The 62,897-nt window shown below is 38.8% G+C and overlaps 2 protein-coding genes across 2 annotated transcripts; one reads left to right on the top strand and one right to left on the bottom strand.

Annotated features, from left to right (window-relative positions):
* The first annotated feature begins 715 nt into the window (after positions 1 to 715).
* Positions 716 to 39,427, top strand: LOC145777964 (mediator of RNA polymerase II transcription subunit 12-like protein). The gene is made up of 44 exons (XM_082589336.1): positions 716 to 948; positions 1,387 to 1,506; positions 1,871 to 1,975; positions 8,085 to 8,213; positions 8,576 to 8,699; positions 9,110 to 9,342; positions 9,613 to 9,729; positions 10,723 to 10,835; positions 11,335 to 11,613; positions 11,864 to 11,958; positions 13,924 to 14,054; positions 14,398 to 14,514; positions 14,986 to 15,187; positions 15,479 to 15,613; positions 16,413 to 16,501; positions 16,945 to 17,069; positions 17,733 to 17,886; positions 18,509 to 18,659; positions 18,861 to 19,038; positions 19,570 to 19,806; positions 20,093 to 20,200; positions 20,654 to 20,794; positions 21,071 to 21,235; positions 21,848 to 21,986; positions 22,385 to 22,547; positions 22,920 to 23,105; positions 23,788 to 23,924; positions 24,621 to 24,712; positions 25,115 to 25,220; positions 25,683 to 25,834; positions 26,758 to 26,899; positions 27,325 to 27,495; positions 27,774 to 27,944; positions 28,359 to 28,460; positions 30,852 to 30,983; positions 31,593 to 31,757; positions 32,162 to 32,325; positions 32,688 to 32,892; positions 33,340 to 33,589; positions 34,097 to 34,245; positions 34,815 to 34,971; positions 35,504 to 35,768; positions 36,311 to 36,419; positions 37,627 to 39,427. The coding sequence occupies exons 1-44, from the start codon at positions 874 to 876 to the stop codon at positions 37,720 to 37,722; spliced, it is 6,576 nt and encodes a 2,191-aa protein (XP_082445462.1). The 5' UTR covers positions 716 to 873; the 3' UTR covers positions 37,723 to 39,427.
* On the bottom strand, positions 38,359 to 59,262 carry LOC145777965 (uncharacterized). Its single transcript, XM_082589337.1, has 18 exons — positions 59,147 to 59,262; positions 58,369 to 58,539; positions 56,754 to 56,845; positions 55,729 to 55,931; positions 53,891 to 54,116; positions 53,365 to 53,562; positions 52,277 to 52,517; positions 51,189 to 51,323; positions 50,203 to 50,383; positions 48,920 to 49,005; positions 48,050 to 48,272; positions 47,092 to 47,200; positions 45,942 to 46,094; positions 45,326 to 45,448; positions 44,940 to 45,120; positions 44,611 to 44,706; positions 42,340 to 42,407; positions 38,359 to 38,693 (listed from the first exon to the last, which is right to left on the bottom strand). Exons 1-18 carry the CDS (start codon positions 59,199 to 59,201, stop codon positions 38,571 to 38,573), a joined length of 2,664 nt encoding a protein of 887 aa, XP_082445463.1. The 5' UTR covers positions 59,202 to 59,262; the 3' UTR covers positions 38,359 to 38,570.
* Between the last annotated feature and the right edge of the window lie 3,635 nt (positions 59,263 to 62,897).

The following is a 62,897-nucleotide window of genomic DNA, read 5'->3' on the forward strand; positions in this document are numbered from 1 at the left end:
ATCGGTCAGACCGATAAATGACCCAAAAAAAACCCACGTACCAATCATATTGTATGCCAACTTATGGTTCTCAGCTATGGTGTATGTAATTATAAAACTTGTGCTTTAAATTGTATACAAGTTGCTTACAAAGACTCATACAGAATTATTCACAATTTGTTGAGATACTATTGTGTACAAACAAAAGTTCATGAATCCGGGGTGGTAAAATAATATACCCTCCGCCCATGAGGCTCAGACAATGATGACGATGATCAAACAGTACCCACAGTCGGGTTATATTCAATTATTTTAGATATTTTGTCAGTACATGCTGTATTAGGCCATATATAGCTGGGTTTTTTTTTTTGCTGAGACTTTTCGGTCATTTGTCCCAAATGACTTGAAAAAATTCGGTCATTTTTTTATTTATTTCGGTCATTTTTTCGGATGAAAATATTTCCTTTCAAGTAGCTGATACAAACCAAAATTTGAAATTCCTGACTAGCTACAACATTTAGTTTTGCTGAGAAACGTTGTTGTTTTTAGACATTTTGACCTAATTAACAATATATTTTTTTGGACATTTTGACCGAATTGACCATATTTTTTTCGGACACTTTGCTAAAAAATCGGTCAATGACCAATAAATGACCGAAAAAAATCCCCCAAGGCCATAGTACTATATAATTTAGCTTATGATAATGAAACACTTGACAACTTTTTAGTTCAAAGTATCAATAGGAAAAGGTTAGTGAATTTGTTTATGGTAGTTACAATAGTTTGCCTGCATGGGTCCTTTTCTAAAGGCATCAGTTGTTGCTCTCTTATCTCACGCTTCAGAAACAGTTACTAATTTATTTGTCTTGTCTCCTTTCACCATTGGATAGCGGCATGTCAATGCCAAACTTCCTTGAAACAAGATGGTTGAAGCGAGCAAGAATTGGCCCAGCTGATGTTTACCCACAGGTATGCAGAATATTGTTTTTTTTTTTAGTTTTTTGCTTGTTCTGACTGAGCAACCTTCTCTGATGCAAATAATAATTTTAAGCCTATCCTCTTATTAAAGCCACATTTGTTCTGCCCCAACGTGGACCTTACAACTTATGAATACTTTGGTTTTTAAAAGTAATGCCGGCTTGCGTTGCCGAGTGGTAAGAACGTCTGCGCGACGTTCGAAAGGACGTGGGTTCGACACCGCTCCAGAGCATGCGGCTGTGTCTCGACAAGACACTTAAAGACCAAAATAATGGGAGCAGCTGACTCGATAACTGTATATGTATAGTTCCTTCGCTGCTTCCAGTCGTCTGCTGTGTTGCATATGTAATCGCAGTGTACTGTATGTTGTCGCAATGGGCGCAAAATAAAACATATTATTATTATAGTAAAATATTATAATTTTTTCAGAACCCTAAACAAAAAGAAGATGAACTAACTTCAGTGAATGTGAAGCAAGGGTTCAACAATCCAGCCTTTTTCAATGAGGAGTATGAAAGTGCCCATTTGTACAGCATTGATACCAACAAGGTAACATGGTCGGCATCAAGCCTATGTACAAAAAGGCTATGAAATTATTTGTAAAAGTTGTGTTCTATGAAAGTTTTTGCACATACTGTATGCAAATACCAAATATAATACTTATTTTAGACATATCATAGATGCAAAACAAAGTGCCAGTTATTAAATGTAGTAGTCTAACCAATGTGGTGTTAGTGTCGTTGTTCAGTGAAAACAGTGATGCATGGGAAATGAAAGCTTTGTTTGAGCATTTTTCTTACTCAGTTGAAACATTACAAAGTATATCCAATTGCTCCACAGTATCATCTTGATATTTTCTGCTTTACTTCTAAGTAGAGTGCATCTATGATGTGGTCGTGTTATTTTTTTCCAGATCAATTTAAGTTTTTCAAACTTGCTTACGCACAAGCAAGTTATCAACACGTTCAATGATGCGGGAAAAAAGAGACCTCAAGTGGCTAAAGAAAACTTTCAATTGGTAGTGTAGAACATTAAATATTATTTTGTCAGTGCAGTGTTACTTGCTTATTCAAAACTGTTTTGAGTTTTTGCAATGTATCTACTCTTACTCCTCATCAATGTGTATTTTACATTTGCAATCATGTCACTAAGCATTTTTAGCATAGAAATTACCATTAATAATAGGGGTCTGCTACTATTCGGCTAGTCCGATTGGGCTGATCCGATTCGGCTAGTCCGATTCGGCTATTACCCTTTTCGGCTACAGCCCGATTCGGCTAGTCCGATTTGGCTGATCCGATTCGGCTAGTTCCCTATTGGGCTACAGTCTTTATCGGTTAGTTCCCTATTCGGCAATTTTTTGAAAATCCAACGATAATCCTTCTGTAATCCAACATCGTTTCTTTTGCATTCTGACAAAGAAAAACAAATTGAAATGAAATTTAGCGAAAAATGTTTGAACTATTAAATTGAACTGTTTGCTCACATAAAATGGACAACGACGTCTTTTGTTTATTTAGAGAATGTTGTAATATCGCTTCTTTTATAGTTGAAATCATCGAAGCTTTAGATGAGTGGGGTTTAGACCTAACCATAGAGATCTTAAAACTAAAAAGCGAATTAAATTTATTTTTGAACTATCAATGTTTGCTCAGATAAAGTTGACGTGTATCATGCGTCGCTGTCTGCATGCAAACTTAGAATATATTAGAATCCTCAACTATTACAAAATTCTAAATCCAACGACGCCTTCTGTTTATTTACAGTAGAGAATTTTGTATTTTGATCTCGAAGCTTTAGATGAGTGGGGTTTAGACCTAACCACTGAGATCATAAATCATATTTATGACACCGGAAACATCCCTAGTGATATGGTACGTTCCATATTCATAACTTTACCAAAGAAAATCGGAGCAACAGAATGGTCACTCCACAGAACAATTAGCCTTGTGAATTACGTAACAAACAGCTTACTCCGAATCATGTTGATGAGATTGAGACCAAAACTACAATCGGAAATTTCAACAGCACAGTTTTTGTTTGTACCAGACAAAGGGACCACAAAAGGAATTTTTACATTAAAAATGATAACAGAGAAATGTATGTCCGGTTCTTCTGTTTATTTAGAGAATTTGTATTTTAATTCGACAATATGGTATCTTTTGCATTCTTGCATTTTATCCAGTGTTTACCTTTGAGGGCCTTCCCAGACGGCAAAATCCGTCATTTTTACATTTATTCAACGTCTGCAGACGTTGAATCAATGTAAAAATGACGAGTTTTGATGTCTGGGTTCGTTCAAAATATGTGTTTTACATGAAAACAACAGTTTTCATGATTACCAATAGGGGTTAATGAGATAAAGTCTCAGCGAAAACGTGTCAACGAAAAAGACAGTTGCCAAATAGCGTTTGCCATAAAAGATGAAGTTAAAACCTAAGTGGCAGTTTAGAGTAAACCTGGGTTTCGACGTTACATGACCTGAAATGCCTTTGGTTAGTTTCATCGTTAGACTCTCAGTTGATGTTACTTGATCATGGCAGAGGAATCGATTAGTAGGCTACGCAGCGCAAAGGTGAGGTTTTTCTGCATGATGGCTACATGTTTCAACTAGCTCAATATAGTCCAGACGGGCTTAAGAAATACTGGCGTTGTTCCCGACGTGATGACAAATGCAAGGCTCGCATCCACACTTGTGCGGCAACAAATCAGGTAATAATGTGTGTTATGATGACTATATTTTGATCATTTGAGAAAATGTGATAAGAAATGTCAAGTACTTGAATTGTAATAATCGCAACCATTGTTTCACCTGCATTGACGTTGGACCTGGGAATGCACCACGGACTGGCCTACCGTAATAATTACAACTGCTTTGATAGTGACGTTGTGTTATTACTTATTACTAGGGCCATTTTTTTACCTAAAAAATTGAAAAATATGACTTTATTTTTTGAAATATATGATAATATATGACTTTGTTTTAAAGCATCAAATTTATGCTAATCTCTAATTAATAACTCGTATGTAAGTTTTTACATGTATTTTGAACAATAACACACTCGAACAACTAACAAAACACTTCTATTTCGGTGGAAAATCACTACAAAAATTCAAATGTCTTATGCATCCACTGGCGCCGACTTACGGGGTGGCCAGCCACGCCACCCCATAACCTCTATGGCATGATGGCAGCCACCCCGTTTAGGTTACATTACTTACTGCAGTGCAAATAAATGTAATTTGAACGGACGTTTAAATCTTTTTTTGATCATTGGTTTTCGCTTCAAGTCCACGTAAAGCAAGAGGGGAACCAATACAGTATTGCGAAGAAAATGATTGTTTTTGTCACGTAAGCATGATACTCGCGTAACATCAAGCAAGCTACGTGAAGGTTACGCAACACGTGGCTACGATTTTTTTCCTTGTTGTTGCGATCGTTTTATTTGTTACTTTTCATAAGTCATTGTTACATTTGTTAGGTTTACAATGGGATTTATTAATCAATAAAATACGATCTTTCCATTGCTTCTCCCAAAAATCTTTTTTGAAAAATTTTAAACTGCTCAATATCGCTATAAATAATGACAGCTATAAAATACTCGGACATAAAATTATCTCGATGATTGATAGCTCCACCCCCTAAATGAATATATATTTTCAAATTTCATTAAAAAATGCAATTTTCGAATGCTTAGTAAAAATCAAACAAAAACATGCAGTTTGAAAGTTTATAGGTTGCCATATTGTGCTATCTGCCACCCCGTGCAAAAATAAAAGTCGGCGCCTATGTGTAGGCCTACCTACCAAACCAGCTACTTAGTAGTAAGAGTCAAAGCTCTGTAGTCGAAAAGTACCCTTGACTCTTGAGGTCTCCGCACTGGTTGACTTAGTCGCCGTTAATAAGCTGAACTATCGTAAGACCAAATTTTTCAAAATTGCGTTTTTGATTGATTTGATATCTTTATAAACTACAGTTTATTTTGTTAAAGCATCGTAAGTCCATCTGCTTTAGTTTTGATGATACAGAACGATGAACTATCGTAAATTGGAGTTACGATAGTTTTGCAAAAAAATAAAATAATAAAATGGGACTTACGAATACGATACTCTGCTCTGAAAGTAATTTTACACGTTTCATGTTAACACTCCCTTTTCTGTTAGTTAATTTTTCTTTCAATCGTTTTTTGCATGTTGATATTTAAGGCTTACTTATATTTCTTTCTATTTCGCATAACAATTTTGCTGTTTTATTGTAACTACATTTCGACAATTTTTTATTGTTAAACTATCGTATGTCCATATCATTTTTCTAACGTTCAATTTTTGCAAAAAAGAATTGTATTTTTTTTTTCAACAACAAAGCTCCATGAAAAAAAACAATGTATATATAGTTTTCATGTTTTTCCGTTAGAGAACTTTTAGAAAGATCAAACAATGTACGGTACAGCAAACACAGCGTGAACTTTAAAATTCAATTTTCTCAAAACTGCATTTTTTAAGTTACGACGGTTCAGTTTATTAGCGACGTAGTGGCCTACTGCAAGTGTTTATAATGTTCAGAGACTGGATTGTGTGTTGCAAAATAATGTGTCAAGATGATGTCACAATGCAAATTAACATCAAACAGCAAGCGCTATTACTAGGCTACAGAAAGTAATAAAAATGTTGCTTCCAATGCTTCGTGAGACTCAGCGTGAGAACTCTCATTACCTCCCTTATTGACAAATTATCAAATTTCAATGTCTACAGCAGCTGTTTGAACTGCATTTACAAAGTTACTCCGGCTCAATCTTTGTATTTTGAAGTAAAAATGAAGTCATATTTTATGATCTAAAACAGAAAATATAACTTTTTATGACTTTACAACTTCTTAAATAGACACCGTAGAAACGTCGTTGTTTCACTGTTATCGGTTTGACAACTTTCTGCATTACCAATAAAATATGACTTTAATGACTTTTACTGGCCCTACTTATTTCACAGGTAGTGAACACTGGCCTAAATCGCGATTTTTAGAAATGAAGACGATGTTCGATCAAGCTCAAACTTTCAGGAATGTCGTTTTATGATTATTCGCAAGAAAGAAAGTTTGTAGCAATGAAATCGGAGAAAAAGTCCGTTTCGACCCACCCTACTTGTTATGTACCGTATTGATTGTATTGACTTGTTAAACTAGGGATTGGATTTTTGTAATAGTTGAGGATTCGAATATATTCTAAGTTTGCATACAGACGGTGACGCAGGATACATGTCAAGTTTATGTGAGCAACATTATAATTTAATAGTCCAAAAATAAATTCAATTCGCTTTTTATGTTTCGCTAAATTTCAATTCAATTTATTTTTCTTTGTCGGAATGCAAAAGAAACGATTGATGATGATTATGTGTCTCATCTGATACAGACGTTGGCGATCATGGTCTTCCAAACATTTCTGTCATTTGCCATTCGTATAAAATCGTTCGTTTTGACTGTTGTGTTTGTGGTCCATTGATTCAATCTGTTTAAATAAATTAATCTTTGACGACCACTGCTTCTTTACCCATCCCAAATGTTTCCAAATCTCCATGTCTGTGAATATGACCTACAAATTGCATCTGGCGCCATCTAACTGTTCTTATTATCATATCGTTACTTATTGTCCAGCATTCACATCCGTAGGTTAGAATTGATTCTACATATGCTTTCAAAAGTTTAATTTTGGTCTTTGTTGTCATGTTGCGATTCCTGAAGACTGTGCCCATTTTACTGAAAGTATCCTTTGCTATAGCGGTTCTCTTTTTAATTTCAGTGTCACTTTGCCATTGCAAGTTATAGTGTACCCAAGATATTTCAATTTATCAACTTGTTTCACACCATTGAGTGCAACACACCATTGAGTGTATGGTTGCAATTTGGATAAGTTTTCTTTTTTGATACGGTCGTACATTCTGTTTTTGAATTTAACTCTAAACCCATTGGTGTACTGTTATTGACAGCACAATTTAATAAGTCCTGTAGATCGTTTGCAGATTCTGCTACCAGGACTGTATCATCATTCATCAGCGTATCTCAAGCTTGTTACATTTTTTACCCCAACCTTTACTCCATTCATATGTTCGATGTCTCTCAAAATCATCTCACTGTAAGCGTTGATAAGATCTGGAGATCGGACACATCTCTCTGTTATCATTTTTAATGTAAAAATTCCTTTTGTGGTCCCTTTGTCTGGAACAAATAAAAACTGTGCTGTTGAAATTTCCGATTGTAGTTTTGGTCTCAATCTCATCATCATGATTTGGAGTACCGTAAGCTGTTTGTTACGTAATTCACAAGGCTAATTGTTCTGTGGAGTGAGCATTCTGTTGCTCCGATTTTCTTTGGTAAAGTTATGAATATGGAACGTACCATATCACTAGGGATGTAACCGGTGTCATAAATATGATTTATGATCTCAGTGGTTAGGTCTAAACCCCACTCATCTAAAGCTTCGAGATCAAAATACAAAATTCTCTACTGTAAATAAACAGAAGGCGTCGTTGGATTTAGAGTTTTGTAATAGTTGAGGATTCTAATATATTCTAAGTTTGCATGCAGACAGCGACGCATGATACATGTCAATTTCATCTGAGCAAACAGTAATAGTTCAAAAATAAATTTAATTCGCTTTTTAGTTTTAAAATCTCAATGGTTAGGTCAAAACCCCACTCATCTAAAGCTTCGATAATTTCAAATATAAAAGAAGTTTAATAATTCAAACATTTTTCGCTAAATTTGTCGGAGTGCAAAAGAAACGATGTTGGATTTTGTTGGATTACAGAAGGATTATCGTTGGATTTTCAAAAAATTGCCGAATAGGGAACTAACCGATAAAGACTGTAGCCCAATAGGGAACTAGCCGAATCGGATCAGCCAAATCGGACTAGCCGAATCGGGCTGTAGCCGAAAAGGGTAATAGCCGAATCGGACTAGCCGAATCGGATCAGCCCAATCGGACTAGCCGAAACGGGCCATTCCGAATAATAGTAACAAGTGAAATTTACAAGAACAGTAGCATACTTTGCTTGTAGTGTGCCATCGATTCTTGTAGTTGCTGTGGCCACATTGGTGAGGTTATACTCTAATGATGTCATTTACTGGATTGCAGATTCCGGTTATAAACCCAAAAAACCGAGCTGCCATGCAAGGATGGTTTAAGGATTTGAGCTCAACAAAACCGCTTTCTCAGTTGTGCAAGAGAGTTCCAGTATTTAGCAAGAAGGAGGATATTTTTCAGGTAAAATGAGAGATAACACGTATGAAATGCGCCTTATTGCTCTAACAGCGTCACATTCATGACCATTGAATGTGCAGATTACAGTCCCTTAAGTAGTGCACTACACGAATTGGTTGTCATTGATTTATGTTGTATCTGGCTGTATGATTAGCCAATCAAACTGCTACCGTACACCACCGCTCCACTAGTTCAGTGTCATTTTGAATAAAGTTCAATGTTATTTGTGAAGTTGTTGGCATGATCCATTACCTGATATTTCATGCGACATTTATCTGCTAACTCGCAAACAAGTGATGTATCCTTAAGATCACGTAGTTGTATTCCAAAAGAAAGCAAATCAGCAAAACTTGGTATATTTGCAGAGTTTGGCTGATTATGAGATTCCTTTGGTTCGAGCGACGTGGTTCATTAAGATGACAGCTGCCTACCATTTAACCCAAACTGATGCAAAGATGAAAAAAAGAACAGCAAATGACCCAAACAGTGGTATGACATGTTGAACAAGCTGGTTTGTTTATTAACGTACACTACAAACCTAGAAGTATAGCCGCATGTTTTCACATTGGCACTTAATGTTAAAAAGTGATGATTTAGTATTTAAAAATCATTAATATTAGGGTATCACATACTTGATTAGATGTTGCACAAAGAGAGTGGAAACTCTGCCTTACAGAATAATAAATGAAAAAGTGTTGACACTTTTTTTATTTCATTTTGTGCTGTTTGGTTTTACGTAGTTCTTATTTTCTTTAAACATAAGTTGTCGATTACGGTTAGAGAAAATAAAACTTTTTGCAAAAATTACGCTTTCAAGCGAGTGGACTCAGTGGAGGTTGATTTGTTAACTTTTCTGGAATGTCAATATTAGCCACTAACTCTGCTGATCACATTTTTAGATTGGACCCAGGCGATCTGCAAATTTTTGCATGAGCAACTCAGCAAGTTGAATGAAGATAACGCCTTGCGGATGAACAATGTACCTTTGTCCACGCATATCAATGTCACAGTGGGGTCGGTTGGCGCTGGTGCTATCTACTATATGGGTGTCAACCTGTCCACCATTTCAAGGGACGAACTGGAGCGGCAATTGCAATACATATCGAATCTTGCCCATCATATGTACACAGAGGTAGGGTTTGTCTTATATTGGACTTGGACTATGGTGACTATCAGGCACAGGCCTTGCCAACGTGTGGGTCTATAATAATGACTTGAGCCTGATGTAATTTTGATTCTAAACACATTCTAAGCTCAATGTAGTTTATATTCTTAGATCGGTTAGAAAGCGTAACATCTTAATTTTCTGCGAAATATTTTTTCATATAGCTCAGTCTAATGCGGCTATAGTGTTCAATTGAGCACTGGCATCACTTGTTTTATTGGTGTCGTGATTTTAAAGGGGTTATTAGATCGTCAAGACTTTCTCTCCTGGTTAGTTGATGAGTTCGAGTGCATATCTTTGCGCGATGAAATTGCTCTCAGCTACTTCATGCCATTTGTTCTTCAATATGTGGAGGTGAGCTGCTATTCTACCTTTCAAGTCATATTAGTCTTGTTAAACCAAAAAGCAATAAGCATACGAAGCCGAGTAAAGTAATCAGATTTAACACATTTAAGTTTATTACAACATTTACAGAAAACAAAAAACTACATTGAAACAAATCTCATATCGAACGTTTTCGACATCACATGATGTCCTCTTCAGGAATAACATACAAGAATGCCATCTACATCTGAGCAAAATACCATGCTTAAAGATTCTAGATGTAGCCTAGGTATAATGCAATTTGGTTCAATGTAGTTTTTGTTTTCTGTAAATGTTTTAGTAAACTTAAATGTGTTGAGACGGAGCGATCACGTGTCTATCGAGCTGTCAATTCTTGCTGCACTCGTCTGCCGAGTAACAAACTTAAATATGCCTATGGTTTAACAAGACAAACTCTCACCAAAGCTCTATCATATTAGTTTACACAATAACGATAGCCTATTAAAGTTGACATTTCATCTTTCCACCAAGTTAATCTCACAGGTCGGTTTTGGACACCCTGAGCATCACGGTTTTATTATTCCAATTCAGAGAGAAATAAAAATAAAATTAGATTGTTTTTATGACAGAAAATTTTTCAGTCATTTGTGGGGCAATTTTACTAGTTATTTTTCCAACTTTGTAATTAGACATATATCTGGTCCCTGAAGAAGTTAATTGTGTCTGATTGACGAAACGTCGAAATAAATGCGAATTATCACCTGGAACATCTTACGATAGTTCAGCTTATTTTAACACCAGAATAGCGCATCGTGTTGAATTAATAAACACATGTTAATTTGGTTCCCTGTCTTCAGTGGTACTCTGCTGAGTATTAAAATTCGCAAGAAACAAGGTGTCAATATTAAATTTACGTTGTTGGCTTGTGTGATTGTTGCGAGATCGACGCTCACATGTGGATAGTATATTGTCTAAATGTTATGCTTTTTGCAAGCTTACTTACATTTGCTCCTCTTTCACCAGGAGGTCGTTGTCAACCAGCTTCTTGCCAGGAAGATGTGTTTTGTTGCTTCCCGCCACTTGAACTGGATCTTCCGGGATGGCAGCTCCAGGTCTACATCTCCTGCAGTCTCAGGGTAATGCAAGATGACAAGTTTTCTGAATTTTCTAAACACAAACGCACATTCACCAGCGTCCAGCAAACACTCATGTGGATAAACTTTAATTTTGAAAATACCCAAATCTTATTTGTATGAATATGTCACTGCTAATTTCAATAATAGTGCGAGTGTTGATATGGCGCTGTATTCATTGCAAAATGCGTTGCTCTTCAGCGCTTTACAAAGCATACAGTATAGAGGAGCAACTGAGTACATTATTACCCGAAACCATTCCATGCTTCTTTTGTTGTCACCATTTTTTCAAAAGTATTGCTCTGAGCAAAATTGGATTGAACTTCGCTGATATTTAAACATAATAATTTTTGTGTTTGTTGTATACAACTTATGAATTCCATTTGTAATTTTTTGACAACTTTGGCATGCAACGAAATGTAGTTTACAAATCTCTCACAACTAATATTTACATTCGTTTTTCATACGCTTTTAAACATTCGTTTTTCATACGCTTTTAAAGGACGGCTGCTGGAAGTTTGAGTACAAGTTCTGCTCTGGCTTGCATTTCCCAGACGCAACAACAGTGTCCTCCGCACCTGCGAAGCATCGCTCATACGCTGTCTTGCGCCATCCAATGTACGGCCATCACTTGCCCTGGTGCTCTTGTCTGGTATCCTCCTGCGGAACCCAAATCCTCTGGTTCGCCATTAGATCTTCTTCCTTGTGCCCCTTCTTCTCTTCCTCTGCCGGACTTGCCGAAAGATGACAGTGCTGCTGTGGAACGAGACATCCAGGCCAGGTACGGAAGTTGGCCCTGGTACAACAATAGGTTTGTGCTTGGAAGTACATAAGAAGCTTACTGTCCCCCACTTTTGATGCAAACTTCAGAAAACCGGACCTAGTTTTTGCACTTTTTCAGATGAGTTGTTTGCCTCTTGACATTTACATCGTGGTAGCAAAGTTTCGTTTGTTTTACCACAGCTAAAATCTATGTTTAACTTGAAGCAAGATTGTGGGTTAAACTCAAGTGATGACTAGTCTATGTTTAGACAATATGTCGCTGAAAAGGAACGGGAGATAATACAACGTTCTCTGGCCTCCGAGATGCACTGGTCTTCGGATAAGTGCCAAGAGTCAACCACAGGTAATGTTATTTGGTGATCTAACGTTGGAGCATCTATTTAAAGTGAAGAAGTAGTTTTCCCCCATTGCTATTGAAGACATGATATTTCTAGTTTGAAGTCATGCCATGGGTCAGGGTGAGCTGCTACAGCTTGGGACGCAACAGAACATCCTTATTCGTTGTCGTTGTCCAGGAGCTACACCAGTCCTGAAGTAACCAGGGTTGCCAAACGTTTTATTTAATAAGTTCCTTGATAAATTACTTTGCATTAGAAAAGCGTTCATTGCTTTACGTTCATGCATTAATTAAGGACAACTCTTGAATAGCTTAAATGTATAGCAGCACTTTAGTAATGATGACTCTTAGGCACCGGCAAGGTTTTTTGCAACCCTGGAAAGTTGGTTTAAAACGACCAGAATTCGACTGCTGTTGTGACTTAAGCTCCTGGAAGCATGTGATTATATCGTTTACAAACGGTTGCCAAACATTCCGTACTCTATTCATACCCAGACAGCAAAAATCCATGCGTTGATTCGACGGCTGCAATTCAATGTAAAAATGGCTGATTTTGCTGTCTAGGCGATGATGGGCTTTATCATTCTTTTTATATTTGTAGCTTCACAGTCAAGCTACCCAGGGCAAGGTTCGCCAATTGAACTGTTGTGGTTTCAGTTAATTCCCGATTTCAGTGGTTCTTGTTTTCTTTCTGGTTTTTGAAAATATTTTCACATTGAGTTTGACTATCATTGATTTTCTTCCGGGTGGTTTTAATTGTGTGCCTGCCATAAACCATTCTAAAGGGGAGAAAATAGGGTTTACATTAGAACTTGTTGCTGCAAAACCCTAACTTCCGCCTTTTCATTTTTAATTAAAATTATATCATCGGTTATGAAATGCTAACTTATTAAACTTAATTTGATTCATTCAAATTCAAACCTGGCTTTTAATTCGTGTCAGCATTGCTATGGCAATTAACTGCAATTCTGTCACCTTTCCAATTGCCTGACTTTCTTTTCGGAATGGTTTTTGGCACAGACTGCGTGTTGATATACTTGCATGTTGGACTGTTGCACTTGTCGGTGAATTGGCCTGATACATGGTTATTGGTTATGAGGCTTGTCCGACGCAATTTCATTCAAACCAGACTTTCTGAGCCTGCTATCGGCATCCAGCTTGCACACTGGGTGGTTGTTTTTCCACGCAGCATCTCGCAGTCATCATCTTCAAAAGTATGTTGATATTTGAAAATATGTTCACAGAAGACTGGGTGTTTTTGATTAGGTGGCACAGTTTTGACAATCTTTTATCTTTCGAGTGTGTTGTGCATTTGCTCAAATGGGTGCCTTGCCATCGCAGAGTTGGTAGAGGTTACATAAACGAAAACATCAAGTTAACAACGTGTTTGGTGCTTTTTTTCTAAAAAGTTTGCTGTGCATGATTTTGATATGTTAGTTTGGTTTTGATTTTCATAGCCCTTCATACTTTGCTGGTCCCGTTTGAGGTTTTGGTTGAAATCTGCTAATACACATAGTATACTATAGGCTATTGCTGATGCAATTATGTTAAATTGTAAATTTATGATCCTATACCACGGGCGATATACTATTTAACTGCCTTTTATTACGTTTCATCAACGTCAAAGTTTTGTGTTTTTCTTTTTACTACGAATTCCAGCTAAAAAATTGGCTCATAATTTTTTTCTTCCGTATTAAATGTATGTATGTGTATTGTGTACTGTAGTTTAAACTTTCCCACAATACTCTGCGCTAGATTGAAACAATGTCATAAGTATAATTATATATGATGAGTTGAAGCTTGTGTATCTTTTTGCATTCTCATTGCTGCGTAGAATAACAATGCCCCTTTCATTGCATCTCGTATGATTTTGGGTAGCGAGTTAGCAACCATTGCAACTTTTTCTCTATGTGCATCGGCCATTCAGCCTACCAAGCAACATGCTCTAACTGCTCTGACTTTTCTCTGCAGGTTACACAATAAATCGTGTCTTGAACACACTGGAGGCACTAGACAAGCAAAACTTTGATAGGTTCAGCCCCTTGGATTTGCTTTATCATAAAATATTCGACTATAGCTACGGGAAGGAAGGAGATATACAAGTAAGCAGGAAAATGAAACAAACATGCACGAAGTAAAGTGATTTTGTTATTACCACAACCTTGCTTACTTTTCGATGCTAATATTAATAAAAAAAACTTACAGTAATTGTTCCATCTTTTATAATAGACATATCCATTGGTATTATAAACCTATATGCAGTGTTGTAAAAGTGTCGACGAATCTTTGTCATTGACAGCTGTCCTTTACCGATGTCAGCATTCTCATTAAATGCATAAGATGTTGGTCGTCAAAAGCCGCATTCTGACAGTTCCACGTACTAGCTTATGTCTGGACCTTCGGCACAGTCTTAAAACTACAACAACTGACCATATTTTTTCACAGCTTCCAAAAGCCGGCGAGGAAGCTGTGGTTGGGCTGCTCTGTGAATGGGCGATCACCGCCAAGAGGCTCGGTGAGCATCGGGCTTCGCTTGTTGCTAAGTTGTTGGACATGAGACAGGTGGGATTTTGTATTGAATGCTTGCTTGTCCCTGGGTAATTTAGCTGTCCAGAGGTAGTTTGCGATTTCAGAACCATTCATTATTAAGCTGGATAAATTTCAGTAATAGGTTATGTTTCAATTATTTTTTATCACATAGTTTTGTCGTGGAATATCGAAAACCTTTGCAAATATTAACATTTTGCAAACTTTCTTTGTTTAATGCATTGAATTTCATTATTTATTATTTCATTTATTTACACATTTGATTATTTAATTTTGGCCAACTATGTGCTTGCATTGTGGACCTCAGTCGTCACAACTCGCAATGACAATTTAAGAAAACGCCCGTGGTTTAAGTGATTTTCAATCAACACCATCACCACCCAATTCTGAATGATTGACTTTGCTCACTGATAACTGAATTGTTAACCTTCCATTTGCGTTACATCTCCTGATAATGAGAGAACGCAACTTTTTCTACTCTTCCAGATTCATTACCAACAGGAACAAACAGCGAACACTCCAAGCCACTCGAATCCGCCGAGCTCGGTCGGTCCGCAGGCGTCAACTCCCGAGCAGCCGCCGGCCACAGACGCACAACAACCCACAGACCAGGCTCTCCCAAGTCGGCAAACGCCTTACTTCCAGAACCTTCTGTTCATGTTTTTGGACATGCAGGCCCCTGCACTTAGTATGTCACAAACGCTATATCTAGTATGGCAGTTTGCTAACCTGAACTAGAGCGCATCGTTGCGCAAGTGTGTGTTTCGATCGTTGGTAGGCTATAACCTGCTTGGCATTACTCTTTGTTTTAAGACTACATAACAATTCACATATGCTGTGCGGCATTCTTCTGTTTTTGTTTTCTTTTAGTTTGTAGTGTTGTGGTATTGTAACTTTTCTAATACTAATGTTTACTTTTACACTAGACTCAAATTTTACTAAATTGAGTTTGTTTCAAAACTAAGTTGACATTCCACAGAAAATCCTGACGACCTGGAAGAGCTTGAAGCATTTCGAAACCTCGTTTTGTTATTTTCGGAACTGATTGAGCATGACGTGTTCTCTCACGACCATTACGTCACAATGCTCGTATCCAGGGGGGATATTTCACCTGGTGAGTGCCATGCCAGTGTTGGAGCATTGTGCGTCACAAACAGCGGCTCAGTCCCATTGGTCATTCAGGATTTGTCATCAAATGTCACTATTTGTCACCAAACAAATAAGCAATTTTTATTTGCATAAGAGTTTCCAAGATATGATGTATTATAACGTAATTGCTTAAAGGCTTAGTTATAACTTTACTTGTTAATCTCAAGATTAATTTTGTTGCAATGTTATTTGAGGAAACAAAAAGCAAGTGTAGAAGATACAAACTGTGATTTTTGGCTATCAGTGAAGCATTAAAACACTTCGTATTTTTGTTTGCGTATTCCTTATCATCGAATGGTATGATTCCAACATTTTAACACAAAGAAACAAAGCTCTGGCCTATTTGTATGATTATAAAAAGTAGATCACTTTGAATTCAATAATCTGACGTCTCTATTGGCACATCCCGCTTACCATTTTATTTCTTATGTTTCTGAATTGCATATCTGGTTAGCTCTTCATTGTGTGAAGATAGGCATCTTCCGGCACTCCACGCGCTATGTTTGTCTATTTGCACAAGGTTGAGGATGAAGCGCGTGATGTCATTGATGTAGAAGAGAGACATTTATTAACCTTTCAATTGCGAGTGGAGAAATAATGGAACACCAATACACAAAAAATAACAATGGAAAGGCCTGGCAGCACCGAGCCATCATGCCGTTTTCTCTTCAAAATGTTGTCTGTCACCAGGCTTGTGCTATTTTAGAGTCAGAGATTTTGATTTTTTACATCGAAGTAAAATTGAGACTCTATCTTTACTCCAGGTCAAATCAACTCACTGCCTACGTATGCGGCCACCCCGCAGGCTGGGAATACTGGCAGCCAAGGACCAAAGTCTGACATGCAACATATGGTAAGTTGTTACAATGCTACGTATCTGCCTGGTAAACTCAACAAGCACACGCCTGACTTTGAGCAAAACAGTGTCAAGTTCAAGCGGCCCCGGTTTAACTTTAGGTGCGTTTGGCAAAACATTGATCGCCGATGGCATGTGAACATTGGCATTAGCTTGTGTGGTAGTGAAACAAGTATAAGATTGTAGAGGCACGTAATATTGTAAGTGACGTAGTTGAGATTTTTGGCAGATTCTTTTCTGCAAATTCCTGCCAGCCTCTGTAAACGAATAAGTAGTTCACAAATTTGCAAGTATGGTATGCCAAAGGTACCAGAGTTAAGGTTTTATAGAGTGTCATCAGATGAAAGAGTGATTCTTCACCATGGACTTACACCAAAAGCTCTAAAATTGTCTCAAACACTTTAAAAACGATTTGTTGCGTAATCCTATCTATAACGTAGGATTCTGGGCTGGACGAAAATCCATCAAGTGCCAGGGAAGTTCACGATATCAAAGGAGGCAAAGGCGACTTGGATTTTCCTACTGCTTCAGACAGTGTGTTCAGCCCGGATAGCCGCCATGACAGGTATGACAGCCCGGACAGCCGCCAGCCTCACTAATGTTTGTAACAACCGGCGTATACTTCAACCAGCTTTTACGTTCGATCAAAGTTGTATCGCAATAGATTGAGTTTCGCTTTTAGCAGCATGATCGTTTCTTACTTCACAATGTAGATATTAACGACCTGTTTAAGCCTGATGTTCAAGCCAAACAAACCAACCGCATAAAACTAAACACATCGACTTCAACACCATTCGTCATAGCACATGACTAGGAAAGTGTGTTTCGAAAGCTAGTGCATATTATCGCTATTACCACAGCGAACTGGCAGCATCAGGCCGTTAATATCTACATTGTGAAGTAAGCAACTGTGACGTTTGACATCGTTTCACGTTTGTGGCGCACCTTGCCTGTACCTCCAGATGGCGTTGGACTAGAAATTTCTCTACATTCCAATCATTTTCACCACTGAGCCTTCCTAGACGATAATAATAATGGCTTCCTAATGATGATAACCAGTTATCGCTTCACGGCTTTACCGTTTAAGTACGAAATGAGTTTTGGATTTGAACAAGACAGCTAGTAAAGTCGCATGGTTTTGAGAAATTCCTCATCAATGATCTAAATTCTAAAGTCCTGACTCCTGAGTTTGTGCTTATGTTACCGCAAGATCTATGCGATGTTTCAGGCATTTCTTGGATGCTGTGCGACCTATGGAGCAGAGCAATAATCAACAGGGCGGAGCACTGTCGCCCAGAATGAAGCCCCGACGTGGTCTGATATGGGGGTACGACCATCCCAGACACGTCCAGTATATCACACATTTCCCGCTACCTTTCCAGGTAGGTGCGCTGCTAGTTCACTCACTAAGTCGAGAACTGGATGACATTGTTCATAAGCGAGTTGTTAATTGGCCCGTTCAAATCAAATGCTGGCTCGAATTCCGATGGATTAAGTTGTTGTTATTGTCATCGCCATGTCCACTGTGATAACACAGATCAACAATTTGAAATAAACTTTCTGGTGTATGAACAAAATGATTGTTTTTAGGGTAAATTTGGGTCGCTGGGTATGAAAACGAGGTTTAAATTTGTTTCTTTTTTCACTGCAGCCGTCACATGTTGACGTTTTGTCTCTGGCCATCAGTAAAAAAAAGCAGATTTATAGGGGAAAACGGAGTTTATTTTCGGATCCTTCACCCTCGAAAACTCCCAACACCCCTCTTATCTTTGTTGCACCAAAAATTGTGTTGACCAGTGTGATGGGTGGTTGGATATTTGAATCAAATGGACATGAATACAATGAAGCCAGTCTTCGTGTCCACCTTCAAGCATATCACAGCATATTGTTTTGTCACATGCTTTTGATGGGAGTTGAACTGATGCCCCTTTGAACGTCACCCAAACGCTTGTACCAAGTAGGCGCCTGTCGTTCGTTGTTGAACCGAAGTTGTTGACTTGGCAGAGTGAAGGGATGACGTATGAATGGAACCAGCGCCTGATGGTGTTGCATGGCGCCGGGAGACAGAAGAGTTTGGTGAAGCGAGCCGTACGTAAAGTCACTCGACACTTGGTCAAGCTCATTCAAAGCAAACGAAGTGTTGATGGAAAACAAGGTAAGCATTATATACTGTGTTCATATAGTTTCACCCCTTGGCTTATGTGGAAAGAAGTTGACGTGTGGCATCTGGGTTTTGAAGCCACATAGAGCAGAGTAGACTAAAGTTAAGACCCCAATCTAAATTCATTTTTTTATGTTTTTTCTGCTTTCATGATGATCTTTCTAATGAGATAATGCCTTTTGTTGCTGCACACAGACAGTTACCAGCCAATGCACTGGGAGCTTGGTAAGAAGAAGAACAAGCCTAACAACAAGTCGTCACACGACGAGTTTCTGGCAAGCTACAGAGCTCTGTCGTATTTTGATCAACACATGGTCACATCAACTGCTGCAAAAGCTTTGCTTGATTCCTTAAACAATTACACTGCAGAAAGGTAAATCATTAAACTTTGCGCTTTCTACATATGAACCTGCAAAATGTTGACGATGATGACGTAAAGTGATCGTAGAAAATTTTTACCAACGCGCCAGCACTCTGGTAGGTGCGATACACAGTTACACACAACAATTAGTTTTGCTTTCCCTGTCGGCATAGCATCGACGCTGGCCCATGTAGTTCCCCTGAAACGTTCGTTGGGCAAGTGCTTTGTGCGGATAGCCAAGTGGAACATCTACGTCGATCGTTTTGTTTCCACAAATTGAAAGTGAGGAGGTAGCTGAAGCAGCTGTAGTCAACCTCATGTGGCCAGCATTGTGCTCACGATACCCTGCGGTTGAAAGCATGCAACTGTTTGTTGCTTTCTTTAGTTGACTGCTAATACAGTTTGCATAAAATCACTATGTTGCTAATTTTTACAACTTGGTTATTTTCTGATTGTTTTCAAACGACAAAAACTACGTTTTGTTGAATAAAATTGATGACGACGATTTGTCTAATTGATGACGACGATTGGTCTATCTTTCAGATCTTCAGTGCTCCCCAGTCTCCAAGTCATTGTTCTTCTCTTTGATCTGATGGAAGAAGCGCTGAACATAGGTGGACTGGTGCAGACCGCCACTTCAGTATGCTCGTGTCTGGCATCTTTGTCTCTGGCTATCAAGCACAGGCAGAATGATGTGGCCGACTACGCAGGCCAGGACCACTTGTGGTACACGACCGAGCTCTCATTCTTCGTGGTCGCCATACTCAGGCATTACCAATGGTAAGGAAGTTTTAATAAAACGAGACAGCAAGCTTCAAACTAGGAACGGTGGCATGCGTATTTCTATTTGCTTTGTGAATGTGATTAATCTTTCTGTGATATCTAAAACTACATCATCATGCCACATAGTTTAATATATTCATGATTTAAAAATGGAAGTTAAACAATCGCTGAACCTGTGGAGATCCAATGAAGTTCTACCAACTCTCTCCCAAATCTTTACTTATATTTGGAATTGAAACTTAGTTATGCATATCATTCCAAACTGGAGTGTTTTCTGTTCCAGTTATTTGATGTTGAACACTGACTTGGCTTTGGAATCCTTTCAAGGGTTGTTTGCTCTGTCAAAGCAGACCTGCTTATCCAGCCCGGCCCAATGCACGTCCCCGGACAGGTACAGTACAACCTGTAGGTACATCAGCTACTGTGTACCTCGAACCGTCAACCACCTGTCTGTTTGGAGTACATTTACAGATGTAGAAACCTTATTAAGAGCTACATATTGACGCATATGTTCTATATTTGTCATAAATTATTCCTTAATCGTTTGTTTATTACTGCAACGAATAATTTTGCCTGTAGTCTACATTCAACCGGTTTGTTTAATATTTTAACATATTTTCTTCAGATAAAATTCTAAATTGTAATACAGTATCATTCAATATTTCACCGTCTTCTTTAACAGTCGTGTTGGCCTATTGTCACGTGCATTGAGTACACGTGAATTTTGATTTTTTGTTGCCCTGCGATTGGATAAACTCGGTCTGCATTGGATAAATCGATTGACGTCGTTATTTGATTGAATTATTACGTCCCTGTCAAACTGGTCTTGTTGATGCGATTGCAGATGTATCTTGATGTTTCTCAACGATCTCTATAATGCTTCCACGTCGTACATGAGAGCCAATTATGCTGAGTTTGGAAGCTACACTACAACTGTCAGACAAGCCTTATACTCTACAAAGAAGCCAGCTACCACAAATTGCAGGTAATCAACGTCTTATATTTATTTACCTTTGCATTATATCATCATCATTTGCTATGAACAACTAAAAACAAGCTACAAGAAAAGTTGAAAAATATTATATGTTAGAGAGCTATGCAGAGATGCTAGCTGTTCTGGAAAGATTTTCAAAGAAAGTAGGCACATGAAATTGTAAGCTGTGGTGACTCACCGTTCAAACTCCTTTTCTCACCACTTACTGTGTTCCTTTGCTCGCTGTTTTAGTGCACAATGAGATTAACAATTTGTTTGCTTTTGAAGATATGATCCAATGTTTTTGCGAAAGTACATCGAAAACCCGGAATTGGAATCTTGTCTGAGAGTCGCAGAGCGCTTCAGTGACCGTCTCCTTGAGACAGTCTGCCGATACAGTTTTGTCTGCACCGCTGTCATTACCGTATGTTGTGAGCAACAGAGCTTGGAAAAGTAAGAGATTTCTTGTAGGGTTTGTAGCCATGCTAGTCGTAGACACGTACTGTACTACCTAACTACCTGTTCAGTGTTCACGTACGTTTTCAACTCTTCGAAGTTTTGTTATCTCCCCCTTCATTGACATGCTGACGTTTTCTCGTTCTAGTTGGTACTTTCTTTTTTATCAATGACACGTAATATCAAAATATGAAACGTCAAACCTAATGACAATTGAGTGTCGCGGTTGTTAGTGGGTTCCAAGTTGCAACAACAGTTTGTGCAGCAATTCACAAACGATCGGCCACGTCTTCGGTGTAACCATAGCAAAATTCTGACTTGCGTCAACAACCCCGCAAAAACTAAAAGTTATAATAGAGTCTTTCTAACCCGACCAACCGCAAGAACACAGTCGAGCGATCATTTTAGGGAGTTGGTTGTTTTTCTGGAATTATATTTTGCCAGCAAGTTGATGAAAAAAATTGTTTGGAATTGCCCTAGAGTGGCCGCGTTATCGGGTGTTCACTAACTGTGGCTTGACTGTGGTTACTATTTATTTGGTTACCAGCCTTACTGTTGTTACCGTTTGCTTTGTTACCAGCCTCACTCTGGTTACCATTTGTTTTAAAGAGTGCAATCGCTGGCCGCCCTGTGTGCTGAGATGAACGCTCGCTGCAATGAGCTGAGTGCCGAATGGCTTGGAGTGCTCAAAGCTCTGTGTTGTTCTTCATCTGCTGCCAACTTTAACGATGTTTTGATTGCAGTTGAAGTGAGTGAACCATGAAGAAGGTGTGACCCAGCCAGCTAATCAGTACTTTTTACATTCATTCAACGTCTGCAGAAGTTGATTCATTGTAAAAAAGACCTAGCTGGCTGGAGAACCATGTTTCGATCTACTTTTGGTTTAACGTAAAGATAACCTTTTAAATCTACACTCACTATCTCAGGCTTTTTCACATACCATTTCAAGCCCACTTCTTTTATACACTTGTCGGAACTTACCGCGCAATTAAATAAACCTTTAAAAGAAAAGTTTTCAATCTCTGACATTCCAATTAAATTTTTAAATGCAACAGACGTTGTCTCAGGAGTAGCTTTCCTTCTGTTTTTCCTTAAAACTGACTTGTTTGTACTTTTTTCTCTCACAACCATCATGTCAACCCACAGGCTAGTGACCCACATATCCGGGACCCTTTGGCCCTTTTTACTGCTGTATTGATCGCCAGAGGGGCCCTGTCGTTGGAAGACGTAGTCAAGCATGTGGCCATCCCCGCGGTACTAGCTGCATGCAACCAACCTCGATCAGTCTGTGCAGCTGAGGCTGACCCAGGTATGCTGCTTGTGCTTAGCTAATGTGTTTAAGTGACGGAACTTCTAGGTTTTAGGTTCGATGCCAGCTAAAAGCACACATGTCTTCAAGAAAACGTCACATTTCCTAAACAACTTTGAAGGTAGATTGCTTTCAGTTTTATTCAATGCGTTATCAAGCATTGAAAATCTGCACCTATGGTTGAAAACAAGCCAGCGGTTTAAAGTCAAGAACTAGAACTGTGCAATGCAAGCTAGTCTACAAAATAAAAACTATACTGAAGCACTGATAGAGATTTTATGTTATGTGGAACCAAGACTTGCCATGAGAAAGCAGATGTTTGATACTTTAAGTATGACATCATTTTGATTCTCCGAACCTCATCTCTTGCAGGTGCAAGGTTAACTTGCCATCTTCTTCTGCACTTATTCGAAACTCCCGTTCTCGAAAACTCTCCAACTTCCTGTAAGCAATTCCTGCATCTTCCATCATCATCAGACAGACGACTCCTTGCCACAGCACAACGCAACATAGCTGACGGTGCAGTGTTAGCTGTCCTCAAAGCTGTGCTGAAGCTAAGTAAGCTGTAAAAAATTTACCAAGTGCAGCTATTTGTTGATTATATTGATTTTAACTTTCGGCACAGCAGTGAAGTGTCACCAAATTTTGTATCTTCGTGTGAGGAAGGTCGCATTGTTCAACCACTCGAATGTAGTAGATAAAAAGCAGCACCAGAGAATAATTACATTTTTAGTTTTCTCACTACTTAGCCGTTTGGTGTCACTGCATTGGCTGGTCGGTTATGCTGGCTGGTAGCATAGGGAATGTAACTTTACCACCAAGGGGCTGTCGAATTAAGTTTAAACTTTCGAACCTTGCAAGGTTTTGCCATCTTGTAGCAAGCTAGGGGTTGTCACCCTCGCTCCATTGCAGCCTTAGCGGTGCTGTTTCGACCAGATGGATATTTTGCATTCAATGAACAATTAAATATCTTGATGTTTGCTATGAAAAGCCATAAAAATTTTAAGTTATACCTGCCCGTATGCCACTATGTTACCAGCCCCTGTATGTTAGGTTCCCAGTCACGAAATCAATCATTTTTTACATGAGTTCAACGTTTTTAGGCGTAAAAAATGACTGATTTGCTGATTGGAATAGTCTGTACAGGTTGAATCAGTGTCAAAAATGACTAATTTGCTGACTTGGTTGTATCCTATCCATATGATGAAACCCTTTTGATCACAATCTGTTTCTTCCTCAGGTGAAACTGGGCCGTCTGGTCGCAAGGGGCTCTTTGATGATGACGTTAGTGTGATGAGTTTCCTGGCTCCCATCCCGGACTTCAATGATCTGGACATTAACATGCCGAATCCCGTCTCCTCCCAACGCAACGACGTGGTATTTCGCTTAATCTTGAACTGGTTGAAAATTATGTTTTCCTTTGTTGCTTTCCTGTTTTGAAAGACAATTTCACTGCGGTTTCCAGGGTTTTCGTTAGAAACTAAATATGGCGTTAGTTCCCAGGGAGCACGTCTTTTAGGTGCAGACAGTTAGGCGCTGGTCAAATAGGCGCGCATACTGTGGCGTCAGGATATTTAGATGCGGAGTACTTTGGCGCCCGGTCATTAAGGTGCTATTACTAGTAAAGTCTGCAGATTTTATGAGCTTGGCAGGTAGGGCAATGCTTTTCACGCAAAATGTTATTTTGAACAGAAAAATGTGTCATGGCTTCCGTGAATGAAGCTGCTTAAACCGGCAATGCTTTTCACATAAAATGTTGTATTGAACAGAAAAAACTTATTCAAGTTTTCGAACATGACTGAGTTCACTTTTAGTTAAGTCAAATAATAACTACAACAAACATCAGTAAAAATCATACCGTAGCCTATATTCAAGCGGGTGGTAAAAATTTTGGTGTGTAGTGCCTGACTATGCAAGTACAGCAAAGAATCCACTTAGCAAGCTCTTTTGTTTGAAAAGGACTTTACTAGACGCCACAGTGTGCGCGCCTATTTGACCAGCGCCTAACTATCTGCACCTAAAAGACGTGGACCCAGTTTCCAAGTTAACAACGTTTCGTTGTTTCTTTCCCAGGGTAGCAGCAGTTGGATGGAAGGCGCCAGTCTTAGCGAGTTTGCCAAGCACGCTGTCCGCCTCATATGCTCACATCACTGGGTTAGAGACAGGTGAGAAGACGAGATGCAAGAAGGATGCTTGCCTTGAATAGATGTTTATTTAAAAGGGTTTCTTACAAACTTGTTAAAATATTGTTTATTTTTTAACGTTGATAGCTGTCAATAATGATTTACATTCAATTAATCTTTATTATATATCAACCTTTCCATAATTAATATATATATATAATTAATAATCAACCTTTAATCAATAAAGATTAATGACAACCTTTTTTCCTTAAAAAAAACTACCATTGACGATTTTAATCAACAAAAATCAACTTTATTGCACTACATGCCATCGCTCATCAAAACTACAACAGCTAACGTACAACAAGCAAGTCATGATACAGGTATGTTCCTTTTTTGCATCACTTCACTCATGTAAATGGGATGTCAACCTACGTTTTTCAGATGCATAAAGTATCCAAACATGGCGCTGTTCATGGATCAGGTACTGACCCGGGATCAACGTCAAAATCTGATTCAGCTCATCTGCTGCCCTGATGGTGACTTGAAGGTGGGGTTGTGGTCTGTGTCATCGATATCTTCTTTTGTTGGTTGGTGCTTTTTAGTGGAAAACTTACAAATGAAACAGTTCTTCTCGTTTTGTGTTATTGTTCAAGCGTGTTAGACATAGACTTTGACCCTCCGATTAATCTTTATTGCGTAACATGATCTCTGGTTTGATTGTACGTTTAGCTAGCGTACTTTCACTGCACAGTTCTTTTTCTTAGGTAAAATATTTATTGATCTACGCACGCGAACAATACCGGCATTCTATTATACAGCATGCAGTGGGGCTCATTGTAAAGATTTCACCAAATAAACAATGAAAAAACTCAGTAAATAAACATCGTCCACCCCAGGTCTAAGGGTTTTATCTATATGGACATACGTAGTTTTTTCGTGGTTGAAGTCAAAAAATGCATTCTTTGCAACCTAAGTCACCAAACCAAGTTATTGTCTCTTCCTCCTGCAGAAGCTATCTTTACTGAGGAGCAACCCACAGCAATACGTGGCCAACATCCTGCGTGGGATGACACGTTGGAGCTTCCGGTTATCTTTGCTGGAACTGCAGGCTCTTCTACTTGAACCTCCTCAAGACAAGACTCTTCCTGACCATATAGCGAAGTACGCACCACTGTAACTTTGCATTGTAACGAACCTTTCTTTCATTTAAAGCTAACGTGCTAATTTGTTATTGATTTTAGTGAACGGATAGTTGTGCGAACACAGTGGTTTGTATCTGATTTGTTGGTGAGGTACTCGGTATTTTAGGATGTGCAAGAGCTAGTTGGTTGATGATGAAGGAAAAATGGATGTTTTTGTGATTATTATAAATAAAACATTTTTTAAAGTAACTTTTACAGTAGAAGTTCGATCAGAGTAGATTGTTTGATAGCCAGTGATCCCATCGTTAGAGTAATGTCAACACTCTCGATTTCGGCACGATCTGTTCATAGAGCAATGGCAAACTTATGACGATTTAAACGATCTCTTCGTTGTTCACTGAAAATGTAACCTGACTCCACCGGGCTTTTCAATAAGTCGATGGATGGCTGAATGGATATAAATGCGGAACAAGAGTAACATACTTCGTTGCTAGGGTAAACTTCGTTCCTATGACCAGTGTGATGCTTGTTTCTGCCTTCGGTCGTCTGCTATCACGCCCGAAGTAATTCAATGAACTGAAGAAGCGATAATAAGTAGAACGTGCTTTTGTGATGTAACAGTCAGTATCAATTAAAACTAGTACTACAATATGCTGTGTGTGACGCCACCATGTGACCCAGGGTAGCTTTAATTTTGACCAATCAAAATCCAAGAATACATGCAACCTGTTAGCTGTTGCAATAAGGACAGAATTTGAAAGGATAAAATTGTCCTGCGGTCTCACATTTTGCACAGCCGTTCTCGAACTAGGTTGTCACAGTTCGCAGTGTTTTGTTCGTGCGACAGACCATCACAGGATGCTCCACAAAAAAGTAGCTAACATTGACGGTAAAGTTACCAACGTATAACGTTGTTCTTCTAACCCACCACTTTCGACCCAGGGCGACCATCGAGGTCTTCCAAGAACAACAACTCCAACAGAGCATGGAGCCGTCGCGCGAACAGAGATCTCTCAGCGGCCCCGAACTCGACCGATGCAATGTCTGGCTGATTGCTCCATTCATCAGCAAGTTACCATCGCAGGTGGCCTACAATGGTGGATAGCTTTTGCTACAGTGCGGTGTTAAGTTGAAGTTGTGAACCAATCCATGTATTGTTTTATACGTTGACACAATGTTTTGTTCCTTCTTCCTGGAGGGTTTTGAATCCACTTGATTCTTGGCATCCATAATTGCCGACAGTGTGCCTTTCATCAGGGCTGTCGTGTCACTTTACTTGCCAATTACTTTCATCCACTTACACTGATGATTTGCTGCGAACGTATGAGTCATGAGGTTGATACGTGCAGAAACAGTAGTGGCAATGATAACAATCAATGACGATGATAGAGCTGAAGATAGTAACCTCCAGCAAACATAACGAATGCAAAAGCAATTTGATAAAATAATGTTTGTCGAAGATTGTGACCGAATAAAAGTCCCAATTGATCCACAACCCTTTTCACTCAGGTGCAAGGAAGAGTGCTGCAGGAGGCCAGTGTTATTCTTGAAGCCACCCCATGCACATCCTCCACTCGCAGTGGGGTAGGGGTTAGGGGTGACAGGCATGAACGTAACTACGGAGGTTCATCGTTACTCAACCATCAACCTTTCCTCACCCTCATTTTAACCTGCCTTAAGGTATTTCAGAAAAAAACCTACACATCATCGGTTTTATTTGCGTTTTTATACCTTGTTTCGGCGTTATGTTTTCGTCTGTTAATGATCTGTTGTTTATTGACGTATCATTATCTCATGCTTTTTATACAGTCACTAAATCTTTCTTGATTGTTGTCATTTTTTTATTAACAAAATATTATATTTAACATTTTATATTAACTCAAGAGCGGTCAATAATTTAATGTTGTTTATTTTCAAAAGTTTTGCGATCAAATTGCTTAAATAGTTGTCTGATGCAGGGGCAAGACCAGCAGAGGGATTCTCTCCTCGAATCACTGCAGTCGCAGATCATCATGCTGCACTCCGAGTGGCAGAACGTGCGGAGTCAACGAGATGCCGGGAAGGACTTTCCTTACTGTGGCTCGTCACAAAATGGCGTCCACGATGCGCTGCAACTCCGACTAAGCTTGGTATGTAATCTAGTATAAGTACTAAGTAGACAACAGGTGGTTTCTTTGTGTCTTTAAGGCTCCTGAGTACGCTCCTCCAGGGTGCTATCCTACGTCTGCAGACGTTGAATCCATGTAAAAATGGTTGATTTTCTATTTGGGATAGAAGGAAAGCTACATCGAATTTTCCACCAAACTTTTACTTCGTTTCAAGCAATAACTGTCAACTTTTGTGAACCTCCACTTTCTCATATAGCTTTCGTAAACACAAAATTGACGAAAGCTGATCACACTTTTGTTGATGTTCGCGAAACCGAATTGTGACGGGTTGTCCAACAATGTGCATGTTATTTTTACGTGTTGGAAGATGGTACAAGAGCCAAGCTCACTGTTGCCATGTGCTGCATAGGAATATTGAACTTGTGTTTTCATTAGGTCGGTGGGATGTTTGACACAGTGCAAGGCAATTCGCAGTGGACCAGTGACGTTGTTGTATTGCTCACACAACTTATCAACTCCGGTATGGTCGATATCCAGGTGCGTTTTATTGACAGGCCTCGACGTTTTTTTATACTGTTTTAACGTTCAGTAACGATATAAATTGCAACTGTTTCATGCTATAAAGTAGGGTGCTAGGTCTTGTCAGCATACCTCGATGCTTTAAATAAAAAGCTCATTATTGTTTTTGATCGATGAAAGTTTTGCAGGCAACGTCTCTGTTGCCTGCAAATGATGGAAAACGAACTTTATGTTCAGACTCATAAAGCAAATGAAAAAGGATGGGAAAGATATTGTAGGGGGAAGATGTATAAGGAGTGGAGATGGGAAGTTGCATTTCAGCCCGGAAAGCAGAGGAGAAGTGTGGAAGGAACATATGGAAAATATTATGAATAAGGAGAATGTATGGGATCATATGACAGAGGTTGATCTGGTGGAGGGTCCAGTGGGAAAGGTTACTCGTGATGAAGTGGTGGAGGCAATGGGACAAATGAAACTGCATAAAGCAGCCGGTCCATCAGAAGTGAGCGTAGAGATGATAAAAGCAAGTGGAGAGTTGGAAATTGAAGTAATGCTACAACTTAGCCAAAGGGTATTAGATGGAGAGGGAATGCCGGAGGAGTGGAAGCATAGTACTGTTATTCCACTGTTCAAGAGAAAAGGGGATGTGAGAAGTTGCAGTGCATATAGAGGTGTAAAACTACTAGAGCATGGAATGAAAATTGTGGAGCGAATACTAGAAAAGAGGTTGAGAACATTGGTGAAATTAAATGATATGCAGTTTGGATTTATGCCAGGAAAAGGTACAGTGGATGCTCTGTTTATATTGAGAAGAATGCAGGAGGAATACCGAGAGAAGCAGAGAAAACTGTATATGTGTTTCGTCGACTTAGAAAAGGCATTTGACAGAGTACCAAGGAAAGTGATGGAGTGGGCAATGAGGAAAAGAGGTATACCAGAGGTATTAGTGAGAGCTGTGATGTCTATGTATGAGGATGCAAGAACAAAAGTGAGAGTTGGATCAAATTTTTCAAACGAGTTTTTTGTGAAGGTTGGTGTACACCAAGGATCAGTTTTGTCACCTCTGATATTTGCTATTGTGGTTGACGTTGTAACTGAAGGAGTGAGGGAGGGCTTATTGAGTGAAATTTTGTATGCAGACGACCTGGTCTTGACAAGTAATAGTATGGAGGGACTGGAGAGAAAGTTTGAGAAATGGAAAGAAGCATTTGAAACCAAGGGTATGAAGGTGAATCTTGAAAAAACAAAAGTGATGGTGAGTGGAGCAGAAGGAACAGTTGTTGAGAGCAAAGTAGATCCCTGTGGAATATGTGGCAAGAGAGTGATGAGAAATTCAATGCAATGCAAGGAATGTGGAAAGTGGGTACATGCAAGATGTGCTAATGTCAAGAGAGCCGCAACAAGATTGGCGAAGTGTTTTGTTTGTGGGAAATGCAGTAAAGGAAGGAATGAAGTGGAAGGCCATGATGATGAGTTCTGCCATGGCATCGAAACAGTGACAGACTTCTGTTATCTGGGTGATCGGATAGATGGAAGTGGTGGATGTGAAGCAGCGGTGACAACAAGGGCAAGATTGGGCTGGGCAAAGTTCAGGGAATGTGGGGAAATGTTGTATGGCAGAAAATTTTCACTAAGGATGAAAGGAAAAGTATATCGGAGCTGTGTGCGGCCTGCAATGCTATATGGTAGCGAGACATGGGTATTGAGAGAGAGTGAACTGGCAATCCTGAGAAGAACGGAAAGGTCAATGGTGAGAGCAATGTGTGGGGTGAAAACGAGAAGGGAAAAAAGGACTGAAGAATTGTTGGATATGCTAGAGATGAGAGAGACCATAGACCAACTGGCAAGGGCAAATGGAGTAAGATGGTATGGACATGTGATAAGGAGGGAGGAAGAAAGTTTTCTTAGAAAGGCACTAGATCTAAAGGTGGATGGGAAGAGGAAACGCGGTCGTCCAAGAAGAACGTGGAAACAACAAGTGAAGGATGAATTAAAAAAAATCGGACTGAAGGAGGAAGATGCAAAGGACAGGGTGAAATGGAGAAAAGGATAAAAACAATTGCTGCGCGGAAACAATCGGCCACCCCCACTAGTGGGGAACAAACCGACGATGGATTATGATGATGTTAGGCTAGATGATTCGAAATAGTTTATCGTAAAAATCCCATTAAAAGTAGGGTTTAAGCAAAAAAATGGCTTTAAATACAAGTATTAGTTGCACGTAATGGGTTTACAATCGAACAACTTATATAAGGCATGTTTGATTGTTTGTGTCTATATTTTGCTTCCATGGACTGCTGTTATTTTGTTAAAAAAATTATTTTCTTACTATTCAGCTGTTTATTTTCTGTTTTATTACCTTAAACCCCATGAAAACAATTTCTAAAAGAAAGACGTTATCTTGATCAGGCGAACTTTGAACTGTTCAACATCGTGTACGACATGATTGCCATCTTGCTGCACAGCACACTGGGCGGTGATGTACCGAACAGGGCAGAGGGAAGCAAAAGGGAGTACATGAACATTGTGAAGAAGATGAAGGTGAGATGTGGTTGAATCATAAAATTTTCCTCACCAGACGGAAGCTAGAATAATTATTACTCAGAGTATTAACCAAGCCGGCAGTTCAGTCTCTTCCATCGATGCTAAAAATCTGCAGACGCTGAATTAATGTAAAACATGACTGATTTCATCTGACTTGACACGCACCAATATGCACGCATGTCATTTTGACAGCTACATGTCGAACTAGTTCCACCTGGTGTAGCGCTTTGCTGACTTGATGACAGTATTTTAGCTGTCTCCTTCGTTGTTTTTTGCATTTGTCTCTGTTTGATTGTTGTACTCATGAACATACGTTACTTCTTTTTCATAGTCAGTCATTTTTTGATGTTGCTGGTTAAAAAACAAAAACTTGTTTGTACAAATGTACACGTTTGAACAACTGCCTTATGAGAGCATTATTAGGTAGGTAAATTGTCTTCAACGCATTATTACTAAAATTTCCTACAATGAGTCTCTAATCAACCTCTGACCACAAGCTACACGTAATAAGTAATAACTCAAGTTTTCACGAAATTTTCTAACCTTTCCAAATCACGAGATGGAGTCAAAATCTCATTAAATGTTCGTATTTGCTGTGCCCTTCAGAAAGAAATCGGGGAATATCAGACAGAAAGCGTCAGCAAACTTCGCCAGCTTCTTCCAATACAACGCCCGGATGTTTACATTGTCTGCTGTGAACCAATTGGACCACTGATGGACATCAAGGGCAACAAGATACCTGTCCCTGTGGACGGCAATTCAGGATTACAGGTCTGCGCTGCTTGTTTTGGAACTTTTCGATTTCGCTTTGTTTCTTGCTGCTCGATTTTTGATGTGTCCTTGGTGTCAATATCCACTAAGTGGTGCTAAGAACTCTCGTTCACGTTTGTCATCGTCCTAACAAGAAGATCTTCATAAATTTCTTCCTAAAATTAATTTCAAACAAACAGGTCAATTATGCTTAAATTAGAAAACAGGCGCATCTGCTTTATCAAACTTTACAAACTGTTGCAGATTGTTGCTTACTATCTGACTGAAAGTCGTGATTTCATTTTCTGTTATTAAAAATTTGAAAACTATGACAAATCCGGCCACAAATGCAGGCAAATAGGAGCTGATAGCGCTGGGACTGTCGTAAAGCGACAACACATTGTAAGATTATATTCCGCTTGCAGGCAGCGTCTAAACAAAAGCTCAACGTTTGGGAAATTATCGAGGGTTTGAAGAATCCTGCTCCTTTGTGTCTTGCATGGTTTGGAGCCCGCAAGATGGAGAGGAAGAAGCTTTTCTATGAGAAGGAACACGCTCTTCTGATGTATCATGATCACGGAACCAAGAGGTAGGAAAGTCAATGAAGAGATTGATCTAGGAAGATAAGGACCCGGTGTGATTGCCGGTCCAATCTGACTGTTAATGTCTTGAAGAGAGAAGCTGGTATTACAGGCTCCTTGTATCATGAGACAACGGCTCAACAAATCGTACTTTGCGTGTATGATCAACACTCGGCCTACGCACATATCTGAAATAAACAAGTGAAAACGTTCTAAAGTTGTTTTTTACGTCATGTGCGTATTCTCGTTTCGCCTGAACAAACTAAACAAATATATTGAACCCATTTCCGCAAGTAAGTTTTATATATTATGATAATTGATAATATAAATAATAATCATTAATTCTTTTTAAACTAACTTTTTATCACAGATCATTGGATAACTTTTTAAAACCTCCCGAGCTTCCTCCAGAGGAAGATGAGGTGATTCCCCCGCCCCCGAAACTCCCGAACCGCAAGCCGTCGATCAAAGTGACGAACCCCGCCATGCCGACCACGCCAACAGGGGACAGCAAGAGAAGCAGCACGAAAAAGATTAAAAAAGACAAGCGGCTATCAACCAGCCAACGACAGAAGGTGACGGCTCTATGTTCTCTGTTGCTAGCTCGGGAACGTATCGAGAAGTTGCAAAGTGTAGAGCAGGCATAATGCAATTGCTTCGGCCACTTGCTTCGATACCCGTGGTTTCAATGCACCATGGCAGGAGTTTTTGTGGAGCCGAGCTTTGTACAACTTTTACTGTTCACATTATTCTGTGACCAAATTTGACACACATCCGTACTGTTGAAGTGTTGAGACAGCAAGTATTTACAAATTCTTCAATGCGTCCATGAAACGTTGCCTGGCCAGTTAAGGTACTTTTAAGTTGACTATTTTTGGCTTTGGAAAGACCCTGCTAGCTGATGAACGATCGGTGGACTATTTCGCTCTACTTTATCCATCAATCGGAATAAGAGACAGTCTGCATTGGTTACAATGTGTTCAAGCAGTTATGAATAATCATCAACCATTTTTTTCTTTCAGGTTGAGACACCGCCGGTGATGCACAGAGGTGTTAACCCTTTCAACCCTATGGGGGCCGCCAACCCACAAGGCCCCATGATAAAGACACTCCCGCAGCAGCAAATGACCAGTAACTACGTAATGACATCTCACAACCCCCCAGCATACCAGCAGTACCCCCAGGGTAACATCAACTCTGGATTGAATGTAAACACCTACCAGTCGACAGGGAGTTATGGGACACTTCAGCCGCATACACAACAAGGAGCAGGTGTGTGTGTCATCTGCACAGAACCGTACAATGTGCGATGTAACGTGTGATGGCTAAGTGTCCACCTCTAAATCGATAGGCAAGGGTGAGCACTGAGCACTCAGCAAAAGAATGAATTATTTAAAGTAATAATGTACTCGACTGCGCCTTTACGTGACTGCCCTGACACTACCGGCTTTACAAAGCGCTGAGAGCATCTGCAATCTATAATAATAATAATGTTAGTTTTTATATAGCGCTGTATCCATCGCAGAATGCGTTGCTCCTCAGCGCTTTACAAAGCAGACAGTGTCAATCTACAGTAACTTACTCTATATAAAGACACTTTATCATTATTGAATTAAAATATGATTTTTTTTTAACTTTTACAAAACTTAAAGTATCTCATATTTGCTTGATGACGACACAAAGCAGCATCTGTTGACTTGTAACTACGCTGCGCTGTTTCAGTCGGTTATCATCCGGATTACGAGTGTGGTCCACTAATGATGGACGTGTTTCTTGCAGCAGGACGAAGAGAATCCAAGCACGCTTTGGAGCAGCTCCTCCGATCCCGCAACAGGATTAGGACCGCTCAGGAGAATGCACCCATGGGAGGCTACCCGATGGGTGACGTACGCAGCTCCCCAGTGCGGCAGAAGCTTGTTGAAGGAATTGTAAGATCACGGCTTGTGAAAACATTACACAATTTTTCGCTTTTGTTTTTCCGCGAAAACTGCCACGTTTATCCGTTTTCTTAAAAAGGCATTGAATCGGAGGCAAGGTATGCAACAGGCGTAGCATAGTTGAGAGCCAGACCTCCACACTCGCAAACCTTTATCTCTCCAAGCTCTTGGCATTTACCTTGCTGAGTATTGTCACCTCTAAACGAGAGTTTGTGAAAAAGCCTCTCACTGACTTGCCATCCGGCATGATGATAGAGTTTCGTTTTCGCGAGTATTTGCGAAAATAAATTTGAGGCTCGATAGTGAAACTAATTCAATTGGCTACCTTACGCACTTATTGGTATGAATCAGCTAAATAATTGAAGCAGACAGCTTTTTGACTACCAGAAAAATTTTATTAAATCGTTTTTAAGGTGACAAAGTACACGCAATTTAAACGTCTTCGAGATGAAATTATTCAGCAAACACCTTAGAAAGATCCTTCTTGCATTTCTGTTCATCAGAATAATTGAAATTAAACTTTGGCCGTGTGTTGACTTTATATTGGGAACCTGTTGCAGAAACCCCAGAGCCACATAGGAGGTCATGAGATGTTCAACTCAACCCAAACACGGCCGGCAATGCCACAGCAGCAGCAGCATATGATCACTCAGCAGCCCAATCCTTCCTATGGCAACTACAACATGACACAGAAGCCGCAGCAAGGGATCATGCAGAGTATGTGCCGAGTGAAGCTTTTATCACCAAGCAAAATTGGCCCCTTTTACATCGATTGACCCTCACGACGGGCCAATGACTATAATATATGAACAAAATTGGGGTAATCATAATAACGTTGGCCCTTTCACAACGTTTGCAGACGTTAAATGAATGCATAAAGGGTCAATTTTCCAGCTGGATGGGCGTGGTTTCATGTATTGCAACTACTTCGTTGAGTTAATGATAAATCACATAAAATTGTTTGTCTTGTTTTAGCTCGTTAAGAAGTCGAGAAAAGAAGTTAATTTTTTAAGTGGTCTACTCATCGGGTTGTATCACGAATCTGTGAGTGAAACCGTTGCTATATGTGTCACAATGGCACCTAATGTCTTGAATGAATAAAGTACGTTTGTTTGATGTTATTTAGTAGAATATTAAATATGAACTTTTAATATGAATTAATCGATTTCCTTGTGGTTTTTACTAGAGCAGTGGTGCGTCTGTGTGAGTTTTCACTGGGATGCAAATATAAAGGCTCTTCGCTTCACAGATTATAACACCGGTGTGTACCGCAATACCGCCCCTAGCGGACAGATGACGTACCAGCAGCAGACGAACCCAGCTCCGCAGCCGACCCAGCAGCAATACAGCGGTGGCCAACAGCAGCAGCAGATGAGAACGGGGAATTATGCGATACAGCAGGGTGGTAACTATGGCAACCAGCCCCAGCAAATGCTGAACATGCAAGGACCGGGCCAACAGCAGCAGCAGTACACCATGACTCAACGTGGGGGTAGGACACAGCAGATAAATAGGTGAGGAAATGTTGTTGGAGCTCGTGAACTATCTTCAGAACACCGAACTTCAGCTCATTAAAGATCTGTGTTGTTCAACAGTCAGAGTCTTTGTGAGTTAACGGGCGTAGTTTTACTACCTAGAACTGGTGTCAAGAGCCTAGGCCCTGAAACGAAGTTTGTTTAAAACCTAAATATTTCGTTTGGATGCAATATTTTACTTGGTTTTGTTTCATTTCATTTCGAAAAAAAGCCATTTAATTTCGTTGTGTACTTGAAACAAGTTGGTTTGCCGATTAGGCTTACGAGTATTCAAGACAAAGATATATTGAAATAGTTCGTTTCGACACGGACTGCTCGTTTTTTTCACACTCTGCATCGAAAGGTGCATTCCTTTCATGACAATGCATAGCTGTTTTGGTAATAAACATTGTCCCCTGACAGCAAAATCCGTTATTTTTACATTGAATCAAGGTCTGCAGACATTCGTCATTACGTGAACAGATGTCACGCAATCATGGTGATGTCCACATTTGAACTTACCTGTGAATTGTGATCTACAGAATGGGTCCCGGAACCCAGCAGATAGTGGGAGGTATGCACCAAATGAACCCCAATCAAGGAATACCCCAAAATACCCAGATGAATCAGCGGCAGATGATGAACGCCCCGGTGAGAGTGATGTTGCATTAATGTTAGATGTGGTCGTTATTTTATCTAAGTTTCTTGAAAATCCGAAGGACCATCGCCAAGGTATACAGCAGTTGGCGATGGGGGATCTGTTTGTGGCTGCCCGTCTATGAGGCTCATTTAGACCGAACTCATCAACTACAAACGCAAGTTGTAAATTCATTATTTGAATCTGTGCTGATGGCGGCTTCACAATTAACTGAAACTAGCAGGGAAAAGAAGCAGCAATACTTTACCAAATTGTTAGCATACTTTGCCGTCTGCATGACCGAGTGGTGGGAGCGGTGGCATGACGTTCGGAGGACGCCGGTTCGACACCAACTCACAGCACGCGACTGTGGCACGACACTCAATGGTTTCTGTGAACCTGGACACGAAGGTTGGCTTTCGGTCCACGTGATCTAAATCTTCAATCACCGTACGTTAGCCTGTACGTGGTCAAAATGCATGGTTACTTTATACCAAGAGTCTCAAACTCAAATTGTTCTGAGGGCCAAATGAATACTTGTAAATTAACCCGAAGGCCGCAATGCACAGTAAGAAGTCAATACAAAAATAACACAGTTAACATGCAATAAAAACGGCATTGAGAACACACCAGGAACGTTCGCAAGAAAAAGTAGTAAGAACAAAGAGATGGAAAAACACTGTACGAACGAAAAATGGATATAAAAAAGAACGTAAACGAAACGACGGATCGGGAGAGTAAAACCCTTGAAATCAACTCTCAAAAGCACGGAAAATACTAAACCCTGGAAAATCTGACTTCAGCTAATACCAAGGTTACTATTGGCATTGCGATAACGACGCAATAAGTGAATAGGTAATGTGATGATGATGTAACAATATGAGTTTCTCGCACGCAATCAAATGGCGCGACAGTAGTGCTAAAATGTCGTGTGCACTTTGATGAGCATTTTCAAATTTTTGAGCAATTGTAGAGTGCATCTTATTTTTCTAAATCTATAGAAAAAGTATGCTCAGTAATTGTTAATTAGCATTAATGTTATGTGGCTGGGCTGGTACGACACAATTGTTATTTATTTCACAGTTAAAAAATGCATCGCGGCTGCACCAAAAGTCCTCGCGGGCCGCGTGCGACCCGCGTGTTTAAGACCCTTACTTTCCGCCATGGCTTTGTGCAATACCCAAGCATGACTCTCGCTTATTAATTTCCTATCTGTTGCAGAGGCAGTATGGCCAACAGATGCAAAATCCCCAGCAACCGAATGCCATGATGGATATGCGACGTAACATGATACCACAACAACCATCACAATATTAGACTGTTTCGTAATGAATGAAAAACACATCCATGAAATGGCAGGAATGAGTGAGCTTGAAGATGACCAAAACTCTATACCCCGACATGCAACGCCAGGTTACCGGTTTTGTAATTTTAGCTCTGTCTCTTTCATGAAGGATGTTTAAACTTTCCTCCACTCATGATTTATAGAAAAGGGGTTTCACCACTGCTTTGAGGTCGTCAACCACCACGGCGCCACTTAAAACTGGTATTTATTACGTCACAGTGTGCAATCGCGACATGATCCGATCATGTGATCGTCGACAAAAGAACAATGGCATTGTGTATACGTTGCAATCACGTCGTTTTCACATTCGTATGTGTAGCTTCGTCAGTACACCTCGCTCAAGCAGAATCATATTGAACTTTATAAAGCAAGCATCCCGGATGTCAAACGAAGCATGATAGTGTTGCTGAGATGCTGCATCAGGGTACTCAACCACCCATTCAAAAATGAAATTATACTTCCACTGATAAATGATGTTTCTAATATGCTGTTCTTTGAAATAGGTAATAATATATTTACGTGGAATAAGAATATAGTTGAACCATAGAGAAATAAAACATAGTAACTTTAGCGGGTTTAGCTAAAGAATATAGTTTTTAACAAAAAAGTTATTCAAGATCTGCAATATGGAATGAACATAGAAAGTGATGATGAATACTTCTTTCCATTTTGTTAATAATAAGTTTTGAAAAATCATGTTGTGAAACTTGACTTGTGTTATGAACATGATCTTGCGCGTTACGACCTAACAATGAGCGTGGAAATGTGTCATTTTGACTTCTTTTCAACGTCAAAATAACAGATTTTGACGTTTTGACAATTAAAACAAACTGTCTCTGGTATCCGGTCGAGACTGCCAGTAAACGTCATCGTTGTAGGATTGCTGCGATTGGTTGTTGCCGGAAAGACGTAATCTCGATATGTTTCCCGCCAACATCTTGACCTGCGTCATGAGGAAAATTATGTTTAAAAAGTTTAATGTTGCTCCGTTACCATGATAAGTGCAGCCTTGAAAGCACCTCGCTCATTGTCACTTAGCAAGATTTCTCCTTTTTATATTGATTCGATTTATGCACTGCTGGAAAAGCTAGGTAGCCACTTTAACAAGTCGAAATTCTGCCACTGCGAATGACTACAATGCAACCGCCAACCAATCAGAACATGTTATAAGAAGCTACCGTCCAATTGTGACCGTTCTTGCACTCAGCCAGAAAGTTAATCCTTGTTTTGAACTTTATTTGGTAATTACAGAAGAAAAAGAGCAATAGCAGTAGTGGGAATCGAACCCGGGTCAATGAAATAACTGCTTTCTAGCCTTAACCCTAACCCCTAAGCCAACCAGTTGACAAAAAATCCATCACTTAATTTGCTTTGTATCATCTTCTTTTCGCCATTTTTTACGTCACTTAAACCGTAGCTTATGATTGGTTGGCGGTTTCATTCTAGTCATTTTTAGTGGCAGAATTTCGACTTGTTAAAGTGGCTACCGGAAAAACTAGGTTGTTTGTTTATCAGAAGTGCACTGGTTCAACATAGAATAAGTTATTGCCTTCCAAAATTGAGTGGATTTTTAGGCACAATGACGTATATTTTATGCATTTTCTCTTGTTGCCGTTTTGCTGAACGTTATTATAACGTTGCCGATTGCTTTTATTCAAAATAAACCTATGTCGTGAATACGTTGTTTCAATGTTGCAAACAATAATTAGTTTATTGTGTGTAGGTAGATCAGGGGAGTAGGCTCCACTGGAATATTTTTCTCGAAGGTGTTTCGAATAAACGACGCGAAAATTCGTGCCGTACATAAGACTTCGCTGTTTTTCGGATTGGAATTTTGGGGTACATTTGAACCCGGGTTCGGGATGATTTTAGGGGCCTGGGGTACATTTGAACCCGGGTTTGGGATGATTTTGGGGGCCTGGGGTACATTTGAAACCGGGTTCGGGATGATTTTAGGGGCCTGGGGTACATTTGAACCTGGGTTCGGGATGATTTTAGGGGCCTGGGGTACAATTGAACCCGGGTTCGGGATGATTTTGGGGGCCTGGGGTACATTTGAACCCGGGTTCGGGATGATTTTAGGGGCCTGGGGTACATTTGAACCCGGGTTCGGGATGATTTTGGGGGCCTGGGGTACATTTGAACCTGGGTTCGGGATGATTTTGGGGGCCTGGGGTACATTTGAACCCGGGTTCGGGATGATTTTAGGGGCCTGGGGTACATTTGAACCCGGGTTCGGGATGATATTAGGGGCCGGGGACTTAAAGAAACCACCGCGTATTCTTAGGATATAGTGCGTTTTTCTTAGAAGTGTCTTGATTTGGGACCCGAAAACCTCTTTAGCACCGGACCCAAGTTACCCCTCAACGGCCCTGGTGGGGTTGGGGAGCTGGTGGGGGAGTAAATGGGTTTTACAACGAATAACAACTTTGTACTGCTTATGATTTCATATTAAAGTTAACTAAGCAGAAAGTAAGATGTTTAGCAGACCAACAAACAATTGCGTGGACCGGCGGTTGAGAACCACTGATAGACCAATAGACCATTAACTGTGCTCACACAAAGACATCATTTTACTGACAATCCAGACAGTGGAAAGTATTACAATAAATTCATGATGTTGCCATAATTGCGAAAGCGACTAAATTTTACAATTGTTAGAGGGAAACCAAGAATACAAGTTTCATGTGTCCAATGTTTGTAGCCAAACCATTGCACACACTGCTCCAATGCTCCATGACCCCGAAATCTCCAAAAACAAACAACGCTAATATCGTTTTCATTATTAGATTGGTTACTTGACAGGTTTAGTCTTTTTTGCTCTTTTGTGATGTGGAGGATGTCGCGGAGGGGTTTATTTAAAGGTTCCATTGCCTTCTGCTTTTTTCTACAAACTCGCTTTCATTGTAGATGGAATCAAAATGATGCTACTTTATTGTGTGGACCTGCCTTTTATATTACTGACATTATTAATGTGGCGCCGGGGAGACAGCTCATTTATTATGCTCTTCACACCAACCGTTGACTTTAACAGACTCCATAAGACTTTCCACAGCAGTGGAAGTTGTGGATCTGTCAGTGGACTGAGACGAGTGAAGACAGTCGATGCTAAGTTTTCGAGCTGCTCTTTTATCGGTCTGCTGGGGCTTCATGATGTCAGTGTTAACATTATCAGCAACAAAATCTTTAGTGGGGAATATATGACGATTGAAAGGTGATATGCCAGTGGTTAAAAATTCTAAAAATGCCAATGCCATTCAAAAAGCCACTAAATAAACCTTGTTGAAGATATCAGCAACTTGGCTTGGTGTAACCACTTGAGTTGGAATTAAAAACATCCACAAGCGCACATTCTCTGCATGGTTCTTTAGCCATGGTTTTAGGATACATCAGTACATATTTTTTTAAATTTTCGTCCCACCCTGAAAATTACTCTCTGCGTAAAACTACCTAATACTGTATTGATGTCATTTTTGTTTATGAGAGAGCACCTTGCAATGCTTTGAAAACGTTGGAGCCACTTCACACACACGGTGGGTACCGTACACAAAGAGCAAATCTTTGTGTACCCACCCAGGTTCTGAAAATTCACCAATCGATCGTATAGGTGGTTGGAACTCCGTTTATGAGATGTTTCTTCATCTTAAAAACATGGTTTGAACAAAATACCTTGTTCACTTATGCAGCAAAGCACAGTGGTGTAGGCTAAGTACCCCTTTCACCGCTGATCGCAAGGGCCACTCTTAACTCTCCACGTTCAGCTAAAACTTTGGTGAGTCTTGCAACTGTTCATACACCAGTTTTATGAACGTTGTAGAGTCTGGAAGGATCAATTTCGATAAACGACTTCTCTCACAGCTGTGTTTTGTTGAATGTTTATCTCATCGATGTCACTTCGGGTAGAAAAACAGATGTTTTTGAATCTCTTTGAGAGTCATTCCTTTCCTTCTATTTTTTCTTCTCATTTAAACTGATGTAGGTTCAATGACTATATCTCCACAACCATCACCACCACCGCCTATCGTTTATTTGCGACACCAGGCATACCATATACCAGTGGTTTTCAACCTTTTTGGTGGAACGGAACCCAATGAAACATTCCAAAAGCTTGAGCAACCCCTGTTCAATAATTTAATTGCCTTATGCAAAAAACATCGTTTGATTTATTTATGTACAATAAAAATACAAACTCTAAAAAATTACATTTATTTTCATAAATGTTTTATTATTTCTCGGATTTGAATGTAAACTGGCGGAACCCCTAGACCTACTGGCGGAACCTTAGGGTTCCGCGAAACCCTGGTTGAAAACCACTGCCATATACACAATAACAACAAATTTGGTTCCAACCAGAAAGTTACCATACATTGTTGAAACCATGTAATTAAGTTTTGCTGCGTGGTATTAAGCTTGTAACTAGAAGATTGTGACAAGCTGCGTATCACCCGAGAAAAAAGGTTGTCTAGTGTTGCCAGATCTAAAATGGTCGTAAAAATAAGAAATCTTAAAAGTAAAAATTAATATTTTGTTTGATTTCATGCCATGATTTATGAATAGACATTTTCACATCAGAAAATTGTATAGCCTACCTGTGACATTGTTATCAGCCATCCTGTCTCTGGTACCAAACTGCGTGATGTCTGAAGCTTTGTTGTCACTGCAAATAAACAAATTAATAGGTTGTTGCGGAATTGAACATATGATTTTGCTTTAGACCGGATAAACGTTGAAACATATTCTTCAATCAAAGAGCTGTTCTTAAAACTTAATTTAGGCAGGCACGCATAGTCTTCGTGTACCCGGTCAGAAAATCAGTCATTTTTTACACAGAATTAACGTCTGCAAACATTAAATCAATGCAATAATGACTGGTTTATTGGCCGGGTAGAAGTTTAATTTAACGGCTACTTCAGATCCGATCATCAACGTTGACAGCGTGAAGTATCTTCTTAGTGTTGACACGTTGTTTCTGACAATTAATCCCGTCCAGTCGTTCCCAGGCATGGAGGAACCATTTTAAAAGTAGGTGGGCCCAGAGGCACAGCAGTCAGTCAATCCAATTTTAGGGAAGATTTGCCCCCCAGACCCCTCATAACATTGTTGCATTCCTAATAGTTGAAATCGTTTGTACATTGTGTTTTCAAGATTGTTTTTCGTGCCGACAAGCAAAAATTTTTCATTTTTGGGCCCGATTTGGCCAAGAGAATCACAAAATTGTTAAATTGCTCTATAGCGCTGTACAAAATATGGCGATGTACACACAAATAAAAAGGCAGCAATACACACACAGTTATAATACCATTTGGGAGTAATAATCTGCAGCATTATACAGTAGCCTACGTGCATGAAATGCTATCATTGTTTTAACCATAGAGAATAATTATATTGATTGATAGATTGCTCCACCAATTTTTTTTTGGAACTCCCTCTCTGATTTGCCGTTTTCGCTACCTTTTCAAAGAAATCTGGCTTTCAAAAGTGGGTGGGCAAGGCCCATTCAGATAATAAAGTAGATGGGCCCAAGCCCACGTGGTTCCTCCATGCCTGGTCGTTTCCACTGAACGTAGGGTTAGCCTTGGAAGGTTTGGTCACGTGCATTCACGAATCGTTCTCTCTCGATCTTACTATTCGATCACACCAGGCTTTCGCAACCGGAGGTGAACTTATTTCACGGAGAAAAATTCCATTTTCCAGAAAGGTTAATTTACTAAAGAAAAGGTGGTAGCCACTTCAACATGACAAAATTTTGCCACAGCCACTGAAACCTTGAATTAATCAACCACTCGTAAGCTACCTTTTCCAAGACGTAAAAAAGCAGATGATAAAAAAGATTTTGATAAATAGTAAGATGATAAATAATAGAAGTAATTTGCGTTCTTCTGGTGACTAGTTACTAGGTTACCTCCTGATGTTAAAGATGATAACTAGCTTTTGTATTTCCGACGTTTCGTCAGTCAGCACGACTGACTTTTTCAAGGTGGCTAAAACAGGTTAACACAACCTGTTCAGCAACGATGGCACAACACAAAAACATACTGATAAAATGAATAAAGTAAAGCAGCAAGAATTAGAATTAAAACACGCAACAAGATACCTAGAGGTTAAACTGAATGCAGTGAATGCCTAAAACCAGTAGGCTACTTTCCAACAGCGTAAATTATCTATCTATTGGGCCACCGTCAAGAAACGTTGAAAAGACATCAGACAAGACAAAAAACCATTTGGTTAGCAATAACAATGATGGAGAAGACGCATTGAGAATGGAAAAGGTGAAGCTAAAGTTAAAGTAATTGTTTGTACACAGAGGGGAAATTCAGACCATCTTTCTGGTTAAGAGCATGTTGTGCTTTCTGGTTTATGTACCACTTTTCTATAAACAATCTTTTTGTATAATCCTTTTCCGTTTTATTATCAAATGCCTGGTGAACAGTCTCTTTCTGTTTTTACTAAGATGATAAATATTAAGATTTTGAGCAAAAAGCAAATTAAATGATGGTATCGCCATCAGTTGCTTGGCTTAGTGATACAGAATAGTCATTTTGATGACCTGGGTTCGATTCTCACACCTGCCATTCCTCTTTTCTGCAATTACCACAGTTTAAAGCAAGGATCAACTCTCTGGCTGGGTGCTATAAGGGTCACAATAGGACGGTAGCCTCTTATAACATGTTCCGATTGGTTGGCGGTGTCATTGCAGTTTGGCAGAATTTCTTCATGTTAAAGTGGCTTCAAGAAAAGGTGCACAGTTACGAAAAACTGAAACTACAATAGCCTAAGAATAATAGCCTAATACACTAGCCTAACTAGAAACTACAATATGTCTAAATCGAACGGTCACATTATTTCATTCAGCTTGTTACCTTCTGTGTGTTGTCTGCGAGCTTCGGTAACTTTAACGCCTATTTGGTCTCTGAGCAGCTGCCAGACTTGAAGCAGGCAAACATAAGCCGCCACAGCTGACAAGTAACATGGCAAGTCAGGATAATAACGTGGTTCTACTAAATGTTTTCGGAGGTTTTTAAAACCATTAGGCCTATCAAGATTGGCCTGATGAGAAATATTTTAAGCTGAAATGACTCTCTGAAAGACACAACTTGCAACAGACAGAGCACGAGATCGGTTTGTTCGACACAACGTTAACAGCAATTTAGAATCACGTAATTTGTTTTAAAGATTTTGGAAAGGATACAAGTTAATCTTTTCAAGGGAACAACTTGAGAACCAGCACTGTGCATGGACTCTTTGGTGAGCCTCTTCAGAAGCTGATCATTCGCGAGGGGAGCTATATTTTCCATCGCTAGTGTGAATTCTTCCAGTGTCATACTTCCCTTTTCCTTCATAGATGCAGATGACAATTTCGACTCGGCATCCTAAAAAGATTGTTTTGTCATAAGCTACTGGATTGGATAAAATGGGTTTGAAGCGTCGGCGCCTACGAATTTTCTGGTTTTCACCATTTTAAACGATTCGAACTAATCATTTATAACATTGTTGCCAACAACAAAGATTTACAAAAAGCAAGACGCTCTATTTACCACGTCTTGTCACGTGCAAATTAAACATAAGATCACTCACCAAAAACCTCGGCTCCTTGTTCTTTGTGATGACGTGTACAAGGTAGTTTAGAACCAAAGTCCTTGAGATTTTATTTTCACTGAAAGCGGTGTATTCCATGACAAATGTTTCAAGATCTTCTTCCTGCTCAGACGATGAAACACAGATAACCACATGGAGACTCTTATAGACTCGGAATCACCGGTGCTAGTGATCGCGTTCAAATGGGTTGCAGTAAAATTACGAAAACATACGAAACAAAAGAGATGGTAATATTGGGAAAAAACGTTGAAAAATGATAAAACAACGTGATCGTGTACAGTAACTGGTGCAGAGACTTATCATATCATTGTGCGGAAGAATGCCTAATAAAAGCGGAAAATTTAAGGTAGACATCGGCTTTATGTTGTGGGAAACAACTTAGCTTTGGCGAAATAAATTATAAAACTTTGTACATTCTTAAGTCTAAGAAACAGTTCACTGCTTCCTGGACGTACTGTTATTTTAATATACGAAGGGTAAGTGTGTCGTCTAAATTGCCAAACATTAAATGTTAATGTCATATTGATGGAGTGTACGACAGTGACCACTATCGCTCAATCAAACACACAAAGTTTTCCTTTCGCCTCATACGAACCTCTAAGAAAGGGTACAAGACTTGGACGAAAGCCGCAAAGTCTCTCACTTCGCTCCAGGCCACCGTTGCTATCAGATCAGCAAGGACAAGCGCGTACCTCGCTGTGCTCCCGTCCACTAGGCCGGCTAGAGTGAGACCGGCGACAAGAACCGTCTACGACAAGCAAAATAATGTAGAATTTCAATATTGTCACGCAATAAGAGTCTAAAAAAAAAATTATTAAGAAAGCACAAATACAAAAGTATCTTGATAGAAATGAAAAACAACGCCAAATTGAAACAGAATTTCAATACATTTTCGCCCTTTTTGTTGTTCAATAAAAATGATATCCAACATGGCTACCTAAAGATACGGCTTGATTTGTCACATTTTGCAGAAATTTCCAGATTTTGCTAACTTTGGGTGAATGTTTAAATAAATTTTTCTAAAAATTGTATTTTTACGCTTTCTTTACTGTTTTCCCCAGATGACACAATAGGTTTTAACATCTTCACATGTTCAAAAACAAAGAAAATTCGATTTCGAAGATTTTAGTCAGACTGTTAATTTTTCAATAACAGTCTGATTTAGCGTTTTTCAACTTACTTTTTCTCATCTGCTACTGCTTCCCCAAGGCAACAAAAAGCTTTTATATCATAAGGAAACAACAAAAAGTAAAAAAAATTACAGAAAATGTCAGTCAAACACTAGCAGTAGCTGTAATCAAAATCTGCAAAATGTGACAAATCAGGCCGCTTCTCCAGGTGGCCATGTATCCACCAAGCAATCTATACAAGAATGTTTAGAACACAATTATAATGGCGCAAAACGAAAAATGATTATATTATTTATTAATTACATTTTTTGATAACTACATATAGAGTTGAAGTTGATTGTGTAAGCAAAGCAGACTTATTGATGTTACTGTGTTTATTTCTTTGTGCTTATTGTATGACAATGTGTAGGCCTACAGTTTATTACTGTAGTAAACAGCTTGTATCAATCAATATTGAACATACATAGCTGATCGCTCGCGGCTTTCAAGAAAATATCATTTTTTCAAACAAAAATTAATAGAAGTTTATTCGAACAGCTTTCCAACACTCACACAACATACAATGCTTTGATAGCTGTAGCAGTATAACAATGCCATTTTATTTTATGGTCTCACTTTATCATGCTCAGCATACTTGACAATAGCGGTTATCAAGTCATAAGTAGCCATAGTAGATATCTCTTCTTCTTGATAACGTTCACTCATGAAGTTGTAAAGGTACTCCCTGAAACGTTACCGTGTGTTAGCTAACCCAGACAGCAAAATTCGCCATTTTTACATTGATTCAATGTCTGCAGACGTTGAATCAATGTGAAATGACGGATTTTGCTGTCAGGGAAGCTTGATTGAAATTCTATTTGAATAAGCACCTTTGTGCATCAAATCATTTCAACAGCGGCGTCGGGTTGACGAAGAATCAATGCTGCTGCATTTAAATGCGGGTTTTTTATGCCAATTTTTGATAGCCAGCATTGATTACTGTGGTTCCCGTACAGCCGGTTGCTTCAATGTTCTGTTACGATAGACCTGGAAAAGTGGTCCTTGTGTGAGCTCAGACCGTAAAAGAAAGTTTCGAACAGTAAACATGAATAACTTTCTACATCTTGCCAGCCGCTATGGCCAAGTCCTTCAACATGTTTTTGACAGGTTCGTTTGTTAGCGAGGTCAGTTGTGGGGCAAAAAAGTAAAAACTCGAACAGATTTATAACCTTTTATGAACAATTGATTCAGTTTCTGGCCAGAAAATAGTTGAAGCAACTGCCTATTGCGTTCAGTTTAGAGAGGGTTGATTCACGTTGAAATGTCCAAGTATTAATGGCTCTGAATAACGTAACATCCAGACCTTTTCAAGCAGTAGATGTAAATGGTCACTTGCAATATATATGTTTAAAGCCCAGAAGCAAGTAGTATGAGAAGCATGGTTAGAGCATGTGTGTTTCTCACATTATCATCTTTGCAGTTACAGTTTAGTTGAAGAAACGAGTATGTTCGCACTACAAAAATATGTCTAAAAACTGGCTTCAATATCAGCATGGTTTTATTTTTACCATCACCGCTTTGCAGTTGTTCTCACCTAAAAGAGTTTTCTTCATCATTAGCAGTGATATGATCATCATTCCAGATGATACTGGCATAGAACTGCTCCATCAAAGATAGTATCCTCATCTTATCAAGATCCCTTGTGGCACATACTGATGAAGTGCCAGACACAGCATCTATCCCTGCTCGCCGCTTAGCGTTTTGCCAGAGAGGAGCCAGTTGGCGACGGAAAGACACATCTGCGGATTCCTCCGATTCTGAAAAGTCAAAGTATTCAAACATTAAGCAATTCCAGTCCAGGAGGAATAGATGAAATGGTCTCAAATGCTCTGTTTCTTGCTAGGAAATGACTAGCGTTGTGGTTTGGTGAGAAACGGCGACTAAAGGGACAGAAAAGACATCGATTCGATATTTATAAAGAATCAGTTCGTTGGCCGGTATATCGCAAGCTTGACCTAGTTGATTGCCGAAAGCTAGTTAGTTACAAAATTACGCTTTTGTAATGAATTGTATTTGAAAAATTAGACCTATTTTAAATTATGATAACATAATGACCATTTGTGACATTTGTGACCGGGCCTGTGTCAGTAATTCAAAGCCTACAAGAATGCGAAACTGCCAGGATCAAGATCTCAAAAAAGCTTTCCCAGTCCGAGGACAAAGATCAAATGAATCAATCTCAGTACCACCTCATAGCCGAGTAGTGAAAACTCTGGTACGGCACCCGAGAGGGTGCTGGTTCGACACCGCTCAAGAGCATGCAGCTATGTCTTTAGCTGGACATGTAGAGACATGCCTGAAGGTGGACATGAAGATTGGCTTCCTTGCTTTCCCGTCCACTTATTCTAAATAGTCAACTACCGGACGTAAGTCTGGATTCAACAAAAATCAATCTCATTTCTACCCGAATCGTTCCATTTCCGTCGCTGAGGAACTGGTTCGAACCACTTTCCAGGGGATTGTTGGGAGAAATAGTCACCTTCTGTTCCCCTGAAACCAACAAAGATTAATATTTATGCCTGTTGTAGATGGCACAATATCTTTGCATTGAACAAAACTTTCTCCAATGAATCTCAGAGCTTCGACATTAAGCATTTGAGGACTAAGAGCTATTGCATTGAGTAGTTAATTTCAAAGTGAGCTAGATAAGGCTAGAAAGCACTTAACCACTGTTTTGATTCAAGTTTAACCGCATTTTCTTCACTTCGGGTTAATCTAGAAAGTTTATCAAAAGCATGAAAATAAACAGTTAAATTCGTTAGTTTTCTCAAATAAAATATGTTCAATTGCCATCTCCGCTTGAATCAGATTGCGCATCAACATGGATTAGGTCTGTTTCCATGAGTCACGGTTTTTTGTTAGCTCGCCCAGTGTCGTCAAATTGAGTTCGGTCCATGCCTGGATGTTGTCATGCCATCGCCTTAGTGGTCTGCCTCTTTTTCTCTTTCCGCTAACTTTGCTTTCCATGTAGATTTTGCTGACTCCAGATTTTGATCTTTTAGTATGGCCAAACAGTTTCAGAATGTTTGATTTTATTTTTGCTGCAATTGGGTGTAGCTTCGTTATAGTCAATAAGTCTTCTATTTTCATGTGATCAATTACCTTTTCGTTGGTCATGCTTCTCATGATGTGATTTTGGAAAGTGGTAAGTTTTTCATTGTTATAGACGTCCAATTTACGCATTCTAGACTGTTTAGCACGACTGGTAAAACGTAAGTGTTGAAATTTTTGATTTTAGTTTGATTGGGAGTCTATTGGATGTTAGAGTCTTTTTGTTCTTTTCAAATGCAGCTAGACCGATTCGGTGTTGTACTGCAGTTTTTCCATCGTTAGTCGAGGATAGTTTGTGGCCATAAGATATACCAATTCTGATGCTTGTTCTACTTGCTTTTCGTATATAGTGAGACTGAGTGAGTTGTCAATGTATCGGTTATCATACATTTGGTTTTGGACACATTTATTTGAAGTCCGAAGTTAGCAGCGTTTTTTGACAGATTATTGAGAAATTCTTCTATTTTCTGTTTCGAGTTTTATCAAATACTTCGCGATAATTATAATAATAATCTACTAATATCAACTGACCACATGTTGATTCGAACTCTTTCAAACGCTTTAACAGCATCAACAAGTTTTTCTATGATAACATTTATGAAGAAATATGAGATGACGTGGCGACGGCTATCTCACCCGTTCTGTGGCAAGCTTGGAAGTGCGACTCTGACCATAGGTCTGGACACTTTGATGTGAGTGCATCCGACAGGGAGGGAAACAACCAGGTCTGACTTGGTGACCTTGTGAGGACAAACTGCCGTCTTCTCTCCACAGCTTTTGCAAAATCGGGCCACCGTTATCTCATCAAAGGTCTTGCCTGTCAGATAGACCACAGCGAATTTAGATCTCTTTAGCACACCTTCAAAAGTTCAATTGCGTATGTATGACAATGTATTACGTAGAGAAACAAACTTTAACGAGCTCAGTCACTGAAAAACTAAGTTGAGACTTCGCAAAGGCAACAAATATATATAGTTTGTTTTTCATCAACCATAACAGCTTCCATGACCTCTCAGGGATAAATAAAGTTTCTCTGATCATAAACACATTTTTAGAACATAAAAATCAGTTTGTAACCAAAATATGATTTATTTTTCAATTTTCTATACAACAAAACTCTATTGCAAAAAGATGCTATCAAATTTAGAGACAGCTAACACAAAACAAGATCAGATTATCACGAATCCAAGGTAGTCCATCAGAATTGATAATGAGCTAGCATTATTTGACCGACTTTTCCATAAATTTGGACTTTTCAACTGAACAATTTCTCATTTTCAAAACTACTTGAGAATTTGTGTCATCTTGTATGTACTGAATTTCTTGTAGTTGTTGTTTCTCAATCCAGGAAGGACATTACACAGGCACACGAGGAAGTCATGCTTTGAGAACCCATGGAAATCTTCTAGTAAACCCTTGGGGTTCGCAAACCCCAGGTTGAGAACCTCTGAATTAAACCAACACGATTGTTCAAAGTAAAGGTTAATAACCAGTGGTCATTGGTTCGATCTTCAACAAAAGCGAATGTTCTATGTCTGTATCGCAATGCAATGAAAGCAACATACAACTATTGGAATTGGTCATAAATGTACAGTATATAAGGACAAATATATCATTGTTACCGGAGTTCACAGAAGTGTACAACATCGCTGAGTATTTGCTGAGAAGACGCTCTTGTGGATTAAAGGGATCAGTTGATGGATCTACAAGAGGAGTTGTATCTTCCTCCAGCCCGCTCTCCATAGACATCTGCGACTCTGGTGGAGAAGTTTTAATTTATTGTTTTGCATTAAATCAAGCAATTCTATCAAACGCACAAGTTGATTGCGAAACTCTTAAGTATTAGTGGTGCGATACTAATGAGCCCAGCTTCATGGGCGAAACACGTGTCTATCGCTGTCAATTTTTGCTACACTTAACTGCCAAGAAACATATGTAACCTACGTGTTGTGCATAATATAATATTTACTGTATTGGTAAGAAATACTGTAACGTGCTTACTTTACTGTTATTCACTTTTTTACTGTAATAGTGTAAACTTTATAATGTAAACGATATTATTACTATATTGGTGTAAAGTAACATTGCATTTGTGTGATTACAGTAACAACAACAAATCTTGTGATGAAAATTACATGGCATCCTACGTATACAGTATTGTAAAGGAATAGTTATTCAAATAGAATTTAATTACACCTAATGATTGCTTCGGGAGAGAGTTAGGGCAGTGTACGAGTTATGTTCAAGAGCTTGTCACTGCTTGCTACCAGACCACCAGTGTTGGCTGCGTTGTAATGCTGTGAGCAATTGTCTAACTGTAGCAAAGTATTCCGAAGTCGTATTATTGCTATATATGCTGCAGCGTAGTTTAAACTGATTCTTGTTTTCATTCGTAAAAAGTAGATAGGATTCCATGCAAGGTTTAGGTCCACCACGCCCTCTGATGGACATACTCGGATGTTTCATTCGCTCTGTCCTACTTTGGTTCTATTTCGACCAATCTACGGTTAAGACATTTATAAGGCAAGGAAGTACAACAAATAAAAACGTGCTATACCACTCCCACCAGTGGAAAAAAAATTGAGATGATTTTACATCCACTAAAAAGATGCAATATTCCAGTTTAAGAAAGGATCTTTGCACCATTTCCAGTGTACCTTACCAGTAGTTCCCTTTCGACCATTTTAGTAGTTTAAAACAAGCAGTTCACCTATACTCGTCTTTTTCCCGGCATCATCGTGGATCATCATCCTGCTGCTTCCTGGACCTCCTGCCATGGAGGAAGGAGGAAGTGTTCCCGCATTGCTTCCAGCATCTCCGGTTGCCATGTTCTCAGCTTGCTCCATTTGGGAGAGTTGGCTTTGTAGAGTGTCCCGGTGTTGTCGTACAAGATCCAACTCAACCACCGTGGCAGAAATGAGGCGCTGGAAGTTCTTCAGTTTTGATCTCATCTGGAAAGAAGGACAGCATCACCAAGTTTAAAAACTTTTATCAATAAAAAATATTATTTAATTTATTTTAACAAGCTTATTAATAAACGTACAACGTACAAACAAACCGTCACAAATATAGAAAGTTATAAAACATCAGAATAAGTTTATTTGGTCAGATCAAAAAATTCAATCCTAATTTTAAGTGAAAGTTTTCGGATGCAGGTGTTCTGGAAGCAGTTTCGAAACAACGCCCTAGAATATTGCAATTTCCACCTCAACAGATAAGAATCATTCACCGTATGTTAGCAACACGTCCACTTCACCCCATCAACCGGTCACACCATAACTATGTTTATGCCAAGAGCTGCCAAAAGTGAACTTAAGAAGACGATTTTTCAAGTTGTGGATAAACATAGAAATTATAAACGGATAAAACTAAGCAACAACATTTAGCATAATATAAGCAAGCACACTAGAAATTGCCAACTCTTTCTTGATGTTATGTTAAATGCCATGTTGCTGCTTGGTTTTATCTGCTTGCATGGTTCCATAAAGATACTTCTTTACCAAAATTGTGAACACAAATACTTATAGGCCTATTAATCTTTAAGATAAGGCATTCACTTTCTTGAATACTTTTCAACATTTCGTACAACTTAAAATTTCAAAGCAAACTAAAAGTTATGGAATTTAGCGATGTACGAAGGCCCTGAAAAACGAATCCAAGTCATACAGTAAATTACGTGGTTGGCACTCTTCCATATACAAAAAACACAATAAATGTAGAATTGTTTTCTCGTATCGTATACGCGCGAACGTGTGAGCAGATAACATAAAAATGAGCCGAATAAAAATCCTTCAGCACCTCATCTCCCAAACTCTCCAATTGAAGTTCTTCGGTAAAATATTCGTGGTCGGTTTCGTTATCGGAAAATTTTTTGGATGATAAGTGACCTTTGACCTCTTCTAAGTACACGTCATATTCCTCCAAGCTCTTCGTCTGAACTTCGATCATCTGCTGCTCAAGCTTGGACGCAGCCTCTATGCTTGAGAGCAACTGAGTCTGAAATGTAACGGTTGCTTCTGAGATGAAAAAATTGGTATGTAAGCGGCAAATCGCAATTCAATATTCAACATTATAAAAAGATGCAATCTCATCAAGTTTGCTTGACCAGGTATGCCGCCGCTAACTACAATATGCGACATGCTGTAGGCCTACTAATGAGCGCTCAGCGCAGTGAGAGTTGCCTGGTAGAATCCACTCTTTCTACCGTTTTAACGCTGCTGAAAGAACGAAACTTTTTTTAAAAGTATTATGCGCTTCATGTTATAACTCGAAATATGACACCACAAGGCTACCATAAGAAAAATGGCGTTATTGAAGATCTTGCCTTTTTTGTAGAAATGACTGGTCTTCTAAACCCTCTTCGTGGTCGCTTATCTGGTGGGAGATCAAAGGTGTCTTTGAGATTATGATAGGACACTTTATAGCGAGTTAAATCCTGGATTTCCTGTCGCAAGCCGACAGTCTGTCCTTTATTGTCACGTATGGCTTCTTTCAAGGATGTGATTTGATCTTTATTCAGAGCTTCGTTTGCTTGCATTTTCTTATCCAATCTTCAATTGAAGTAAGAAATCAAGTTATTGTAAAAGGAAAGTTTGCAGCCAAAACAGGTAGTTTGCTATCTCTAAAAACTGTATTAAAAATTATATACTTGATAACATTTGCGCAAAAGTAGCTCACATCTAAAGTAAAAGCCATGCTCTGACAAGGGTTTTCAACCGAAGGTAAATTTTGCAAAAAAATAATTTTGTAAACATCTTTTCTATAAAAAGAGTTATTTTTTTACCTTTTTAACAAATACGTTTTATTGTTGTATATTTAATTAAGGCCTCGATCGAACAAAAACGGAAGTCGCCATACTCGAGTTTCACCATTATTTGACATCATAAGGGGTGCATATCCAAGTTGCCCTGAGCGGAAGTCGAACTTCTGGCGTGATGGAAATTGTGGACGTCGTTGAGTGGGAGGTGCGATTCCCACCTGGCATCTTCCGTTTTTGTACGATCGGGGCCTTAATTGCTTTTTCAAATCCTCACATTTCCATAATTGTTGTACATTTGAAAGATTGAATGGGAAAACCTTTGTTGTTGCAACTTTTGTGTGAGAAATAATACAGGTCACACCGTTCTCCTTTTCCACACAGTGTTGGATGGCTTTCAAGCTCTGATTATAAGTCGAATCTGATTCGAGTGTTTGATTAGCAGTTGGTATTAGAGATATTCTAGAATAGACTACAAACCTGTACTCAGCAAAATTTTGGCAAGAAAACTATTGCCGAAATGCTAGCATAGGCTAGCCCATCCACCAAACATGGTTTCACATTTAAAATCGGTGGACAAACAGGCAAGGACAATTTGTAACCGCCATTGATTCTCGGAAAAGGTGAAGGCTTTTGTGCAACACTCTATTTGTCGGGTAGAAGAGTTAAGAGTGAAAATTCAGAATATTTTCCAGCATTTAACGATAAGATATTTAAAAATTATGGAAAGCTGCGCGCTATCGCTAACTCTACAATACGCAAAAAGAGGGGAGTTCAGGCTAAAACAACAACTGTTCCATTTACGCACTACATTTTGTCTTGAGCTGACGCTAACGCCTGTACTTCAAGTACCTTGTAAGGTCGAAATAATGGTGAAAAAATTGTTTATATAAAATGTATTTTTGAAAAATGATTACAGTTTTTTTTCCAAAGTTTTAAAACGAACATCCTGTGTAAAGATATTAATTTTGATATTAATTTTTTAATTTCTGAAAAGGATATTAATTTTTCTATTCGAAACGTGAAAGTAGCGAGTAGTGATTGAAACACATCAACACCGACAACTGCAACCACTGCTCTGAGTGGGTCTGCTACTATTCGTTGAGTCCGATTCGGTGAGTCCGATTCGGTGAGTTCCTAACCTCTAACCCCTAACCCTAAAACGGCAATGATAATTAGGCTACGGTACCCGACAATTTAAAAAAAAAAAAATGAAAAAATCACCGAATAGGGATCGGACTCACTGAATCGGACTCACCGAAACGAGCCATTCCGGCTCTAAGTAGTGTCAAACTGTCAATCAACAAATACACCATCACTGACGTTATTGTTATCACAAAGTAGCAGCGCTTTAAAGCAGCGCGCTATTTCCCACCTATGCAGATAGCCTTTTCATTTTAATATACCTTTCAATAAGTTCATCTTTTTCCTGAAGCATTTTTTCAATTTTATCCATAGCTGACATGTTCTCCTGCACTGTATGTTCCAGTTCCACAATCGCCATCTTTTTGTCATCAATTATTTGCTTCAGCTCCAAAATCTTTTCTCTGTGAGCTTCCTGGCATTCCTCCAAAACTTCTTTTGAGTCTGTCTTCTCATCACGGAGTCTCTGGCGTCAAGATGAAGACGTTATGAAAGAAAGTGAAATTGTACCAAAACATGTCAATATTGACGGATAGAAATATTCATTACAACTTAGATGAAGACATCCAAATATGATCAAGTTGTTTTGAGAAAGGAAACATTCTTTTCTACTTGTTTGTTTAACCATTTTTTCTTGTTTTACCATCGGTAGTATCTTAATATTTAATAAGGATGATTGTTATCTCTTTCATGCAGCAAACGTTTGTGCATGCATTTATGGAAACCATTTTGAAAGAAAACATCAAAAGTCTGAACAATAATGAAGAATAAAGTAGAAGCTAATGTCTCTTCAACCTCTGTTTCGGTTCCTCGATGTTAATGAATGCCATGTTAAGTGTTAAGTCAGAATGAAAAGTGACACAAGAATGCAACCGAACGATTAAACACCGCAAGTAAATAAAATCAGTCAGGTTCGGAAACCTGTAAAATTGATTGATGAAGCTTTCGCCACAAAGGCTTCTTCAATATCTTATTCAAATAGAAACATTGAATAAAGGGTTAAAAATTAGAGTTTGAGAAATATCAATGAATAAGCAAAACTCTTCAAACGTGTGGAGCCTGATTGTAAATCACATTTAAACATTAAGTTACCTAGCCCCACCAAAATCTCTGAAAGAATTTTACTCTCAAGCTAAAATACAATTTTAAAGTAAAGCTTGGTTGTCGACCAAGTTTTCCAGCAACAACATTTTGCCAATAGTGTTATTGTATTTCGTGTCAATATGCCTTGTGAGTGTTATTTCTCATCAATAAATATTTTTCCATTATTCCTTATATTGCAACCTACCTGCAACAAAATAAAATATGGAACTCTTTCAAGTGTAGATGGGCATCCTATCTTTGCAACAGATGTTGTATAAGTGTCGCTATAAACAGCATCTGGTGAGAAAACAAAACTACTGTAAATTATATTTGTGAAGATTAATTGTAAAAAAGCGTCAGTTAACGCAGATGTTTTGCCTGTAAATGATAAATAATGGAAGCTTTGTAAGAGGTGAAGGAATGTTGACATAAAATGACAAGTCTGGAAGTCTGCTGGAGATTGACTAACTGTACATGACGAAATGTAAGTACCTAGTTGGAAATGAGCACATGCTGTTGCAAAGAACTGTGACCCTAATGCTATACCAGTAGTGAATAACTTTTACTTCAAATTAACGGTAAAAAGTAATGATGGTCAAAATGTAATAAGAAGAAGAGAAATAGTGCAAAGAGTGCAAGGATAATAAGAAAATGAATAAGGTAAAATAACAATAGAGAAACATAATAATAACAAAAGTCGTATTGCCTAAGGAAGGTGGAATGGATGGAAAATTTGACAGGAACACTGCATAGTAGAAATATGATAGCAAATGTGAAGGAACGGTGGTAAGGTCAGCAATTTGTATGATATCAAAAAAACACTAGTGTATCGACAAAACAACAAGAAAAGGCTTGGAGAATTCTAGATATATCACTAAAAATAAGATAACTTGAAAGCAAAAAGTAATGACCCAATGAAATATCAACAAATGAGACAATGACTATATTACGAAAAAGTTGCTGGATTTAGAACAACCAAGTTGAAGATCAAGGAGTGAAAATACAGATGCAATTAGAGAAGCAAATGATATGTAGATGGTTGTGGATAGATTCAATTCAAGAATAAATTGTCACGGCGGTTCTAATTAGGAAAAGTAAAACAACAAAACTTATTTTTATCATAGTGGCTAACATGCAAAAACAAACAAGCCACCTACATAATATATCGGAATGGCCCGTTTCGGTGAGTCCGATCCCTATTCGGTGATTTTTTCAATTTTTTTTTTAATTATTGGGTATCTTAACCTAATTATCATTGCCGTTTTAGGGTTGAGGGTTAGGAACTCACCGAATCAGACTCACCGAATAGTAGCAGACCCATAAAATACAGTATATCCTGGTTTATTCGTCATAATTGCTTCCCTTGAAGACATCCAACCATTCCAACCACACACAAAAGCACGCAATGTCAAGCCACCACTACACATTGGCCATAGTTATGAATCTTAGATTTCAAACAACTGTAAATGCACGTTTTAAATCTCACAAGGCTTCTGCAGTACTCGTCATTCATTGACATACTCCTATAAAACATACTGTAACGGTGTACTGTAACGACTAACAAGTACTTTATATTTTGTGCTGGACAAGTGGACTCAGTAATAACAAATAACTTAATTTAATAATTAAATAATAAATTTAGTGAAGCAATAACTTATATTTTGAAGTCAATCCTGCTGGTTCAGCTGAATCAGAAAACATTAATTTATTTTTCAAACTCCAAAACAATAAAGTTTACAATGCTGCAAACTTCATAAACAGTAACTCTATTGGTTACAGTGATTAAAAAATGAAACAAACAATATTCTTGTGAGCACAACCTTCCAGTTCTTGTTTGATTATTTTCAAAACTGGTGTGTAGATCCCACAATGAGGTAATATCTCATCAAAAGCAGAAAATGCTGCAGAAACGCGGGATGTTGCAGAACCAGCAAACTTGAAGGTTTCCCCATGAGCTTTTTGTTCGATGACTGATAGCAAGTATGATGTTGCTGTAAATTGATTGAAATTTTTCTAAGATTTTTACTTTACCAGTACCTATATAGTTCTATGGCCTGTTGTAATTGCTGTAAATCGACTAGCGTATATATATTACAGTTTCCAATAAATCAGAAAGTAAAAATAACATGATATTCATACATCAAACCAATTAAGCATAAACTGTTGTGTGTGATAAATTAACTAATGTAAACTGCACTAGACCAGCAAGGCTATAATAATCATAAGCTATAATTGATTAATTGAATCTTTATGTTCGGACTGGGAAAGCTTAACTTGCAAAGTATAATCCTGGCAGTTTCACATTACTTGAAGAGGCTTTGACTCACTGACTCAGGCCCAGTCATTGAGATTGACAGAGTGAAGTCTCCTACTGTTGAAGTCTTGTTGCCAAAAATTATTTTATCCATTAGATGTCACTGAATGGAGAGCAGCCCTTAAAGTGCATTTCTCAAGTGCACACTCCGAGAGTCAAACCAGCGCCGCTTGATCTTGAAACTTCTTTTTTTCAGAAGTAACGAGCTAATCAACTGAGCTTTCGGAGAGGACTAAAAACAATTAAAAAACAATTTAAGAATAAGTTCAACTGCTTGTTGTCACCTGGAGAATTGTTGTTCTTCAGAGAAATCTTGGAATGCCGTTTGCCACCTGACATCACCAAGTTAATTCAAATACCAGTGATTTACGCAAATATACAATATCTTTGTGAAATTACCTGAATAAAATTTGTAATTATTTGACATAAATTATCTAATTATTAATTAATCTATTATTATCCCTTGCTATCTAGAAAAATATGCTAAAATAATGGTTTTTTAAACTATTTTGTTAAAGGCATTTTCTAAGTTATGCTAAATTGTTTTTTGTAGCTCTTTATCTTTGACAAAAATACAGAAAAAGCAGTGATTGAGCATGCAAAATCGGAAAGACCTAAGCAAATCTGGGAGAAAGCAGTGAAAGATATAATAAGTTAAAATTTAACAATTGATGATTGAGTCAAAAAGACTGAACATCAACGTTGCAGGTTTTAAACCACCATTCAAACTTGACTGGAATGTGACATAGTACGAATTACTGTAATGAACAAATCAATCAGTTAAAATCTAAAACTATCAATGTATGTTAATAACAGCTAAACTAAAAAATCCTCATATACAGAGTACGAATAAAATCTCTGGCAAAAAGATTATCACATCTGGTAAAAATTACTGACTATGTCATCGACTACATAGCGGAGTGGGGAGAGCCTTGATACGGCACTCAAAAGGGCACCAGCAACACCGATCAATAACATGCAGCTGTGTCTTTGGCAAGACATGCCTGAAGGTGGACATGAAGATTGGCCTTCTTGCCTTCCCACCCGCTTAATCTAAATCTTCAACTACTGGACATAAACCGTGATATTATAAGATCCACAAACAAACTTCACGGAAAATAATCTAGGATTAACCAATTAGCTTAATAAACAACTTGTATCATCTGCTGTGAGTTAAAGGTGTACAGAGTCAGATTTCCGGACTCCTGCTCTACTCCTACCGTACCTCGAAGTCTGCAACTTTAAATCCACTTCTGCTCCAAATATTTTGGGACTAGCCTATTGACTCTAAGCTTCAATCTGACTCCAAACGCAAAACATAAACCACATCTATATATTTTTTACCCTTTTACGTATAACACTTATACCTTTCCTATCTCTTGTCATAAAAAGAAAAGCAAATTTTTAAATCAAAAAATTTTTGCTTGGAAAAAACCCATAAAAGTGCACAAAAATAACAACTGTGCCAAGTAGGCTACAGTATAAATCTGTGCATGTTAAAAGTATCAACATAAAAAATTTACACTCCGACTCCAGTTTTTGCTAAGAATTCAAACTCCAACTCAAAGCGAAAACCGAGACTATGGCTCCTAAATGCTCCAAAACTCCCGCTCCTGCAGGCTCACATCTCTGCTGTGACCAGTGTATCAATTCCAGATTTCAATTTCAAGTTGCTTCAACAATCGCTATAACTACACGTGTTTTCCACCACATTTTTTCACTTTTGGAAATTTTCTGAAGTAAATTATAAATGAAAAAGGGGCAATAGAAGAAGAGTTGCACAATATTTGATTTGTGCAAACGTTTAATTTTTTATGATTTCATTGAAGTACTGGATCATAAATAAAGCATTTTGCATTATTTGTCTTTAAATGTCGGAATTTTCAACTAATACCGTTCGAATTCCTCCAGTTTTATGCGGTTGTATTTACTGCGGTTTTATGCGTTATTGTCTTCAAGTACGGCAATATTGTAAACGAAACGTCATATTATTCAAGCAGGGATTTAAAATCTTCAACACCAAAACCAACATTGAAGAGGTGAAACAGTGGCTTACACATAGCCTAGGTTACAGTGACATAAATAGGTTACACTGACAACCGCCTGACCAAGTTTTAAAAATAGCTGTTTCAATTATAGCTTATATCAGACCATTTATGCTCCATCCGGGCTGGACTCTCTGAAAAGCCTTGATGTAGATGTAACTGCATGGATTGGGCATGCTAAATCGGAAAGACCTAAGCAAATGTGAGACAAAGCAGTGAAGGATATGATTAGCCAAAATTTAACTATTGATGATGACAACTCAGTCGACCACTCAAACCGGTGATCTTGCCCATCTCTGGATAGAACACAGGAAAGGTCTGTGTCTCTGCTTTTTTGACTGCAGCAAAACCTTCGACCGTGCTAGACATAAGTCACTTATGAAGGTGCTTGATAGCTTAATTAGACACAATTAGTAAAGATCTCCACTTCTCAGAAATCTCTTCTCGAATCAGTTTGCAGCAGTCGGAATACCGGTAGATGGCGAGCTGAGCAGTTGAACACAAGTCAAAGAGATGTGAGACAAGCGTGCGTTGTCCCAACTGATCTTTTTTCACTTTACGGCGAAATGATCTTGCAAAATCTGGATGGCAACAAAGGCGAATAATATAAAATACGCAGACAACAAAGTAGGCTACGGTAGGCTACTAACTTAATTGCCAAATCAAAGTCCAGGTTAAGCTACAAAATTGACTTGACATGGGCTAGTCATCCAGCTAAGCAGGAATAACAGAATAACTGTTTCAGCAAAGAAAATAAATCATGTATGCACAATTAGCTAATATACGGTAGCCTACAGAATATAGGCTATACCCATCTCACACGTAAATCATTTCAACTATCTGGGTTTCATAGTTACTTCGAATGATTTAGCCAACTGGTTTTTCCAACTAATTCATCTACTTTAAACTGTTAGGTTTCGTGGCCGTGCTTAATTTACTTTCGTGTAGGCCTACGTAACCTTTAAATTTGCATCGCATGCAGAGATGGAGGAACCATTTTAAAAGTAGGTGGGCCCAGAGGCGCAGCAGTCAAAGTCAAATCCCACGTCTTTGATTTGCAGCGTTTCTGTTTGTATAAACAAAGAACTCAACATAAAGCGCCATTATGATACAAAACATATTATTTTTTACAAGTTAATGAGTCAAACAAGGAACGGCAAAGTTAATCTACTCAAAAATAGCTAGCAAATTTCTCTGTTAGCCTACAAAGGAAAGAAAAACCAATGAATCAGAAAATTCTTTTGCTAGCTACAAGGTAGCACAATCAATAGCAAAAGACAAGAAATCGTATAGTGATGGAGAATTTGGGAAAAGGTGTAAGATGATGTTATTGAACTCTGAAGAGTGAAGACATATGTCCAGAAAAAAAAAAAAAAAAAAACTAAGTTACTTTTCAGATATTGGCCTAAGTCTTTCAACAAGAACCGTAACTCGACAAAAGAAGAGATATCGGAGAACGTAACATCTAGCAAAAAGTTATTGTATATCTACAGTTTTTAGCAATGGCAAATAGATGAGAGCACAGACACGACAGATAAGCCTACAGCTGAGTTGGCAGTAATTGTGCGTGCAGTAAACAAAGATATTGACGTGTTAAGAATTTGTTGAGCTGATTCCCGTCTAGGATATTACTAGCCGATATTCTAAAGGCATTAGGCTACTTCAACGCCTTGAAATCATGCCTCTGAATCTATCAAAGCAGGTATTAATAGGCTACGGCAGCCAAGACCATGTAGCCTAAAGTTTGGCTTTGGCCCTCTGTTAGAAAAAGGTTGCCGACCCCTGGTTTACATATTGCGTTTTCATCATTGCCTTTCATGCCAACAGGCAAAATTTTCTATGTTTGGGCCGGATTTGGTCAAAAAATTTACAAAATTGTTGAATTGCTCTATAGCGCTGTACAAAATGTGGCGATGTACACAAAATAAAAAGGCAACAATACACACACAGTTATAATACCACCTGGGAGTAATAATATGCAGCATCATAC

Source organism: Aplidium turbinatum, chromosome 10 (genome assembly GCF_918807975.1).
Source record: "Aplidium turbinatum chromosome 10, kaAplTurb1.1, whole genome shotgun sequence".
NCBI classification, from domain to species: domain Eukaryota; kingdom Metazoa; phylum Chordata; class Ascidiacea; order Aplousobranchia; family Polyclinidae; genus Aplidium; species Aplidium turbinatum.

Coding starts and splice junctions, on each gene's coding strand:
- LOC145777965 (XM_082589337.1), bottom strand. CDS start 59,201: ATGTCAGGTGGCAAACGGCATTCCAAGATTTCTCTGAAGAACAACAAT. Junction 52,518..53,364: donor TGGAGAGTTTGGGAGATGAG/GTGCTGAAGGAT, acceptor CCTTCTTTCCAG/ATGAGATCAAAACTGAAGAA. Junction 47,201..48,049: donor GATGAAGAAAACTCTTTTAG/GTGAGAACAACT, acceptor GTAACGTTTCAG/GGAGTACCTTTACAACTTCA.
- LOC145777964 (XM_082589336.1), top strand. CDS start 874: ATGTCAATGCCAAACTTCCTTGAAACAAGATGGTTGAAGCGAGCAAGA. Junction 9,343..9,612: donor CCCATCATATGTACACAGAG/GTAGGGTTTGTC, acceptor GTGATTTTAAAG/GGGTTATTAGATCGTCAAGA. Junction 18,660..18,860: donor AAGTGTTGATGGAAAACAAG/GTAAGCATTATA, acceptor TGCTGCACACAG/ACAGTTACCAGCCAATGCAC.